General features: G+C 40.9%; 1 protein-coding gene and 1 long non-coding RNA gene across 4 annotated transcripts; both read right to left on the bottom strand.

The window, feature by feature from the left end:
- Positions 1-14,590: 14,590 nt before the first annotated feature.
- Positions 14,591-18,094, bottom strand: LOC134309993 (uncharacterized). 3 transcript variants are annotated; one of them, XR_010011249.1, is made up of 4 exons: positions 17,845-18,094; positions 17,069-17,220; positions 15,147-15,256; positions 14,591-14,998 (listed from the first exon to the last, which is right to left on the bottom strand). It is a non-coding gene; the product is annotated as an uncharacterized LOC134309993 (long non-coding RNA). The 3 variants fall into 3 exon arrangements; XR_010011248.1 differs by having other exon boundaries at positions 17,857-18,094; XR_010011250.1 differs by having other exon boundaries at positions 17,940-18,094.
- A 4,247-nt stretch (positions 18,095-22,341) lies between these two features.
- On the bottom strand, positions 22,342-67,822 carry LOC134309992 (NACHT, LRR and PYD domains-containing protein 12-like). The gene is made up of 10 exons (XM_062991502.1): positions 67,772-67,822; positions 65,647-65,845; positions 54,412-56,233; positions 38,407-38,580; positions 36,983-37,156; positions 36,126-36,299; positions 32,870-33,034; positions 29,869-30,042; positions 29,264-29,431; positions 22,342-24,085 (listed from the first exon to the last, which is right to left on the bottom strand). The coding sequence occupies exons 2-10, from the start codon at positions 65,681-65,683 to the stop codon at positions 24,076-24,078; spliced, it is 2,898 nt and encodes a 965-aa protein (XP_062847572.1). The 5' UTR covers positions 65,684-65,845; positions 67,772-67,822; the 3' UTR covers positions 22,342-24,075.
- Positions 67,823-72,089: the final 4,267 nt, after the last annotated feature.

Raw genomic sequence — 72,089 nt, 5'->3', positions numbered from 1 at the left:
GCCCAATAGATTCACTGTGTCAGTGTCTGGAGGACATCAATAACTGGATAAGCCAGAATTTCTTACAGTTAAATAAGGACAAAACAGAGATTGTTGTGTTTGGCAGCAAAGAAAAGAGGACCAGTGTCAGTGAGCACCTCAGTTCCCGGGCTCTAAAAACCAAAGACCAAGTGCGAAATCTTGGCGTTCTAATAGACTCAGATCTCACATTCACCAGCCATATTAAAACCATCACCAAAACAGCCTTCTACCACCTTAGAAATATTGCCAAAATCAAGGGACTAGTGTGCCAACAAGACCTAGAGAAGCTGATCCATGCTTTTATCTCCAGTAGGGTGGACTATTGTAATGGTCTCTTAACTGGACTTCCCAAAAAGAACATTAAACAGTTACAGCTCATTCAGAACGCTGCTGCTAGAGTTTTAACTAAGACGAAGAGAACTGAGCACATCACTCCAGTTCTAAAATCTCTACACTGGCATCCAGTTAGTTACAGAATAGAATTTAAAGTGCTGCTACTGGTCTATAAATCACTGAATGGGTTCGGCCCAGAATACATCCCAGAAATGTTTAGAGAATATAAACCCAGTAGATCTCTTAGATCCATGGACTCAGGTCAGCTAGTTGAGCCCAGAGTCCAAACTAAACATGGTGAAGCAGCATTTAGCTGTTGGGCTGCATATAACTGGAACAGACTGCCAGGAGATATTAGATGTTCCGCAAATGTAGAAATGTTTAAATCCAGGTTAAAAACTTTTCTTTTTTCTTGTGCCTATGATTGAGCTAAAAATTTTACCAAACACATTTTACCATATTTCTTTTAGTTTTTCAGGCTCTTAATAATTCTTTTTATAGAGTAGTGTACATTCTAAATTGTAGGGTATATTTTACTATATTTTCTTTTAGTTTTCATGTTTTAATTGCTTATCTCTCTTGTTTTAATTTCGTATTTCCCAAAGTATAGGGTATATTTTACAATATTTTCTTTTAATTTTTCATGTTCTTAATTTTTTATCTCTCTTGTTTGAATTTCATGTTCTCTTAATTGTAACTAAATGTTTGCAAGAAGTCTTTCTGAGTTTCTAGATCTCAGGAATGTTTTAATGCTTTTAATTATTTTTTTTCTTTATGTAAAGCACTTTGAATTGCCACTGTGTATGAAAGGTGCTACACAAATAAACTTGCCTTGCCTTTGTCATCACTTTAATGAGAACAGTGATCATGTACTGTTGTAATGTACATAAATACTGAAGAAGTGTCTATGAGCAGTAAAATACTAATGTACTAATGTTATGTTTCATGTAGTGGAAAAAAGAACCACTGCTGTATGTATTACTGTTAACACTGTGAGAGTTTCAGTCAGTGATGCAGATTTAATTTTAAATGTGATTAGTAAGAGATCAACAATTCAGAGCTTAAAATGAAATATTTTAGACCTAGTTCAGGTCAGAAAACTAAGTTTCATTACACAAAACACTTACATAATACTAAAATAAGCACATTGTTAATAAATAATTCATCTACATGTGTGGAGTAACTTCCACCCACATCAACATTAATACTGATTAAATGTATTAAACAGTATAATAAACCATCAGCTGCTCTGGAAATTTGGTTAGTGCTGCAGCCCGGCAGGAACAATCCTAAATCACTTCAGATAGGCTACATAGTGACTACATAGGAATAAGAAGCCATTATTATTGTACCCTACATAGTGCACAGGAGTAGGAGGTATGGAATCATTTGAGATTCGTCCTGACTGATTAAAAACGAAGCCACAGCTCATATGTTCAATATTCTGTTTTTTTTTTAATATATATTATTATTATTGACTGTTGTACATTCGCTACAGTCTGATGGAGTGATATTATTATTTTTAATAAATAAATTCACTCATTTTTTGTCTTTCTTCGCTTCTTCGGGGAGATTCATGTCTCTTCTTACAGACTGAAGCTTTAAAACTGCTCACAAAAACACTGCAGTACAACAAAACTCCCTTTTCATATAAAGTGTAGATTCATACAGTTCACATATTAAATATTTAAACTCCTTTAACAGCTTTGAACAACATTAAACTCTTTCTACTAAACGCCGCAGTTTACTTTCACTTTCACTCATAACGGACTGAACTTTATTCAGCAGAGGAGGAAAAGGAGGAGGAGCTACAGCGCATGCGCTCTCTTCTGACTGAGCAATTCTAAAATGTCTGCTCGGACTCTAAAAGTAACTAAACAAACTTAAGACTTTGAGGCTGAGTAGAAGATTAACAACTGAGTACTGAGGCAGATTACACAGTCTTAACTAGTGATGGCAAAACGAAGCGTTCTGAAGCAGTGAAGATTTCCTGCAAACTGGTTCGGAAAAGAGTTTATTACTGAAAGCTTTTCAAAATGATGCACTGTGGCGCCTCTTGTGGTCAAAGCAAGTAGTGCACTGTACCCTAGTTTGGAAGTTTTGCATTATCAAATTATTATGAAATAACTCAAATGATCTTACATGTAATTTGATCTTATATAATAATAATAATAACAATAATAATAATAATACATCACATTTAAATTTATATACATTTATATATATACGCTTTTCAGCATCCCAAAGACGCTTACAAAGAACAATTAGTAATACAAGGAACAGTAAACGACAAACAAACAGTAAAACAATTATACAAAAAGTCAAAAGTGACAACAGATGAAGAGACTTACAGAGTACAATTGGTAATACAGGGAACAAGTAAACAATGACAAACAGGAATACAGAATACACATAATCATCCAGATGGTTATAATGTTATTATGATAACCTTCTTTTCTCTCACTTAGTATTTAGGATCTTATAAACACCCTTGTCTATGTCTATGTGAATCCACAGCAGACAAAATTGCCACTGACAAAGAGTGTCCTAGCCTGTCTATGGACACTGTCGAACCAGGAGTCATATAGGGGTATTTCAGACCGATTCAATATCACAAAATCCACTCTTGCCAAACATCTCCATGACTTTTGTACTCTGGTAAATATGCCACATTTCCTGGCCTTTAGGACAAACCCTGCACAATTCTTTGTTAGGCTTTCAAGCAGCTGGATTTCCAAACACTATCTGTGCAGTAGCTGGATGCCACATTCATATTCAGGAGCCACACTGTGACAACCCCCTGGCACATTTTAACAGGAAACAGTTCTATTCTATCATTCTCACTGGATTTTGTGACAGTCGGCGGTGGTTCACCCACATCAGCGTGGGTCATCCTGGTAGCTGGCATGATGCCAGAGCCTTTCGTCTCGCAGAGGTTGCTTGTCTTTTGGAAGAAGATCCCCTGTCCCTGGTCCCACAAGTGATGTATATAATTGGGGATTCAGCCTACCCTCTATTGCCCCAACTGATGAGGCCTTACAGAGACAATGGGCACTTGAAGCGCTTTAATAGAAAACTAGGCTAGGCAGAAGCGCTTTAATAGAAAACTAAACACTGCCCGTGTGGTCATTGAGCATGCTTTTGGCATTCTGAAAGCAAAGGAGACTCCAATGCCTGCACATGAGGAATGTCCAATCCATCAGCTCAGCAGTGTCAGCTTGTTGCATTCTACACAATGTTTGCTTGGAGCCAGGAGACCAAGGTGATGATGTGCAGGATGAAGAGGATGATGAACAGCATCCACTACAACCTCACAACCTCACGATGCAGTTCGTTATAGAGACATGATTTGATCACACATTTAAATATTCATCACCATATTTTCTTTTTCATTTACCCCATTTTTCTATTTATTTTTGTGAGCTGGTGGGAATTATACCACAGGTTGATGTGAAGCACTTTTAAATTTTTAAGTGCCTCTCCATCATCAAGACTTCTGCTGTGCCTCCATGTGGCAGCTCATGGAAACTGGGTGACTAGCACCCAGGCTAATTCAGCAGGGGATCTCGGAGTACCAGTGGTCCCCAGAGGTGCAGTCACATTAATTTGGATTGTGACCAGCCAACCACTGCCCCATTGTGGGGACAAAGATTTGTGGTGAATCTTTAAATGCAATGCATTATTTAAAAGTGTTATGGCTGTGAGAAAAAGGATTTATTGTGTTGGCGAATTGTTTTCCAGTACCTTGACAACAGTTCCTTGTTGTCTTGAAATTCCTTTTAATTGTTCAACAATTTGTCCAAGGCACATTAACTTTTTTTTTCAAAGCCCCTTCTCCTCCTCTCTTTCAGCCTCCTCCACCTTTCCAGGTCTGACCGCACCAGGGACTCCAGTGCAACAGTTCTTCTTTCTGCATGGGCCTCATAGGTTTCATAAAAAGAAGGTTGGCTGGTTGACCTTCTCCTGCTTGTTGCATGGTTCTCTGTGCTAGCAGAAGGACCAGGCTGCTCCTCCCTGACAGGACTGTTAGGCTGTGCATGAGAGGGGCAAGGTTGCTCCCTTTCAGTGAATAAGGGCAGGTTGGACGAGGTCTTGTCTGGGAATAAACTTGTTGAGTAGAGAGTGCCTGGTGGTGCACTACCTACCCCTGATGTCCCAAACAGGTCTTCCTTTAGGTCTTTCCATAAAGAAAAAGAGTTTATTAGTTGGTAAAAGCTTTTGCTGTCACTTGCTTTGATTCATTTTTATCCACTAATATTATACGTTTAAATTAGGGCTGTTGATCGATTAAAAAAAATTAACTAATTAATCGCACAATTTGCTGTAATTAATCGCGATTAATCGCATTTTTCCCTTAATACTGGAGCTTTTAATAATGTACATGTAATTGTTAAATAAACTCAATGGAATAATATCTATATTCAGATATTTTTGTTTAATTGTATCTTTTTAATTTTAAACACAGATTCTCCTGTAGTTGGAGCGGTTGACAGGTATTTGTGTGGAATTGGGGCCAGCCTTGCTTTTGCTCTTTCTCTTGTTGACCACCACTGTAGTGGACACCCCTCCATTTCCATTTTGGGCTCTGCTTTATAGTGGTTCAGACAATGTTCTATAGACTCTTCCACTTTATCAGTATATCAAGAACCCAGCAAGAAGACAGACATCCTCTTTCATCCCTTTTCCCGTTATACAGGCTTGAACCTCACTAAATTTGTTATGGGTCGGTCGCGAACAATCCGGCTCTTTAAAGTAAAGGACGGGATCCGGCTCCTCGTTGGGAGCCGATTCGATATTTTTTCTGTTTTTTTTTTTTTTTTCTGTCAAAGCCGCATGTGATTCGTCAAGATGCGTGGTGGCGTTTGTGTGTTTACACTGAGCAGGAGGGGGAGGGGTTACACACACACACACACACACACACACACACACAGCGAGCACACAAACAGGAGAGAGAGAGAGAGAGAGAGAGAGAGAGGGAGAGAGAGAGAGACTCTTTTTTTTTTTTGACTTTTTACACTTCATTATTTAAAGTCTTTTCAGTACAAAAATTATCTGAACCACTATCATATTAAAACACTTCAAAATAATTCACTGTGTAAAAATAAAAAAAGTTTTGGCTTAACTGAAATCAAGTGTGAAGGAGAGCTCATCATCAGTAATTGAGCACACTGCTTCCTCACAGCACCACACTTCTTTAAAAGTCTCCAGGTTTTTCATACTTTTATAAAACTTAAAATCAATTAAAATCCTTGATCTAACAAGTCTTGATAAAATCCTCGTGGCTTCACAGTCATTACCAGTCTCCACCTTATTCTTACGACTGATATATATTGCCATTGTTGCCTGCCCAAGGATGAAATTGATCAACTGACATTCAGACTTTTTTCTTTTGACATATTTAAAACCAAGGATAAAAGTCTGGATTGTAAAAATCACATTAAAATACCTAAAAACATTCTTTAAAACCTCAAACAAGGGACGCAGCCTAAAACAGTGCATAAAAGCATGAAATACTGTTTCCCTCTGATTACAAAATGGACAGTGTGGTAAAATCTGTGGGTTTAAAACAGAGATAAAAGCGTTAACTGAGATAATACCATGTAAAATTCTCCACTGCATGTCAGCAACTTTCTTAGTTAATGGGGGTTTATATAGTGCTCTCCACTCTGGCTTAACATCATCACTTAACTTAAAAACATCACGCCATGGTGTGTCAGTCCTTCCATTCAGTTTTTTCTTGTTTAGAACCTTTACACAGGCTCTGTACAGCATTTTACCAGATGCATTCTTTAAGTCTATGCTGGATTCCTCCTTACACTCCAAAAGAGGGCCTTCACAGTCCTGTAAATCTGGCATGATGGTGATGTCTGGGAAGGGGTCGTCCTCTGTAGGGCAAACCACCCCCGCACTGTATTCCTGCATCTGCTCCCGCTCCTCAGGTGAAAGGACAGACTTCCATCTCTCGAGGACCTTACTCACAACACGGATGGACTTTACTCCCAACCGTGTGGCCACATTCTCCGCTTGTGTGAAATCAGGTCCTGCAATGTCCACCAGCCGACGTAGAGATGTGACTCCTGCTGAGACGAGGGCTCTAGTCAGTGCAGGGGTATTTGCTCCAGTTAAATCCAGCCGTGTTCCATAAACCAGAGGTTCTTCCAATAGCCATTGCAAAGACGAGTCATTGTTTGTTTGTATTTTAAAAATGTTCCAAACTCTAAAAAGTCCACGATAAAAAACAGGCAACCCAGAAATGTCCAGTGCCTTAGTGTCAATTAAAAACAAGTTTCTGTCCAACCCTAGACCTCCCGCTGTGTGCAAAATCCTGCAAGCCACTGCCCTCCAAACCAGTTCTTTGGGTCCCATGAGGAGTCTCTGAATAAACTGGAGACGGAAAGCAGCAACCCTACTGGCCAGATGGATAAGTCCTTGTCCTCCTTCATCCTTTGTCAGGTATAGAACTCCTTGCGGGATCCAATGCAAGCGGTCCCAAAAAAAATCCACCAACTCAGCCTGCAGTTTTGCTAAAAAATTTGTTGGGGGGGTCCAAGCATGCTAATTTATGCCATAGTGATGATGCTGCCAGGTTGTTAATAACAAGTACCCTTCCCCTATAGGACATTTGGGGAACTATCCATTTCCATTTATTTAAACGCGCTTTAACTTTTTCAATCATGCCATCCCAGTTCTTTTCGGTACAAGTACTATCCCCCAAGTACACTCCCAGGTATCTGAAACCACCCCTCCTCCACATCAACTCATATGGGAGTGTAGGTTCTCCACCATCCCACTCACCAACTAAAACTGCTTCACTTTTATTCCAGTTCACCTTAGCCGATGATAAAACCTTAAAATTTTTTAAAAGTTCAGCTAAAATGTCCACATCAGTCTGGGTACTTGTTATTACAACTAAATCATCTGCATATGCTGAAACACATAGAGGAACAGTACAAGGAGGCACCACCAGTCCAGAAATACATTCTCTTATTTTACACAATAGTGGTTCAATTGCTAATGAGTACAACATGCCAGACAAGGAACAGCCTTGTCTTATACCTCTAAAAACTTTAAAAGGAGCACATAAACCCCCATTAACTTTAATTACACTTTCAATGTCACTGTATAAAACTTTAATCATTGCTATAAAACCTGAGTTAAAACCAAAGTACTCCAATACTTTCCACAGGTACTCATGTTCAACTCGGTCAAATGCTTTTTCTTGATCTAAGAAAATGAGACCAGCCTTCAAGCCCAACAGTCTGGAGACTTCCAAAACATCCCGAATTAGATAAACATTATCAAAAATTGACCTTCCAGGCACACAATACGTCTGATCAAGATGTACCACCTGCTCCATCACTTTACCCAGTCTCGAGGCTAACGCTTTTGACAGCAGCTTACAGTCTGTACATAGCAAGGAGACAGGTCGCCAGTTTTTTAATTCAGTCAAGTCCCCCTTCTTTGGCAGCAGGGTCAGGACCGCCCTCCGGCAGCTCAACGGTAGCACTCCGTCCCTTATACTGCTCTGAAGAACTTTCAAGACATCCTGACCCAACACTGACCAGAACCTTTTATAAAACTCGACTGGGAGGCCATCGATACCTGGCGACCGACCATTCTCCATTCCCTGGAGAGCCTCAAAGAGCTCTCCTAGGGATAGCTCCTCATCAAGCTGTTCAGCAGACTCTTGTGTAAGCTGGTTATGGTCATTAAAGAATCGTTCTTCGACCTGTTTAACCTCAGTCCACTCGCTCTTGTACAGTTTTGAAAAAAACTGTACTGTCTGCCTGCGAATTTCAGAAGGATCTAATGAAAGATCTCCTGATTCTATTCGCACTGCATGCATAAATCTTTTCTGTCCGTTACTCTACCAAAGAAAAACTTAGAAGGAGCATCCATTTCCGACGCGTACTGAAATCTTGATCGGACCAGAGCCCCTTGCACTCTTGTGTCCAGAAAGTCAGCTAGAGTTGTCTTTTTTGTTTTTAATGCTTCAATGTGTTCCTTATTTCTTGTGGTCTCTGCTAAAGACTGCAGTTCCACTATTTCAGACTCCAGAGCTTTAAGCGATCTGATTGTATCTCTAGTGACATTAAAAGTGTATTGCTGACAAAACATTTTCATTTGTATTTTTGCTACATCCCACCACTGTTGAATTGAGGTAAAAGCTGTTTTCTGTGAGCTTAAAACCTTCCAAAAAAAAGTAAAAGACTCTATAAAATTAACATCATTTAAAAGTGCAGTGTTAAAATGCCAGTACGCGCTCTGTGGCTTCACATTACTTTTCCGTACTGTACACTGGACCATAGAATGATCCGAAAAACCAACTGGTGAGATAAAACAGTGTGTAAAAGCAGAAAGTTGATAATTAAAACCATAAAAACGGTCCAGCCTTGCCAATGAGAGTATATTGTCCTTAGAATGAGCCCATGTGTACTGTCTTTGCCTGCTGTGAAAATTTCTCCAAATGTCACACAAGTCATGAGTCTCTAACAGCTCGCACAAGCGCTTACGGGAGGCGGCATGCGGTTCTGAATGATTTCTGTCCATATTGTCTGCTGTGCAATTAAAATCCCCACCCAGTATTAAAAAGTCAGTAGTATTACAGTCTGCAATGACAGTGTTCAGTGTGTCTAAAAACAGCATCCTGTCCACCCCCTTAGTTGGAGCATAAATACAAATAAAAACAAAAGTTTCATTTTCAAAGTCTGCTGTCACCTTTAAAAGTCTACCTTTTAAAATCTCTTCCACTTTGTAAGAACAAGGTAAAAAAAATTTTGATAAAAGAATAGCAATACCAGTACTATTAGAAGAGCCGTGACTTAAAAACACAAGCCCCTCCCACTCTTTAGCCCAGTCATTAGCATTACTAGCATCACTGTGTGTTTCTTGTAGAAAGGTAACATCTATCCCCTTAAGTTTCACCAGCTCATACAGCTTCGCTCGCTTTACACAGTCTCTTCCCCCATTAATGTTTACAGTTGCAATTCTAATATCACCCATTAATAAAAATAAATAAAAATGGCTTAAAATAAAGGCCATTGTGACCCAGGAACAGCAGCTCATCTCATACATCCTCTTCAATGTTCTCTTTATTACATTTAGTCAGTATTTTTTTCAACCTAAAAAACTCTAATTCAGTAAAAGCCTTCTCTTTCCTAAAATACTTGACATCGTGTACAAACTGAGCACAGTTTGAAAAGAAATCCTCAACACGTACACCTCTCCGACCCTTAGTGACTTTTAAAAACTGTTTAATTTCCTCAACTTTGTACAGTACAGGCATGCTCTCCTCCTGTGAGCACATGGACCAGCCTGAGTCCGAGAGAGATCCGTCACTCTCTGATTCCATTTCACTCACTGCTTTAACCTCTGTTTTAGCCTGTTTATTGCCTTCTCCTCGAGCTCGCTTCTTTCTTTTATTTGGAACTTTAAAAACAGTCTCTTCCTCCATTTGTACCTCCATTCCATCCTTCACTATTGTTTCTATTGGGGTGTTCTCATTACAGTCATTACATATCTGCTCACCCTGTTCCCTCAAGTTCAAACTCTCCTGCTCCACAGGGGACCTTTCAACAGTGGGCTCTCCTGCCACGGGTGACGCTTGAAGAGGCTCGCCCTCAGCCGGCGCAGCCTCAGCAGCTGTCTCCTGAGCATGCTCAACCACGGCCGGTTCATCCCTCATATGTATCTGATCCGGCAACAGAGTCTCCGGGTCCTGCACAGCCGTCTGAGCAGCAGCCGTAGTGGCAACGGACATTGCAGGTTCAGCTTCGTTAGGCCCCGTTTCACCTGCCCTCCTACCCCCTAACTCAGTATCTTTATCATTGTTGCTAGCACTCTGATGGCAATTACGGACAAGATGTCCAAACTCTCCACATCTAAAACACTTCATACTAATGTTGGAGGTTACAAACACAGTATATACAAAACCATCTACTCTGAATTTTAAAACCAAATCCAGTTCATCTTCACCATCTCTTAACACCATGAACACCGTCCTTCTGAATGACACCAAATGCTTAACCAGTTGTGATTTACAGCCTAGGGGTATTTTTTTAATGGGGGAAACAAGTTTACCAAATCTGGACAGTTCTTGCGCAATCAGTTCATCAGAAATAAATGGGGGTACATTAGAGATAATGATTTTTTTTAGATGGGGTACTGAGGGGTAAAACAGGCACAAGTCTCTCATTAATCACAATTCCGTTCTGAACCAGCTCGCTTGCTTTCTCCACAGAAGACATAAACATCACCACTGCATTGTTCATTCGTGATGCAGACAATACATTATTATAGCCAACTGCGACCCCCGCAGCCAAACAGCACTCCTCCACACTCACCCGGCACTCCACCTTCACACCGTGCCGGCGTGTCAAGTTCTCAAAGCACCGGGTGTTTGGGAAAGCCATGCTTCCAGCAAAAATGCCGGTAGCAGACTCCCCGCGCACCTCGCGCACACACACACACACACACACACACACAAACACACACACACACACACACACACACACACACACACACACACACACACACGCACGTTCACCCAAACACTCGCACACAAAACTCAAAAGTAATTTAAACAAAACAAACTAAAGAAAAAGTTTTTGGCAAATAACGCCACTCACGCTCACCACGCTCCACCGCTCACACCCGCACATGCGCACGAGAGAGAGAGAGAGAGAGAGAGAGAGAGAGAGAGAGAGAGGGCCCAAAATGGTTTTTTGCACTGGGGTCCATGAGCTCCTAGTTATGCCACTGAACTCTGTTGTCTCGTGTTGTGTACTGATTTTATGAAAACTATACGTGGGGGCCCGAAACCAGTCGTAGCCCCTGGGCCCACAGGCAGGTTAAATCTGTGTGTGTGTGTGTGTGTGTGTGTGTGTGTGTGTATGTGTGTGTGTGTGTGTGTGTGTGTCTTGCTCGCTCTCCGCGATACTGAAAGTGTTTCGGATTTGAATTTGGACATAAAACAGCTCTCATTATGACTGATTGATTCCCTTTACTGATGAAGCTGAATGGTTGAATTACAGTCGATAAGAACTGTGCAGAAATAAAAATATATAGAACGGCTCCCAGAGGAGCGACTCGGTTCCTTTCCTACATTTCAAAGAGCCGTTCAATAGAATCAGATCATCACGAACGATTCATCACGGTGTTCACAAGAGTCTCTGTGTTAGTACGTGCAGGTGAAAATCAGACTTATTTTAACAAAACAGATGCACTCCTAAATACACCTAAAAACAAACCAATGCTAAAACATCCACACAGAAAAGTGAGTTTAGACATTTTCGGTGATTTAAAAATCCCGACTGGACGCATTTTTTAGGTCTCAAAAAGAGGACATGTCCGGGAAAAAGAGGAGGTATGGTCACCCTAGTAAAACTGATAAAATGTGCTGGAGATAAACAGTAAAAATCAGCCAGAACTTGTTACTTACATACCAGCAGGATCCTAAATCACTTCATATACACTACATACTGACTACATACTGACTACATAGTGAATAGAGGAGATTATTATTGTACCCTACATAGTGTACAGGAGTAGGAGGTAAGAAACTATTTGCGATTCGAACTGACGGTTGAAAACGTATTTTTGGAGTTTAATGAAGCTTTTATTTACTTTTCTGGAGCTTTTATACCAAATTACTTTAATCAGTCAGTAACAGAAACACTCAGAGTGAAGAATTTTAATGAATCCTCAACATTATTTATTATTTATACTGAGAGATAAATTCACTCACCTGTTTTTCTTCTCTTCCTCAGAGAGATCCATTACAGAGCTCATGTTTCCTCCTACAGCAGCTCAACAAAATAGTTTTTTTATGAAGTCTAGATTTATAACATTCACATATTACAGCTTTAAATTCAGTTTCTCACTGTGATTTTCTCCTGAACAACTTTATATTCCTCTCTTCACTAAACGCAGTTTACTTTCACTTCTCAAACCTGATTGAACTGGTTTATTCAACAGGAGGAGGGAGGAGCTACAATACAGGTACACACACACCTGTACTACCTGACACACACACACACAAACAGTACAGAAATGATTGTAAACAGCAGCCATTTTAGGTTTGTCAGACTGGGTTGAGTTATTGGTGGTAGTGATTTCCAGGATGCATCACACCACTGGTTAAAATGGTGTCAATTAAATATTAATAATTCAGTGAATATTTAACTAATGTTAGATAAACACTTCACCAGTTTAAACCAGTTTTTAAAACATCCTAAATTAATTCAGTTCAGTACGTTTAGCCACAGAAGGAACTCACTACTACACTTAGAGCTGTAAATAATGAGTTTATTAGGACTTTTATTAAACCATAACTGAGTCACATCTCGGGGACTGAAGAGTTTAAGAATGTGCAGCTTTACTTATACTCAACTCTCCAGTATTCATTTCTTTCTTTTTTTTATGCATTTTTCTCCCCATTTTTCCACCTGATTTAGCGGGTCCAATTTGTCTTTTACTGCTGATAGACTGCAGACAAGAGCACGCCGCTGCCCACACCTCCTTTACACGCGTACAGTCCTACACGGGCATCTCTTCTGCCAATCAGGGTCCTTAAACAGCCCACTTACCCACCCACATATAGTCAGGTCCTCACCCTGCAGATAAGGTGGCCAATTAATATCTGCAGCAAGCACTGCCAATTATGCCCGCCAGATGGCGCCCTCACATTATTAACTAACCATGATTTTACACTAATCATAAAAACATGATACATTTATGTTTACAGTGATTTGTAGAAAATTAAAGGAGGCCTTAGATTACTGATCACTTTAAATGATTTTACTGGATTATTTATCGTAGTACATAAAACATACATAATAGTGCCGATGTGGATATTTGTTGAAATGTAGATAATCGTTATAAATCTATGTTTAGCATTAGCCAGGTTTGCTCTGACATCGGACATCCTGGCCCTGGAATACAGGTGACTATGGTTGCTGTTGTCTTTACCCTAGTAAAAAATATGTACTTAATTATATTTAAAATACTGAGATTTGTGTGAGTTATTATAAATAAACTGTCTGTACTTATTCAAAATAGTTGTGGCCTAGCGTTTAAGGTACAGGACTAGTAATCCAAAGGTTGCTAGTTAAAACTCCACCACTGCCAGGTTGCCACTGTTGGGCCCTTGAGCAAGGCCCTCAATTGCTTAGACCAGGGGTGGGCAATTAAATTTTCCAAGGGGCCACATAAGAAACTGTTAGTGCTGTGGAGGGCCGGACCAACAGGGTGAACTTCATTCTGCTCAATATTGATAAGATTTTAGTTCTGATGAGCTGTTACTGTTAAGAGTCGATGTTACAATCAGAGTAAAAACATCAACATTATTTCACTATTGAATCAACTTTCTTAAAAACAAATGTGAACAGAATGTGCAGTAACTTTACACACAGTGCTGCTGCTATTTGGATCACAAAGCTGATCTTAACTGCTCCAGTCCTGGGGGTGTAAAACGTTATAAAAAGTTCATGTTGGGGCGCTCAGGTGGCGCAGCTGTAAAAACACACGCTGCAAACCAGAGCTGGATCTCAAATACATCGTATCGAATCTCAGCTCTGCCTTGCCGGCTTGAGGCTGAGCGGCTATATGAACAACGATTGGCCTGTTGTTCAGTTGGGTGTGACTAAAGCCGGATGTGGGTCTCTCTCTGTCAAAATGGTGCAATTACGACGTCTGCTGGCTGATTAGAGTCGTCTACACAGAGATGAGGAAGGAGTGCTCTTAGGGTGTGTCTCTCCGTACACAACGCTAGGTGGCACAACACTCGTCAATGTGTGGGTGATAAGATGCAGGCGGCCGCTGCTCACATGTTGGAGGGGGCGTGGGTTAGCTTCGATCTCCTCGGTCAGGGCAGGGATCAGCATAAGCAGAGAGGAAGCACAATGCAAATTGGGCAATTGGACGCGCTAAAGGGGGAGAAAATGTATTTAAAAAAAAGTCAGTGTTGGTTTGCAGTTTAGTTAAAATAAGCAATAATACCCAGGTTTTTGGATCACACTAAATGACCTAAAACCAGTAAGAAAATATGTAAATTAAGCATTTTAATCATGATATAAGCATTAAAAATTCAGTTTCCATTCAGAAAAGTAAGATATAGAGACTCAATACAAGTCTATTTCTCTCATTCAAGTCTATTGGTAAGACTGCATTGCTAGTAATCCGAGACTCAAAAGAATGTACTTTATACTCTAATTAAAACATCATACACCAAGAAGAATTTTGGTGTAAATTTTTATTAACTTTAACAAGTGTGCCATCATGGCAGCTTTACACAACAAGCAGGTTCAGGCAGCTTCTGAAAATTCTATTAAAACACGTAAATCTTAGATGTCAAGGCTTTCCAATAACAATGTCCCTCTGTATACAACATTAACAACATTGCTTGGTCTTCATATACCATCTTTAAACATAAAAAATAACAATAAAAAGGGTCCTTCAATCTGGACCTGACTTGCAGCACATAATAGTACACCATGACGTACAGAACACCTTGGTGCAGCAGGTCTTTGGGGAATGTTCTCACTGGGTTCTTCCCAACACTGATCATGCAGTTATCCTGGTCAGTTAGAAGCAGGGGGGCTGATAGACGACATCTGCTAAGAACAGCAGCAGCGTTTTCAGAGGGCTGAAAAAACAGAAACCAAAGGCACTATAAGCCACAGACATGAACAGAACAAACTATATTCAGGATTTAAATCACAACTTAAAGTTTCTTTGCAAGCAGTTTAGTGAACTATCTAAACAATAAATAAATAACAGTTGACAATACTTACCATGAGAATATGAAACAGAGCCTCACTCGGCTGTCCCAGTTTCTGTGGTGGTGCAACTCCTGATGGGAAGAGTGCTGGAAGGCCGTTCAAAATCTCAGTGGACTGTTGCACTATTTAAAGAAAAACAATGTCTTACTGAAATTAAAATCACTTTTAAAATAAATTTCTCTTCCAAAATGTTTATAATATGTCATATCCAATTCCCTTCATTTCTGCCTGGCCACACCACAGGATTTACAATAATTACACATTTATTTTACCTTCAGTCACAGAAACCCCCAGACTTCAAAATCTACCCAGAATACAACAGACACCACCAAACGTGTACAAACCAGAGTTCTAGACCAACCTGAGAGCTCACAACATTCCTCATGAACAGACATGACTTTAGACGGGGCTTCAGACTACCGCTTGTTGAGGATGATAAAAATAGCACATGGGATATTTTACTGATTACTGATAAACTGTTTTGCTTCAGGGTCGAGTGGTAAATAAAGACTTAACACTCAACATCTATAAAACAATCATTTACTAATAAAGCAGTATTTCATCCAGACATTATTTTAAATCACTTTTATTTCTTCATCAAGTTTTTACCACAAGCATAATGCACATTTCTATCTGTAATGAGAATGTATCGTAGCATCAAGCAGTAAAGCAGTTTTGTCTGTTTGTGTTTAACACGCTCTTAAACATAGACAAACTTTCTAACAACATTTAAGTAACATTTCCTGTTAGAGTCTCTCTGTAATCTGGTCAACCTTCAAAGTACTAATCACAAACTACAATGTAATGTTTGTGTTCAGTGATCAGCCAATTTAGTGATTTTCAAACTTAAATTAGAAATATGTTTGTGCTCTATTCTTCTTTCAGCCATAAATGATGATAAATGTTAATAATCGTTTATAATTACTGTTTGCTAGCTATTTACATCAATCAACCATAACATTAACACCACCTCCTTGTATCTACACTCATGGTCTATTTTATCAGCTCCACTTACCATACTGGAGTACTTTGTAGTTCTACAATTACTGACTGTAGTCCATCAGTTTCTCTGCATACTTAGTTATCCCTCTTCCATCCTGTTCTTCAATGGTCAGGACCACCACAGAGCAGATATTATTTAGGTGGTGGATGATTCTCAGCACTGCAGTGACTCTGACATGGTGGTGGTGTGTTAGTGTGTGTTGAACTAGTACGAGTGGATCAGACACAGCAGTGCTGCTGGAGTTTTTAAATACCGTGTCCACTCACTGTCCACTCTATAGACACTCCTACCTTGTTGGTCCACCTTGTAGATGTAAAGTCAGAGACGATCGCTCATTTCTTGCTGCAGTTTGTGTTGGTCATCCTCTAGTCCTTCATCAGTGGTCACAGGATGCTGCCCAAAGGACGTTGTTGGCTGGTGGACTCAGCAGTGGAACTGAGATGCTTAAAAACTCCAGTAGCACTGCTGTCTTATCCACTCATACCAGTGCAACACACACCAACACACCACCATCACATCCGGGGGTCCTGACCATTGAAGAACAGGATGGAAGAAGGATAACTTAGTATGCAGAGAAACTGATGGACTACAGTCAGTAATTGTAGAACTACAAAGTACTCCAGTATGGTAAGTGGAGCTGATAAAATAGACCATGAGTGTAGATACAAGGTGGTGTTAATGTTATGACTGATCTGTGTATGATGCCCATTACAATGCATGCTGGTTCTGAAGAGCCACAATATTACAGTATTTACATCAAATTGTTATTAGAAGAAAACCTAAATACAATATTAACCTCCACTGATGTGTTTTCATGAATGAAGTTCATTATAAGTAATAAAGTGATGCTTTATAATATTTTAGACAGCTGGTGCCTCTAGGGGAGCAAACTGCTGAATAAATGTTGAATAATGAATTATATTGAATTTACCTTCATCCAGAGTCACTGGTGACCTCATGACATTTTTCATGACTCCAAAGAACTGAACTTTAGAACAGAATGTTTTCCATCTTTCCCTCAGTTCTGTGGTGTAGCTGTGATGGTCAGATTAAAGAAAATCCTCCATCCAACTCATCCATCACCTGTAAACAAGCACAAACAGCCATGAGAACATATTTTAGAGAACTAGAACTGAAGCTTCTGGATTTATATTTAATCTCTATTTCTGGTCTAAAACTGAGATCACTATTGTCACAATTTATTTGGGCCATAAGGAGAAAAATCTGATTTAAAAGATATTTTAAAGAGTTTACAAAAAGTATAAATATAAATGTATATGTACACGGCCTTCTAAACAAAGTATAATTTACACAACATTACAAATAAACAAAATACTAAGAGATGAGTTACAAGAATGACTAAAATACTTCAAACAGCAAATATTAACTGTGTATTCAAATGTATTCTTTACAATAAGTCAATGTTTTACATAATACTGTTTCTTATACATCAAATGACAATTTCACAAACATAAGCTGATTAAAAATGTTCTTTATAGCAGCAAAGTAAAGAATCAGAAGAAAAGAACAAAACTATTTATTATTACTTGTGTTCATCACTACAGGCTCCACAATAACACAACATGAGCCATGACATGATTCTACTGCAGTATTATTACTGCAATAATCATTCATTTCTCCTGATTTATTACTTCTGGTTACAAGTTATTCCTCCAAAACGCTTCTAATAAATCACCAGACTTTTACCCTCTTCCTTACATGGAAACTTTTAGCAGATTGTTCTCCACAAAGTTCTTCTCCTGTCCCTAACACCACGTTCACCAGGCTGAAGTGACCCTCACCTGTGGAGCCGCTTGTACATGAACAGTTTCAAACCAGTTCAGAAGCTCAAACTCACTTCACTCACATTTAAAAACTCTCATTTTAACTTTCATCTCCTAAATGAAACTTCGTTGTTTTTCCCTCTTACAGAAAGCAGCACTCATGTTTACTCTGTGAGGCTTCGTCCCAAATCACTCCCCCTTCCCTATGTAGTGCACTTCGTAGGGCATATTAGCGCTTCCACCCCAAACAGTGAAGTAGTGCACTAGATAGGGAACAGGGAGTGATTTGAGACACTACATACGGAACCATTGTAAAGAGCAGCTCTGTGTTACCTAATAAATTACATTATCCAAGAATCCAGTGTTACCATCACAATTTTCATTTAAAATCATCTTCTATTGTCCAGCTACACTCGGTTATAAAACCTGAAAACAATTAAGAACAAAATGCTGACTTTAAAGTTAAGCTAGCTAGCTAAGTTAATTAGGTCAATGCTAATGTAAATGAACCTGGATAAAACTCTGTACAAGAACAATACTGACTCACAAAACTCAATTAACTCAACATTCCAACTGAAAATAGAATTATTAGCTGAGCTGTAAGTGCTGCGGTGGAAATATCATCCAGGGTTTCTTTATTTGAGTTGTTTGTGGTTAGACTGAAATTTGGGTTGGAAGAACGTTCTGGTGGGAACTGAGGAGGAACGATCGATCTCATGTTGTAAAAGAGAGAAATTCATTTGATCAGGCAGCTCTGTTCTGGTTAGCTGTTTGAATTGATCACATGTGTTGCATTTATTACAGCTCTAAAACACTAATATAATTAAACAAAAACAGCTCAACATTACCGGTGACTGTTTAAGGGGAAACCCCCCCCGATTCGCAGGTTTTTGTTTTGGGTGTGACGTGGCTAGTTAATCTTGATGGAACCAGTTGTACTAACAGGGATGTTGAAGGTGCTGCTGTGGCTCTGTAGCTTTTTCCATTCTAGTGTTTAATAACTTCATCCTCAAGAACTTTAGCAGCTTCTCCACCTTTAACATGATTAATACTTGTGTGTAAAATCTTCTACCTCAATAACAACATACTTTAGAGAGAGAGACTCCACACTAATGTTATTGCTAATGTTAATGCTCGGATTGGTGTCGTGTACCTTATGAGAGAGATAATAGTCTAAGTGTGGGGCCAAAAGGTCAAAGGTTATGTGTAAGAAGATTATGATGACAGACTAGAGCTGCAGCTATCGATTATTTTTGTAATCAAGGATTCTACAGATTATTCCATCGATTAATCGAGTAATCAGATCAGAAATACTTTTGCTTTATTAAAGAGTAATAGTAAATATATATAAGATAAAATAAGACGTGTCTTAAACACAAAGGTATCCGGGCAACCTGAAACTAAAGTGTAAATAATAATAAATAATAAAACATCAACATTTCCTTTAAGCTGTGCAGCTTTCAGAACTAAACGTTTCAACTACAGCTGATACAGAACATAAAGCTTTAATGTTTTGTTGGAAGGATTTGTGGTGTTTGTAGGAGGCAAAACAAGTTCTGTCAGGATTGTATCTCCTGGATGAGGTAAATATGGCGTCTGTGTGCATGTGTGTTTGCCTAAACCCTCAAAGAATCATGTGGTGGTTACAATGAAGAACACAGATGAAAACAGAAGCTCTGATGGGATGGATGTTGCTGGAATACACATCAAGGACTTGGACCAGCGTTGGATAACGTGCTGCATTTGTTTTCCACCATGACAGAAGATTCTCCTTCTTGGACAAGGGATGTTCTCCAGAATTCATTAAGATCTCCTTCTGTACAGTTTGGTTTAACTGCTGCTCCTCTTCATCACTGGTGCTGGAGTCTGATGATGACCCCAGTATGTATGTACATCTGTTTAAAGCAACTGACAACCAAACCAGCACTGATGCTGAACCAGATAATTTAGATCTATCAGCATCATGTAAGTGTTTATCTCAAATATTTGATAAGATCATCCAGTGTACTTGTTGTATATCAGTCATTCATGCATTTTTATTATTTTTATTTATTTGTTTAACTTTGATGAGGAATCTGTGGCTGTAGATCAATCTTCACCTTCATGTGAGTGTTTCCACGTATTTATGAAGTTTATTTTGAAAAAGAATGAATTCTATATGCTCACGCAGAACTCTCTGTCTATAGCTAACTCAGATCAACAGCAGAACAACCTTCTCCATATGATCAGGAACAGCAGGAACCTTTAGAGGGAGACCACCTTCAGCAGGAGCATCTTATTCACAATCATCATTTCAACTGGGAACTTCATCAGCTACTGGTAAATGTCCACAGCTTTGAAGAATTATTTGTGTATATCTGCAGGTGTTGGATGATACATTGAATGTAGATAATGAATTTTTAAGACCCGGTGCGGTTGTGACTCTCCACATTCATGGTCACACAGTCAGTTTCTCAAATCATGTTGAGTTAAATGATGGTAACTTCACATCCAGTCTATTCTAACATTGCTTATAAACATCATGCAGAGCAATCATGAAATATTTATTAATGAAACACTTGAAATAGTGATTTAAATTGTAAACCCTCCACACACTGGAGTTAGTAACAGGAGTAGAATATCCAACATGGAATTATACAAAGTAAAACATCTGTATGTTTTTAACAACACTAACAACAATCTTTGCTTTGCATTAAGTGTAACTCAGCTTCTTAATCTAGAGGAAAACATCTGTACAAATCACATCCAACATCATGCTGGATTTTCTGTGAATGACGTGATTAGCTTTGCTCACATTACACGATTTGAAAGTGATTTAAACTGTAAAATCGTGGTGCTGTACCGTCTTCAAACAAAGCCAGATGTTCATTTTTTTAGTCTACAGCAGGGGGTCACCAACCTTTTCAAGACCAAGAGCTACTTTAAGGGTACTGAATAATACGAAGGGCTACTTGTTTGATACAAACTTCCAGAATAACATAACGTTGCACGGTTCACCTTTAATGATATTATTATTATTATTATTATCAATATTCATATATATATATATATACCTGTATATATATATATATATATATATATATATATATATATATAAAGAGACTGTCTGATCATATGTTAATGATTTCTCAGAAAAACGTATTAACGATTTACCATAGTAGAAAACATATTGTGGCGCCGGCGAGCAAAGCGGGAGGGGCGTTGGGGTCGCCAGATGGTTCTTTTAGACAACCATTCATACACATAAACATTCACACAACAGACAAACATAGCTGCTTATCCAGCCCTTACCGTAGCCACCCCATCCCCAACACTGGGCTACACAGGGCTGGGTAAAGCCCGTGCCGGCCCCCCAGTGGCGACGCTACAATATATTTTAAATAGGTGTAGGTGTTAGGTGTTTTTTCAACCATTTTTATAGATCGGAATGGCGAATGTCAGACAAATGTTGCATATTAAACTTTACCGCAGTCAAATACTGTCCTGTTTATATTTATCACTACCTTTACAACATTTTAGAACAAATCATGTTTATTATCAGTTATGCATGATTAAAAAAAAAGCTGTGATGTACAGGGAAGTTTTAGTGACACGCACTAAAGCGTCTCTGCACGTTCTCAATCACTGTGAAAATATGAAGTTTTCTTTTGCTTTTCTTGTGTGCTTTTTCATTATTATTATTATTTCGGGGTAAAACCCGCATCTCGCTGTGTGTAGTAGCTGCGCATGCGTAGCTCGCTTGTCTCAGTGTTATGCACACGATATAATACTCCGCACCCAGATCAGGTCAGAGCTCATATAAACACCAAACATTTCTGTTTTTAACATTTTATATTCAGTTTTATCATTTTTAAATCTACATCAATGCAAGTGCCATTGATTCAAAAAGAGCAGCAACACAAATATATATTTTTAGACGGAGCTCTAAAGTCACTATAGTACTATTTAAGAACATGCCTTACGGGCGACTCATGTGGTCCCTGCGGGCGACCAGGTGCCCGCGGGCACCGTGTTGGTGACCCCTGGTCTACAGAGACACCCCACATCAAAACTATTTATCTGTTTTACATCAAGAGCATTATTATGGTGTAAAATCACTGTACGCTGTTTTAGGAACACTTTATACTTGGGTCGTGTTGTACAAATGGTATTAAACTGTGGTCGGTGTTTGATTTCAAAAAGGAAATTTAACTTTACTGTGTTAATGACATTCGCATTTTGAAAATGGTCGTGGAAAAGAGTGGTTAGCAGTTAATGATTTAATTATATATTTAATAGCTAATAATTAAATACGGGGCACCACTGGCATTTTTAGGGAGAAATTACCAGGAAAACTGAATTCATAACAGACACTTTCTGCTGGAGTAAAGTTCGTTAGTCGAGGATTTCTCTCACTCAGGTAATCAAACTCACAGCGATGAATTCTGAACTGGTATGATGTTTATTGAACTAACAAAATAACACACAATAACAGTTAATAAGTAAATGCAGGAGTTATAGCCAATGGAAGTTGAACTTTCCGTAAGATCAAGTGATAAAAAAGTTTTCTCCCACCATGCAATTAACCACATGTGGTCAGTAGGTGATGCAAAAACATTCTAATTTGGCTCCCAGAGGAAGTGAACGTTTAACTCTTAATATCACTAACATTATAAAAGAACAAAATCTAAATACTTACATGTAGATTAAACAGGTCTAACACTTATAAATCGTTACGTGTTACAAGGTGAAGTTCCTATTCGGCTGTGTGTAGGTAATCCAAATCTTCACCGAATTGCACTGTGTGTGCTGACCTTTGTGCTCCTAATCTGTACATCCTCGGAGAAAGAAAAGGAGAGATCTTCAGTTTGATTAAACACCCCCAGAAGCAACAGTCCTTGAGTTCTTGGCCGACCGAAACACACCACACATGCTTGTTTTTTTTTTAGCATAAACTTAAATCAGGCTCTAAACCTCCTGGTTCTACCCACCATTCACTCCACTACAGATCATCATATATTATTTCCCAGTAATAGTTTTACCTACAGATTTACACTAGAGAAATACTCCACTAACAAACTTTACTCCAACAGAAAGTGACTGATCTGTTATGAATTCAGTTTTTCTGGTAATTTATCCTTAAAAAATGCCAGTGGTGCCCCGTATTTGATTATCAGCTATTAATTATATAATATACCCTTTATAACCAGAAATGTTCATTTCTTGTAGACACAGGGGTTTAAGTCACTCTTTCAGAAAGTTTTTGTAGCTTTAGAAATACATTTAACAAACAAGGATTAGATAATGCTGGTATTTCATTAACTCCATCTTTACCAAAATATGTGAATCTAGGCAGTTTTGGTTAGAGTTAAAGTTGAAAATAATTTGGTTTGGTTTTCTGAGGGAGCCTTTGTCTGGCCAATAATCACGTATAGATTTGAAGTCTGAACACTGAGGAACACATTCACATCAGAAACGTGCTAAAAATATCACAGAGGAAGATGATGACCACTGAGCATTTGTGTGAGATGGCCAGAACAGACAAGGAGCTACTAAACCACATTAATTACTGCAAATTATGTTACTATGGGTGTGTGATGGCACCACATTACAAGATTAAAGGTAGGGTTATGACAGGATTTGAGGAAGAACATACAGTTTGTATAATAAAGTAAAAATATTAGAAAGATCGTTTCTACACTTAAACAGATACAATAAATCTGAGTGTACAGCATCCAGTAACATAATTTACATCATCATCATTTACATTAACTACATTTATAATAAATCTTGCCAAAAGTAATTTTCTTCCAAACTAAGGTGTTTTTTACACCAGCTTTTATCTTAATATGTATTAAAGGGTGGTTTCCTGTTCCCACACAGAGCAGCCAGCAGAAGATCAGTGTGATTACTGTAACTGACAGAGATTGGCTGGATTGGTTGTAGAGATCTTGCCAAACATCCAATTGGGACTCATCATGTCCAGGCTAATTCATGTGTGCATCATTATACTGGGGTTCCACCGTTGGTTGAACTGTCACTAGAAGATGATGGTGATGCACCACTTCTTATCTCTGCTCATGGTGAAGCTTTAGCTGGCTAATAAAGCAGGTCAAATTAAGGATCATTCCATCTGAACATGAGGTGCTGACCACACACAGGTCTAGGTGCTGTGTCACCATAAACTGTAGGAGTAGAAAAGAGAATATATATAAAAATTATGTATCAAAGATGAGCAATAAAACAACATTTCTACTGTTAAATGCATCAAAATCACAACACACAGATCTGCTGTAACGCTGTTTATACCTAATGCTAATGAGGTACCTCAGTAATTCATAAACTGACACAACTCACCTTAATGAGCTACTGCTAAATCATGCAGGTACTTAAATCTCTAAAGTGGACGCCACTAACCACCAGATTCACCATCATTCCCCCCTGCACGCCACATACCAAAAGCTTAGCATACAACGTATCCTAATTTGGCTTATCATGCTATTAATGCAGCAATGCAGTTTATAACAGTGTAACATTCTTAAAGTGAGTCTCTGTCCTTACTATCATAAACACTAAGGGTTGGTTTCCCAGACAGGGATTAAGGCTAGTCCAGGACTACATTTTGCTTTAAATGGAGAATCTCCATTCAAAATGCTGTGTAGTCTAGGACCAGGCTTAATCCCTGTCTGGGAAACCAACCCTATATGATTTAGTACTAAACCTCTTCTGTAAAACCGACACTGTGTACTGTTCACGTCATATCAATCACATCCTGCTCATTAATCTGTACTGAATCAGAACACACAACCATTACAGTTTAATCTTCACCTCCAACATCACTACAGATCTAGAAACAGCAGCTCAGCTCACAGCTCATTTAGTACTAGCCTGTACCCACAATGAACAGGGAGTCCTAGAGATCTGCACACATGCAGCACACACTTGTATACAGCAAATATTTAATCACCCTTTAAAATGTGTAACATGAGATTTGTTTCCCCGCAGGACTGTTACATTGTGGTGTGTTACATTGACACACAGTATGCAGCACTGAATCAGCCAAAGTCAAATGTTTCCTATATAGATTCAACAGTTTAATAATTATCATTCAAGTTATATATAGGGTTAGCCACCTCATTTATTCAGAAACAACTTTTATTCATCTGGGCCTTAATCCGAATACTTTGAGGTGTAAACAACATTTTCTAATCCGATTAAAGCATCAGTCCAATTATTATTAGACATGGACCAAACAGCTTTAGTTATAGTGGATAGCAGGAAGGTGTGTGTGTGTGTGTGTGTGTGAATAACATTACCATGTTTGTGTTTTATTTACAGTGTACAGTAAAGTCAACCCCTCTGAGTTTTATTTTTCCAATTCACATTCACACATCATGTCTTTTAAATTTGAATATTTTCCTATTATGTTCTTTTTTCTTTTATATTTTATTAGTATTAGTAAAGACACCACATTACATTAGTACTTTATTGTAAAGTCATTGTTGGCAGTTCCAGCTTTAGGACAGCTATAATAAAAAAAGAACTCACTTTCTGCAGCACTGTGATTAAATTCTGACCAGTTTCTACTGAATTTTCAAGTTACACCAATGGACTTGCAATGTTACAAAATCTCATATATTTTAATAGGATTCAGGTCCGAAGGCTCAGGCATGCAGCACCTTTCTATTTTAAGTCTAGAGTTACTGTGGCTCCATGTATGTCTTGTTGAAACATGTAGACACGTCTCTGTATTTTAGCTCCATTCATGTCTCAAACAATTGACAAAAATGACAAAACAATTTAGGGCGACACGGTGGCTAAGTGGGTAGCACTGTCGCCTCACAGCAAGAAGGTCCTGGGTTCAATTCCCAGGTGAGCGGTCTGGGTTCTTTCTGTGTGGAGTTTGCATGTTCTCCCCGTGTCTGTGTTGGTTTCCGCCGGGAGCTCCGGTTTCCTCCCACTAGAGACACTAAATTGTCCATGACTGATTGTGTTTGATATTAAACTTGAACTGATGAATCTTGGGTAATGAGTAACTACCGTTCCTGTCATGAATGAAACCAAAGTGTAAAACATGACATTAAAACCCTAATAAATAAATAAACAAGACAAATTATTGTCAATGTTTTTTTCTGACTTTTGTCTAATGCTCATTTGAAAACAAAATGACACGTTAGCATCTCGGTTCTTTTTCTTTTTAGCTAAGGAGTTTTGTGTGGCTGGAGGAAGAGAGATAATTGTGGTACATTTAATTCTTTATTGTTCACTGTGTAACTGCTGTTCCTGTTGCTTTCAGGTCATCCTGCTACTTATTTTAAATTAATCCTGGCTTCTCTCTTCCCGTCCTCATCATTAATTATGATTATGATTATCATTAACTATGTATACTTGGAACTGCACCTAGGGCTGTCGCGGTAACCGCAATTTTGAAATACCACGGTATAGACCAGCCAACTGCAGGGCATGCCAAACAACCACAACACCGCGATGTTCACGTTTTTTCTTTCTTTTTTTTTTTTTCTTGTTGCAGGGTCCATCTTGTTTTTCGCTTACATTCGGGAGTAATAAATGAGCTAAGAGCGTCATTTTCCTGCCAACTGTTCGCATGCGTTGCTGCTGAGTGTCAGGCTTTGTGTTTTAAGATGGAAACAATGGCAACATTAATTATAGACAAGTTTATTAATGATCAAATTGAGTTCACACTCAAAATACTTGTAATTTATACTATATTCAAACAGCCTCGGCGTACTAAAACACTTAATGACTGTTAATATGGCACTGCAGCCTGCAAATATTCTCTTGCTGGCTCGCTGGAATGATTTAAATGCATTTTTTCGTTGAATAAAAATGTATTGAAACAAATAAATAACTTGAAATGTAGTATTATTTTATATATTATATTGTTATGTTAATTATACCTACTAAATGGATGGTTAACAGTGGGGCGACAACCAGGCTAGATTTCCTCTGCTCTCTAAAGTCGCATGCAGGTGCAGTACACGTGTATTAGTGCAACGAGCACCATCAGAGAGACTGTTAGTGCCGTGGGGAACATGCCTACCCCACTCAGATCCTCTCTCAAACCACATCAGGTGAACATGTTGGTTTTTCTAGCGCGCATGATAACGCAGGTTTAAGGTCTTACAGACTTTATTCTTTATTCTAAACTAAAGGTTTCGTTTTATTTTTTATTTTTTTTACCATATTTTGATCAGATGTGCATTTAAAATATTTAGCCTAAACAGTTTGCTTTTTTTTTCGTTTCACAGTGTATACCTAGCCTAGAAGCTAAATTTAAACCTTTTTTAATAGAGAAAAGCCATGCGTTCTTATCATCCCTGCTCTGTTCTGTATTTAACAATAAACACGCATTTGATTTGTCTTCAAGCTGTCTCATCTTTGTCATTATAAAGCAATAATATACCGAATTATAGCCTAACAATAAAGCTTGTTTATATAGCTCTAAAATCCAGATCAATTAAGTAATTTTAAAAAAAAAAAAAAAAAAAAAGGCGATATTACCGCATACCGCGGTGTTGAACCACGCTAAATACCGCAAGGGGAAATTCTTTCACCGCGACAGCCCTAACTGCACCTTCCTGCACTTTTAATTCCTTTCCATTTGCTTATTTGTTTATTTACACTCAATCCATTCTCATCATTAATAACTGCTCTGTAGCTATGCAGTATATGTAAAACTCAGGTTACATTCATCCTGTCAAAAGTGTTTGTACTTTTCTGAATTTATATTGTTGTAATTTTTTTATTTCTTTATAGTGTGTATTTGATTTGATTTGATGTACAATGCTACTGGGACTCTAATTTCCTTCGGGATCAATAAAGTATCTCTCTCTCTCTCTCTCTCTCTCTCTCTCTCTCTCTCTCTCTCTCTCTCTCTATCTATCTATCTATCTATCTATCTATCTATCTATCTATCTATCAGTCTGAGAGCAGGTTGTTCAGAAACGATTTGTGGTTCCATGAGCCTTCCTCTTGTGGGACCAGTTGTGCTGACAGGGATGTTAAAGGTGTGAGTGTAGGTTCATTATTTTGTCCCTGAGAACTTCACTGTGATGATACTCGATGTGTGAAATCACCAACCAATCACACCAGAACACTTTTAATATTTCAGCATTAATATTTAGAACATTTTTGTGACCTTTATATTTATGCATTTGAATTTAGGGTCTGAAAGTTTTCTCTATCATTCCTCCTGTGTTTACCCTGGTGTATAAAATGTACTTATTTGTGCTTAAAATAAACTGAGATTTGTCTAAGTATACTATAAATAATCGAGCAAATGTCTACTTATTAAAAACATGTTTATATTTAATAATATAGTAGTCATACAGTGCACTTTCTCCTACTGTTATCATACTTTTCAAAAATTATTATAGTAATTCACCTAAACACTTAAAACGTTATACAAATGTTTACTTTGTGTATTCTTTGATAAAGTTAAGTATGGGTACAACAGTAAAAGTTTTTTGTTACATTAAAAAATAATCATTTTAAATGGATTTGGTTATTTAATTCTAATATGAAAAATAAATAAATGAATCATATTAAAAAACGTACTCAGGTACTTTTTAAATACTATGTTTTGTATTTTTTACTTTGCGTGTAATTAATGGATTTTACATGATGCTGTAATGATTTAAAAAATTCACTACATTAATATTTATTCAGTGTACTGACAGAGTTTAAATAATAACCTGTGTAAACTCCATTATATAAATGCTTTTAAAATTAAAACTAATCAGGCATCTCCCAGCAGTGCACCTAATGAGCTCTGGGTTAAACTTTAGCACCTCCATGACCCTAATAATTTCAAGTGTCTAGAGCTCACAATAAAGCTAAACAGTTTATGTAACATAGCGTCAGTATTACAGATCAAATTGAACTGATGTTTTAAAATTCACTTTAACAACAAATTGGTATGAATCTTTACGTGTCTAGTCATTAGAAAATGAATTTTAAGCTCTTAAGGTACGTATTTATACATGTGTGATTCATCATTTGAACCTCGCATCTGCTAAATGCCTCAAAAGCAGTTATGAGCTGTACTGGTTGATGGTTGCCACTCAAAAAAACCAACAACCTGAAAACAGAGAACAGTGCGTGGCTGATGAATGTATTGCTGTGCACTACAAAGAATCGGGTAAAGGAAGGGGAAGTATATTTTTACTCTAAAGTAAATAAAGTCTTTTATTTTTAAACTTTTAAAGTTTTTTTACTTAAATCTACCTTTTTCACCAGGGTATGCTTATGAACATATACTTATTTGTTTATGTTAACAGGTAGAAAGGTAAAAGAGACGAGACTCAGTTTAATGTTAAAGGAGCTACAAATCAGTAACTCACCGTAGAAACTTAGTTTTACAGAGTGGATCTCTGCCCAGCTCAAGGAAACGTTGAATTCCTGATTCTCCTAGATTATTGTGCCTCAGATTCAGTTCTTTAAGGGCTAATGATCTCAGAGCTGGAGCCAGATGTTCAAAACTTTGTTCTGTAATACTGCACTCCATCAACCTGCAGAGAGAACAAAAACAATTACATCTAACACACACTAGCTTCATCAGAATTACTCTCAACAGACACACAGCACATATACAGACAAAACCAAACACATTCACACAGACACACACACACAATTCAATTTAAAAAGCTTTTTTAGCATGACCATTAAAAGTTAGTTTTGTCGAAGCATTAAAGTAACAGATTTAAATAAATTATAAACGTTTTTTAGAAATCGTTTACTTAAAAGGAATGAAGATGTACAAAAACAGATGTGCATAACAAACACTATCACTGTAAACATCCATCAGAGGTGTGAGTGTATCTGTGTGTATGTTAAAGTTTCACCTCAGTTTCTTCAGTTAAGTGTGTGTGTGATCTAGGGTCTAGGGGTGATAGTGTTAAAGTATCTTCAGTGTGTGTGTGTGTGTGTGTGTGTGTGATAATCTCACGTCAGTATCTCCAGTTTACAGTTTGTATTACTCAGTCCCTCAGAGAGCAGCTTCACTCCTGAATCCTGCAGGTTATTCTCACTCAGGTTCAGATCTCTCAGATTGGAGGAGTTTGAACTGAGAACTGAGGACAGAGCTGCACAACTTTCACCTGTTAGATTACAGCTTATCAACCTGAGAAAGAAAAAATAAAACATCAGATTATTAGAATCTGATTGTGAGTAAACTCTTGTTTTAGTTTTTAACAGATTTATTTGTATCATTTTATGAGGAAATAAACTCTAACATCAACTATTCATAAATGTTCGCCGCTCAGGTGGTGCAGCAGTAAAAACACACACTGGAACCAGAGCTGGGATCTGGAGTACATCGTATCGAATCTCAGCTCTGCCTACCGGCTGTGGCCGAGCGACTACATGAACAATTGGACTGTTGTTCAGATGGGCGGGACTAAGCCGGATAGGGTCTCTCTCTCATGACTGGTGCAATAACGACCTCTGCTGGCTGATTGGCGCCTGCACATAGATGAGAATAGAGTGCACTTAGGGTGTGTCTCTCCATTCACAACGCTGAGCTGCCATGCGCTCGTCAAAGTGCATTGATTTGATTTGATTTTACTGCTGCTGCATAGTTTAAAAGTAGAGGAATCATTAATAAGCTTTTTGTGCAACGTTATTTATGCATTTGATTCTCTAAATCTTCTTTGCTTTCATTTTGTCCAAACAGGATTTGTCAGATGCAGTGCGAGTCTCCAGTTTCTGCACAAGCTTTGCCACAGTTACAGCAGACTGGGGGATTTTGCATGTGGCTGATCAATGTCCTTATTTTTGACACTTAAAGCAACTAATTGGGTTAGGGATTTAAAGCTTCATTTCCACTAGTTGAAATCCAATAATTAGCTTACCAGAGGGGAGGCCTTGTTAAAAGTTATGATAAAGGTGTTGGTTTTAATCAGCTTGTCATTTTTCTTTAATATAATGCACTTACTATAAATAACATCTTTAAGAGTTACCACCATGGTAATTTCATGTTCTTCCATCCCCTCTAGGTCTCTACATCTGATAACTCCCTTGTTGCTATTCAGCGAGGGAAGACCTTGTCCTGATTCCAAGTTCTGATTCCAAGTTCTGATTCCAAGTTCTTAATACTCATTTAATAGGGATGTCCCGATCTGATCTCAAAGATCGGAATCGGAGCCGATCAAGGCATTTTTTTAACTGATCGGGATCCTAAGCCCGATCCTTTGTTTTACGTCAGCATGTCCGCTGTGTGGAAATACTTTAAACTGGAAAGTGAAACAAGTCCAACAGTAAAGTGTAATGTCTGCACTGTGAGCGTTTCACGAGACGGTGGGAGCAGAGCTGCGTTCATTACTGTAGAATTTTACTGTTTATATGGTGTGTGAGTCGAGGATCACTCCGGTTTACAAAACAATAACTTTAATCCGAGTATGAAAACTTCAGGACCATAACATACAGCTTTTACGAGTTTACGTGCTGAACGACATCTCAGTATCAAGCACTCTGATTGGCTTAGTTATGTAACCGAGCGTCGTAGTGATGCACTCGCTTAATAAAAAAATGAATACACAGTATATTCACAAATTGTCGGGAGCAGAAAACTTTATTAACTTCTTCTGTTACGGTACCGAATAGCGGACAGCTAGAGTCATCGCGTTAGCTATGGAAGCCCCAAAGGGTCAAAACACACTCACTTCGCGTAGAAACATCCATCAAACCATTGTCACGATACAACCACAGAAAAGTCTGTTACAGTTACAACACGCATACAAGTACGGTGGCTCATAAGAAACAAACCAGATATCATTTAACCAAACGATCTACAATTACTACCAATTTGATACGGCACCTAAATAATAACCACTCAGTCGAATACAGCGAGTTTATTATTATTATATGATGAGAAGAGGAACCGGCTGTCCGCTAACACGGCAGAGACGCTGATTCTCCTCAAAAAGAATCTTCACTTCATTCTGAGTGTTCCAGTTTTACTACTACAATGCTGCACTAAGTTTGTTTACTTTATTTTGTAAAAATAAAAGAACATTAAGCAATAGCTTGGATGCAGCATTTTCCCTACAGCACTGCAGAGCTATTAAGGTGTTAAACATGTACACTGGATTAATGTGAATAACTGTAGTGTAGTTGAAGTGTGCACTGTGTGAACAGTATTATCTAGTTCTTATCTAGACAATATCTAGAAAATACAAGTATCGGTTTGAGACTCGGTATCGGATCGGGATTAAAATTAATGATCGGGAACAAAAAAACTTGATCGGGACATCCCTATCATTTAATGATACTCACACAAGTATCTGCCCTGATCAAAATTTTCTGGCATTGTTGACAGGGCTTGTAATACCCATCATGCCTTTTGAATTGCAAATGGGGATTGTTTTGTCAGAGGCATTTCTTTTTGCGTCAATTCCATTAAAATAAATCATGGCCTATGTTCAACTAAACTGAATGGGTTTGATCATACGGTCAGATCTGGGTCACTCATTGGGCCTATCGTTTTTCTTTTTGGTACTTATGTCTGGTTCATGAAGGGTTCATCACCCTTGCTCCCCACCCACCTTGGAGCCCAACAAAGGGGCACGCAGAGCCACAGAACTCCAGCGGTTGTGCACCAGGGATACAAAACTGATATAATCAAGACCTGATGTTGCTGCTGCTTGATAACCCTGAGCCGCCGATTAGAAATACAACCTTGGGCATGTCCTGACCAGCCGACTGCTGTTATCTCCACCCCCCGTCTATATGAAGTCTGGGCCAAAATGCTGTGTTGGGGATGCTGCAGCCACCACTCCCCTCAAACCCCAGGATCCCATTCTCTGCAGAGACGGGTCACACTTTTCACTCGCCATTTACAAGTATCATGAGGGGGCTGAGGACCTATTTTTCCCCGGGTCCCCAAGGAGCGTTCCTCTGTGTGTGTGTGTGTGTGTGTGTGTGTGTGTGTGTGTGTGTTATAATCTCACTCCAGTATCTCCAGTTTACAGTGTGGATTCTTCAGTGCAACACAGAGCAGCTTCACTCCTGAATCCTGCAGCTTATTGTAACTCAGGTTCAGATGTTTCAGATTGGAAATGAGAAGTGAGGACAGAACTTCATGATGTTCATCTGTTAGATAACAACAAGCCAACCTGAGAAAGAAAAGAGAAAACATCAGATAACTGGAATCTAAATGTGAGTAAAATAGAAAAAATTGTTGTTTTAGTTTGTAACAGATTTATCTGTACCGCAAAAAAAAAATCAAACCTAACACGTCAACTATTTATTAATATTTAACCCCCATTTAGCACATAATAACTCCTCTGATAACTGTTACACCAGCTCTCTCTCTATCATTTAAAACTGATTCAAGTTATTTTAGTGTAATGTGATGGTTCATTTCTGTCCCTGATTGATATTATTCCTCGTGTTCTGCAGCTTAGTTGATGAGGGTTGAGGGGAGCATGATGAATATTATAAATTCTGTAATGAAGGGCTTTCTTTTCAACACTTCAAGTCGTGTAGAACATCAAATCTTTTTGTACATTACTCCATTAAAAATAAACAGATAAAAATGAGACATGTCCAATTCCCCACTACAGTTTCAACCTCCACCTCATGTACAACATCCATACTGGCTGAGTAGAACCACAGACTAGCACACGGCCCCTCAGATACACGTGAAGCCATCATGCTTCACCTTTTTACCAGCCAGCAGTGGATTCCTACACAGAGCTGTAACACATACAGAGGAGCATGCTATACTCCAGTATTTCTCAACCATCTCTGTTGTAGCTCAAATAAGGTGATATCCCATACAGCCTCCCCTCCCTCAGACATAAACAACTGTGTGTGTTGAGCACCAGTACAGTCCAGTAGCACCACTAAAACTCGAACTGGAGTGTCAAAGGTGGTGACCTAAAGTAATACAGAAGTTAGTATTAGTTAGTAGTATCTGTGTGTGTGAGTGTGTGTGTGTGTGTGTGTGTAGGGGGTCCTGCATCTGTATTTGTTAAAATTAATTATTTGTACATTCACCACCACCGCTTTATCCTGGTCAGGGTCACAATGGGTCTGGTTTATTAGGCGAAAAGCAGGAAACACCCCAGACAAGTCACCACTCCATCACAGGGCACACGCACACACACACACACGCACGCACGCACGCACGCACACACACACACACACACACACACACACACACACACACACACACACTCAAACAGTTACACTTAGGGCAATGTCTTGTAGCTCCAACTAGCCTGACTGCATGTCTTTGGAAGAAGCCCACTTTGACACAGGGAGAACATGCAAAACATTATCACCAGAGGTTGTGCTGCTGTTGTAGGCTTTGCAGTTTAAAAAAGCATAGATGAAAGCTTAAACAGCCACTACCTGAAAATTCTGCTTCAACAAAAGAGCCGATTTCCTCAAAGTTTGTCTGATTCTACCGGCATTAAGTTATATTTAATATTTAAAAATGTAATTTAATATTCAAACCTATTACACACTTTAAATAAACACAGTTTCTTGTTAAGCTGTTACAGCGTTCTAATACTGATAACAAACTGATGCTAAGGTGCAAGAGATAGAGGTTCTTTATTTGTGAAACAAATGTGGAAATAAAACTTTTAAAACTCGAGTGCTAACTAGAACTAAAAAATTTGATCATATTACTCCTGTTCTATCATCTCTACACTGGCTGCCAGTTAAATTCCGCATTGATTACAAAATACTTTTACTAACCTATAAAGCGCTACATGGTCTGTACCACAGTATCTGAGTGAACTTATTAATCACTACAGCCCAGCGCGTCCACTTCGTTCACAAGATGCAGGGTTACTTATAGTTCCTAAAATTAAAAAGACCACAGCTGGTGGAAGAGCGTTTTCTTACAAAGCTCCACAACTTTGGAATAATCTTCCTGCCTCTGTTCGGGATTCAGACACAGTCTCAATGTTTAAGTCTAGACTGAAAACATATTTATATGGGCTAGTAATGAGGTGTGTGTGTGTTATAATCTCACCCCAGTATCTCCAGTTTACAGTGTGTGTGTGTGTGTGTGTGTGTGTGTATTATAATCTCTCTCCAGTATCTCCAGTTTACAGTGTGTGTGTGTGTGTGTGTTATAATCTCACTCCAGTATCTCCAGTGTACAGTGTGTGTGTGTTATAATCTCACCCCAGTATCTCCAGTTTACAGTGTGTGTGTGTGTGTGTGTGTGTGTGTGTGTGTGTATTATAATCTCTCTCCAGTATCTCCAGTTTACAGTGTGTGTGTGTGTGTGTGTGTTATAATCTCACTCCAGTATCTCCAGTGTACTGTGTGTGTGTGTGTGTTATAATCTCACTCCAGTATCTCCAGTTTACAGTGTGTGTGTGTGTGTGTGTGTGTGTGTTATAATCTCACTCCAGTATCTCCAGTTTACAGTGTGTGTGTGTGTTATAATCTCACTCCAGTATACAGTGTGTGTGTTTGTGTGTGTGTGTTATAATCTCACTCCAGTATACAGTGTGTGTGTGTGTGTGTGTGTTATAATCTCACTCCAGTATCACCAGTGTAGTGTGTGTGTGTGTGTTATAATCTCACTCCAGTATCTCCAGTTTACAGTGTGTGTGTGTGTGTGTGTTATAATCTCACTCCAGTATCTCCAGTTTACAGTGTACAGTGTGTGTGTGTGTTATAATCTCACTCCAGTATCTCCAGTTTACAGTGTGTGTGTGTGTGTGTGTGTGTGTGTGTGTGTGTTATAATCTCACTCCAGTATCTCCAGTGTGTGAGTGTGTGTGTGTGTTATAATCTCACTCCAGTATCTCCAGTGTACAGTGTGTGTGTGTGTTATAATCTCACTCCAGTAGCTCCAGTGTAGTGTGTGTGTGTGTGTGTGTGTGTTATAATCTCACTCCAGTATCTCCAGTGTACAGTGTGTGTGTGTGTTATAATCTCACTCCAGTAGCTCCAGTGTAGTGTGTGTGTGTGTGTGTGTGTGTGTGTGTTATAATCTCACTCCAGTATCTCCAGTGTACAGTGTGTGTGTGTGTGTGTGTGTTATAATCTCACTCCAGTATCTCCAGTGTACAGTGTGTGTGTGTGTGTGTGTGTTATAATCTCACTCCAGTATCTCCAGTGTACAGTGTGTGTGTGTGTGTGTGTGTGTGTGTGTGTGTGTGTTATAATCTCACTCCAGTATCTCCAGTTTACAGTGTGTGTGTGTGTGTGTGTGTGTGTGTGTTATAATCTCACTCCAGTATCTCCAGTGTACAGTGTGGATTCTTCAGTCCCTCAGAGAGCAGCTTCACTCCTGAATCCTGCAGGTTATTCTCACTCAGGTTCAGATCTCTCAGATTGTTGGAGTTTGAACTGAGAACTGAGGACAGAGCTGCACAACTTTCACCTGTTAGATCACAATCAGCCAACCTGAGAAAGAAAAGATGAAACATCAGATTATTAGAATCTGATTGTGAGTAAACTTGTTTAGTTTTTAACAGATGTATTTGTATCACTTTATGAGATTCTAAACAAAATTCAAATCTATTACGTCAACTATTCATAAATATTCAACCGCCCCATTTAGCACATAATAACTCCTCTGATAACTGTTACACCAGCTCTCTCTCTATCTTTTAAAACTGATTCAAGTTATTTTAGTGTAATGTGATGGTTCATTTCTGTCCCTGATTGATATTATTCCTCGTGTTCTGTAGCTTAGTTGATGAGGGTTGAGGGGAGCATGATGAATATTATAAATTCTGTAATGAAGGGCTTTCTTTTCAACACTTCAAGTCGTGTAGAACATCAAATCTTTTTGTACATTACTCCATTAAAAATAAAATAAATAGATAAAAATGAGACATCCAATTCTCCCTCCAGTTTTACATTTATTTTGTAATATAAGTTTTGCAAATAATTATTGTGCCTGATTATTGATTCCGAAAGCCAACAGCAAGGGGGGTTATCTATAAATATCTAATTCAGCAAAGGTAAGCAGCAAAACAGTGTGTGTGTGTGTGTGTGTGTGCGTGTGTGTGTGTGTGTGTGTGTGTGTGTGTGTGTGTGTGTGTGTGTGTGTGTGTGTGTGTGTGTGTGTGTTATAATCTCACGTCAATTTCTCCAGTGTACAGTTTGGATTCTTCAGTGCAGCACAGAGCAGCTTCACTCCTGAATCCTGCAGGTTATTGTGCAACAGGTTCAGCTCTCTCAGATTGGAGGAGTTTGAACTGAGAACTGAGGACAGAGCTGCACAACTTTCACCTGTTAGAGAACAACGAGCCAACCTGAGAAAGAAAAGACAGATTTATTTGTATTAAACTAAACTTAAAATTCAAATCTAACACATCAACTATTCATAAATATTTTAACCCCCCTGAATAGCACATAATAACTCCTCTGATAACTGTTACACCAGCTCTCTCTCTATCATTTAAAACTGATTCAAGTTATTTTAGTGTAATGTGATGGTTCATTTCTGTCCCTGATTGATATTATTCCTCGTGTTCTGCAGCTTAGTTGATGAGGGTTGAGGGGAGCATGATGAATATTATAAATTCTGTAATGAAGGGCTTTCTTTTCAACACTTCCAAGTCGTGTAGAACTACAGACTATTTTACCGATTAGTCGATTACTCTAAACGGTTAATTTTCCTACATAAAATTTACTTCAGAATCTTAATTAAGCTTCTTTTATATTAACAACAAACTGTACGTCATAATAATCTAACAAAACTAAATGTAAACAGGGTTTATGTTCATATGATCAAAATCTCAAGCGCTCCATATTAAACAGAGTGCAGCTCGTGTTTATGGTGTTCTGTACACAAAGCAAAGTGCTTCAACTTATAGCAGAAATAACATAGTTAGATGTAGCCACGTCTCATTAAGTCCAACGTACAGTAACGACAGAATGAGCCCAGATTCTAACATCCACATTCACTCAAAATGCACTTCACATTCTAAACCATGTAAACACAGTGGTGAGTGTTCGGCGCATTCACATGAGCAGCTTTTTGCACTTTGAGCCCTGAACCTGAGCCTTGAGTCTAACTGAACTCGCTAAGAAATACGATATTCCAAGATCTCCGTGATTAAGAAGCATAATGAAACAATATAGACGTGCAACATGGCACTGGTGCTGCTGTGGTACCATCAAAGCTCAGCACAGTGAACAAACCAGCTTTTAGTTCTGTACCAGCTTTAAGTATCACCAAACTTTGGATAATTTGGGTCATGGAAACTTTAATCTTTTCTTTGAAAACTCTACAATCGTCCTCTGACTGCTGCAGACGGCGCTTAATGCTGCAAACCAGTAACCGGACCAGATACGACTGAGGTCCTGCACACAGCGAGTAGTGCTGAAGGAATCATATGAACGGAGACGTTGTAGAAATTAAAAAGGAAAGAAATCATTTATAAACATAGTTTTAAAAACCATGCGTCCACTTCAAATATTGATGTCATCGACTAGGTCGACCAATAGCGGCAGCCCTATTACAGTCACCCTACACACAGTGTGTGTGTTATAATCTCACCAAAGTGTCTCCAGTTTACAGTTTGGATTCATCAGTCCCTCAGAGAGCAGCTTCACTCCTGAATCCTTCAGGTTATTGAGACTCAGGTTCAGAACTCTCAGATTGGAGGAGTTTGAACTGAGAACTGAGGACAGAACTTCACAACTTTCACCTGTTAGATAACAATTATCCAACCTGAGAAAGAAAAGATGAAACATCAGATTATTTACACACAAACAATTTAATTTCCTCCAGCTCCCCAAAACATGCAGAAGGTGGACTGGGTGCTCTAAAAGTGAATGTGTGGTGCCCTGTTATAGACTGGCACCTGCAGTAGATGCACTGTAGCCCTGACCAGGACAGAATGCTGGGTGAAAATAAATGAATAAAAACATTTATGCAGAGTGGTTCTTTCTTTTTAGATGTTCATGCTGTTTATTGATTATTAAATTAAATTCTGTAAGAGATTCAAATTCACTTGTTTCAGCTCATCAACAGCTCAACAACAGATCACAACATTCTTAGGTAAATTAATTCTTGAAAAAAAAAAACACAAAGTGAAACCAGTGATGTAGCTGCTACACTGCTATCTGTAACAAAATTTGCACTGCACTTCCTTTAAAATAATATTTTTTGTCTAAATAAACATTATTGGATAATTATTTAATAAGGTATGTGAGCAAAAGGGGGCAGGATTTCTGTAAAGGAAGGCAGGTAGAAGTGTGGAGACAGCAAGAACGTTACTGGTTGTGTAAATGATCATCTGTAGGATGTAATGCTGTGAGGACAGTAGATGATTTGTAAAGATATTCAAGTAATTGGAAATGAACTGTGCATCAGGTACTTGGTTAGCATACTTAGCTTATGCTAACACATCAGAGAAAATGATTTCCTTCTGTTTGATTACAACAGTTGAGCAATATGTATGAAAGAAGAACATTTTCTATACCAATGTATCCGTTTCTACCCGCTCCACCAAATAGTGGTTTGGGTGACTGGAAAGGTCAAACCTTCACTGGTAACCAGGTAAATATTGTTTGTTTGTTTATTAGGATTGTAACATCATGTTTTACACTTTGGTTACATTCATGACAGGAACGGTAGTTACTCATTACCCAAGATTCATCAGTTCAAAGTTTAATGTCAAACACAGTCCTGAACAATTCAGTGTCTCCAATTCACCTCACTTGCACGTCTTTGGACTGTGGGAGGAAACCGGAGCTCCCAGAGGAAACCCACACGGACACGGGAAGAACATGCAAACTCCACACAGAAAGAACCCGGACCGCCCCACCTGGGGATCGAACCCAGGACCTTCTTGCTGTGAGGTGACAGTGCTACCCACATAGCCACAACCCCAAATCATAAAGTTGGGACAGTATGGAAAACAAAAATAATAACAAACACAGAGTTTCTTACTTTGACTTTTACTTGATGTCAGACAGAATGAACCTGAGATATTTTTGGTACTGACACACCCCCATACCATGATTCACCCTGGTACTGACACACCCCCATACCATGATTCACCCTGGTACTGACACACCCCCATACCATGATTCACCCTGGTACTGACACACCCCCATACCATGATTCACCCTGGTACTGACACACCCCCATACCATGATTCACCCTGGTACTGACACACCCCCATACCATGATACACCCTGGTACTGATACACCCCCATACCATGATAAACCCTGGTACTGACACACCCCCATACCATGATAAACCCTGGTACTGACACACCCCCATACCATGACACACCCTGGTACTGACACACCCCCATACCATGATAAACCCTGGTACTGACACACCCCCCTGGTACTGATACACCCCCATACCATGATACACCCTGGTACTGACACACCCCCATACCATGATAAACCCTGGTACTGATACACCCCCATACCACGATACACCCTGGTACTGACAGACCCCCATACCATGATAAACCCTGGTACTGACACACCCCCATACCATGACACACCCTGGTACTGATACACCCCCATACCATGATACACCCTGGTACTGACACACCCCCATACCATGACACACCCTGGTACTGATACACCCCCATACCATGATACACCCTGGTACTGATACACCCCCATACCATGATACACCCTGGTACTGACACACCCCCATACCATGAAACACCCTAGTACTGACACACCCCCATACCATGATAAACCCTGGTATTGACACCCCCCCATACCATGAAACACCCTAGTACTGACACACCCCCATACTATGAAACACCCTGGTACTGACACACCCCCATACCATGATACACCCTGGTACTGACACACCCCCATACCATGATAAACCCTGGTATTGACACACCCCCATACCATGAAACACCCTGGTACTGACACACCCCCATACCATGATACACCCTGGTACTGACACACCCCCATACCATGATACACCCTGGTACTGACACGCCCCCATACCATGATACACCCTGGTACTGACACGCCCCCATACCATGAAACACCCTGGTACTGACACACCCCCATACCATGAAACACCCTGGTACTGACACACCCCCATACCATGAAACACCCTGGTACTGACACACCCCCATACCATGAAACACCCTGGTACTGACACACCCCCATACCATGAAACACCCTGGTACTGACACACCCCCATACCATGACACACCCTGGTACTGATACACCCTCATACCATGACAGACCCTGGTACTGACACACCCTCATACCATGACACACCCTGGTACTGACACACCCCCATACCATGACAGACCCTGGTACTGACACACCCCCATACCATGATACACCCAGGTACTGACACACCCCCATACCATGACAGACCCTGGTACTGACACACACCCATACCATGACAAACCCTGGTACTGATACACCCCCATACCATGACAAACCCTGGTACTGACACACCCCATACCACGACAGACCCTGGTACTGACACACCCCCATACCATGACAAACCCTGGTACTGATACACCCCCATACCATGATACACCCTGGTACTGACACACACCCATACCATGACAGACCCTGGTACTGACACACCCCCATACCATGAAAAACCCTGGTACTGACACACCCCCATACCATGACAAACCCTGGTACTGACACACCCCCATACCATGATACACCCTGGTACTGACACACACCCATACCATGACAGACCCTGGTACTGACACACCCCCATACCATGACAAACCCTGGTACTGATACACCCCCATACCATGATACACCTGGTACTGAAACACCCCCATACCAAGATACACCCTGGTACTGACACACCCCCATACCATGATACACCCTGGTACTGACACACCCCCATACTATGACAAACCCTGGTACTGATACACCCCCATACCATGACAGACCCTGGTACTGACACACCCCCATACTATGACAAACCCTGGTACTGATACACCCCCATACCATGACAAACCCTGGTACTGACACACCCCCATACCATGACAGACCCTGGTACTGACACCAACCATACCATGATACACCCTGGTACTGACACACCCCCATACCATGACAGACCCTGGTACTGAAACACCCCCATACCATGACAAACCCTGGTACTGACACACCCCCTTACCATGATACACCCTGGTACTGAAACACCCCCATACCATGATACACCCTGGTACTGACACACACCCATACCATGACAGACCCTGGTACTGACACACCCCCATACCATGACAGACCCTGGTACTGACACACCCCCATACCATGACAGACCCTGGTACTGACACACCCCCATACCATGACACACCCTGGTACTGACACACCCCCATACCATGACAGACCCTGGTACTGACCCACCCCCATACCATGACAGACCCTGGTACTGACACACCCCCATACCATGATACACCCTGGTACTGAAACACCCCCATACCATGATACACCCTGGTACTGACACACCCCCATACCATGACAGACCCTGGTACTGACACACCCCCATACCATGACAGACCCTGGTACTGACACACCCCCATACCATGACAGACCATGGTACCGACACACCCTCATACCATGACACACTCTGGTACTGACACACCCCCATACCATGACACACCCTGGTACTGACACACCCCCATACCATGACACACCCTGGTACTGACACACCCCCATACCATGACAGACCCTGGTACTGACACACCCCCATACCATGACAGACCCTGGTACTGACACACCCCCATACCATGACACACCCTGGTACTGACACACCCCCATACCATGACAGACCCTGGTACTGACACACCCTCATACCATGACACACCCTGGTACTGACACACCCTCATACCATGACACACCCTGGTACTGACACACCCTCATACCATGACACACCCTGGTACTGACACACCCCCATACCATGACACACCCTGGTCCTGACACACCCTCATACCATGATACACCCTGGTACTGACACACCCTCATACCATGACAGACCCTGGTACTGACACACCGTCATACCATGACAGACCCTGGTACTGACACACCCTCATACCATGACAGACCCTGGTACTGAAACCCCCCATACCATGACAGACCCTGGTACTGACACACCCCTATACCATGACAGACCCTGGTACTGACACACCCCCATACCATGATAGACCCTGGTACTGACACGCCCCCATACCATGACACGTACTGACACGCCCCCATACCATGACACACCCTGGTACTGACACGCCCCCATACCATGACACACCCTGGTACTGACACACCCCCATACCATGACAGACCCTGGTACTGACACACCCCCATACCATGACAGACCCTGGTACTGACACACCCCCATACCATGACAGACCCTGGTACTGACACACCCCCATACCATGACAGACCCTGGTACTGACACACCCCCATACCATGACAGACCCTGGTACTGACACGCCCCCATACCATGACAGACCCTGGTACTGAAACACCCTCATACCATGACACACCCTGGTACTGATACACCCCCATACCATGACAGAGCCTGGTACTGACACACCCCCATACCATGACAGACTCTGGTACTGACACACCCCCATACCATGAAAGACCCTGGTACTGACACACCCCCATACCATGACAGACCCTGGTACTGACACACCCCCATACCATGACAGACCCTGGTACTGACACACCCCCATACCATGACAGACCCTGGTACTGACACACCCCCATACCATGACAGACCCTGGTACTGACACACCCCCATACCATGATACACCCTGGTACTGACACACCCCCATACCATGACAGACTCTGGTACTGACACACCCCCATACCATGACAGACCCTGGTACTGACACACGCCCATACCATGACAGACCCTGGTACTGACACACCCCCATACCATGACAGACTCTGGTACTGACACACCCCCATACCATGAAAGACCCTGGCACTGACACACCCCATACCATGACAGACCCTGGTACTGACACACCCCCATACCTTGACACACCCTGGCACTGACACACCCCATACCATGAAAGACCCTGGCACTGACACACCCCCATACCATGAAAGACCCTGGCACTGACACACCCCATACCATGACAGACCCTGGTACTGACACACCCTCATACCATGACAGACCCTGGTACTGACACACCCCATACCATGAAAGACCCTGGCACTGACACACCCTCATACCATGACAGACCCTGGTACTGACACACCCTCATACCATGACAGACCCTGGTACTGACACACCCCCATACCTTGACACACCCTGGTACTGACACACCCCATACCATGACAGATCCTGGCACTGATACACCCCCATATCATGACAGACTCTGGCTTTTGTACGTGTTGCTGATAACAGTCTGGATCCTTTTCGTCTTTGGTCCGGATCACACGACGTCCATTTTTTCCAAAAAAAAAAACCTGGAATGCTGATTTATCTGACCACAACACACGTTTCACTGTGTGATGGTCCATCCTAGATGCCTCAGAGCCCAGAGAAGTTGACGCCGCTTCTGGACATGGTTAACATAAGGCTTCTTTTTTGCACAGTAAAGTGTTAAGTGCGACCAAGATGGCGGCGCGTGCACAACACAAGGCTCAGCGTCTCTCCAGACTTTGCATATTAGTAGTTATTAGTCTACTGTTTTTTAGTTTTTGCGTTCCATACTGCCAGGCGAGCATCTCATATAGCCGGCAGACACTGATTAATATTGGTTTAAATAACTTAAATGGTAAATTTGATCTGCAACTTCCTCTGGAAATCTCCAGATCACAGTGGACTACGGAATCGACTCACTTAGCTGAACGAAGCCGGCGCAAGCGCAGAGAACGTAAACAAAGGCGAGAAAAACGCGGAGGGCTACGGGCTAAGCTAACGCTAAACCCGCATCGTACACCGGTTCCCAGCATTTTTCTCACCAATGTACGATCTCTGTCTAACAAAATGGATGAGCTGCGACTCTGGACTACAACACACAAGTGGATCATGGAATGTAACATCATGATTCTGACGGAGACGTGGCTGAATTGTAACATCCCCAGCAGAGCAGTGGAGCTGGATGGACGTAGCATGTTCAGAGTGGACAGAGTGGCAGCAAACTCCGGTAAGAGTAAAGGAGGAGGTCTGTGCATTCATGTTAACAAATCGTGGTGTACAGACTCCATTGTAACTGAAAGTCACTGCTCTGCAAACGTGGAGTATCTGATGATTAAGTGCAGACCTTTTTATCTACCGAGAGAGTTCTCCGATGTTGTTGTTACTGCAGTTTACATCCCACCTGATGCCAACGCCAAGTTAGCTTTGGAAGAACTGAGTACAACAGTCAGCAAACAACAAACTGCACACCCAGACGGAGTTTTTATCATTGCGGGGGATTTTAATCACACCAACCTGAGGACTGTTCTACCAAAATTCCATCAGAATGTCTCATTCTCCACTAGAGGAAAGAACACCCTGGACCATGTGTATTCAAACATTGCTGAGGCATACAAAGCCACCCCCCTCCCCCACCTGGGACAGTCTGATCACCTCTCATTGTTCCTGCTTCCCAGGTATGTGCCACTCATCAAATGTGTGAAAACCACAATAAGGACAGTTAAAGTGTGGCCAGACGGTGCCATCTCCTCCCTACAGCATCAGTTCCATAACACTGATTGGCGCATGTTTTCGTCTGAAGCCTCCATGGACATAGACTTGGACTCATACACATCATCTGTAATAAACTACATCAACACGTGTATTGATAATGTCACCTCTGTCAAGCATGTGAAAATCTTTCCCAACCAGAAACCCTGGATGAACGCCGAGGTTCGACTTCTACTGAAAGCACGGGACGCTGCATTCAGGTCGGGTGATACTGAGGCCTACAGCTCAGCCAGGGCAAATCTGAAAAGGGGCATCAGAAGAGCCAAACACACCTACAAACTGTCTGTTGAGGAGCACTTTCACAACTCTGACCCCCGTCGTATGTGGAAGGGCATCCAGACACTCACCAGCTACAAACCATCACATCCAACCCCTCCATCTGACAGTGCGTCCCTCCCAGATGAGCTTAACAGGTTCTACGCTCACTTTAACTACAATGGACTTCACACCACACAGAGTCGACCACCTGAGGACTGCAACCTCCTTACACTCTCTACAGCTGAGGTGTGTTCAGTACTGAGTAAAGTAAACGTGAGAAAGGCTGCCGGCTCTGACTGCATCCCTGGATGTGTCCTGAGAGCATGCGCTGAACAGTTAGCCCAGGTCTTTACTAACATCTACAACCTGTCACTGGCCCAGGCTACTGTTCCTACGTGCTGGAAGACATCGATCATCATTCCGGTGCCAAAGCATACCCCTGTAGCTTGCCTGAATGGGCCAGTGATAGCTCAGTGGTTAAGGTACTGGACTAGTAAACAGAAGGTTGTCAGTTCAAGCCTCGCCACCACCGAGTTGCCACTGTTGGGTCCAGGGCTCTAGAGTGCGACCAATTTGGTCGCACATGCGACCTAATTTCTCAATGGTGCGACTAAAGAAAATCTCAGGTCGCACCGGTGCGACCAGGCGTCCGAGGGATAAAAAAAAACAACAGCCACACATTAGGCCAATATCATGGTCTAAACCAATCAGAGATAGTGAAGGGCGGGACAATATTGTAGCTGTGATATGTGAGTGACATTCAGCTCAGCCAATCAGAATGCAGCACCCTGTCGTGTGCCTTTATTCCCACACCTCCACCACCGCGCAGCAAAAGACCCATGCATCCCCACGGGACAGCGGCTAGGTGAGCCGACCCTCTACGCAAGGAGCTGTAGCGGTAGCTAATGCTAGCGGTAAAGTGCTGCGATAGTGAAAGTAAAAACACGACAATATTTTCGTTAAGTAAAATATAAAAATAACTAAAAGACCATAATATATTACAATACATGTAGTCAAAATACACAGTGAGTGCACCGCAAACGATTTTGTAAAAGATACAGTAAAGCCGATAATATAATGCACTGCATTTAAGATTACACTCTAACACACACACACACAAACATATACAAATAATTTTAAATATACACACATATAAATAGATATACACACATACATACACATTTACTCTATTATTATTTTTATAATTTTTATAAGTGTGCTATAATTAGTCTATAATACTATAATTAACTGTAAAGAGCATGGGAAGACCATGGCCGGCAGTAGTGTATTTGTGACTGGTTCTAATACATTTCGAATTGAAAGGCTGAAAAAGCACAATGCATCTATAAAACACATTACATGCCGCGATAAATGCACTGCCCGAGTGTCCCCCTCTCCCCACTGCCTTTCAGCGGCATGCAGCAGCAAACAGATCATCAGACGAGGCCATGTTCACCAGATTGTTAGTTATTTACAAGTCAATTTTGCCTGTATGGACAGTGATTTAAAAACTGTAAAACTGCGGTGTTAAATGCGATGCGGTCGAAAATTTGGGTGCACCTAACTTTTGTGCTGGTGCACCTAAGAAAAAAAGTTAGGCGCACCAGTGCAACCAGTGCAAAAAGTTAGTCTAGAGCCCTGGGGTCCCTGAGCAAGGTCCTTAACCCTTAATTGCTCATCGTGTTCTGTTCATTGTGTAAAAATTTGGATAAAAACGTCTGCAAAATGCTGAAGCTGAAAATGTAAATGTAAATGAATGACTTCAGACCGGTAGCTCTCACACCTATTGCAATGAAGTGCTTTGAGAAACTGGTTCTCTGCCATCTGAAAGTGGCGCTACCACCAGCACTGGATCCCTACCAGTTCACTTACCGTTCAAACAGATCAACAGAGGATGCCATTTCCACTGCCCTTCACTCCGCCCTCACCCATCTGGACAATAATGACACTTACATTCGGATGCTGTTTATTGACTTCAGCTCCGCCTTTAATACGGTAATCCTAGCCAAGCTGGTAGCCAAGCTCAGTGACCTGGGAATCAGCACCCCCATGTGTAACTGGGTCTTGAACTTTCTAACAAACAGACCCCAGTCTGTAAGGCAAGGCAAGTTTATTTGTGTAGCACCTTTCATACACAGTGGCAATTCAAAGTGCTTTACATAAAGAAAAAGAAATTAATTAAAAGCATTAAAACATTCCTGAGATCTAGAACCTCAGAAAGACTTCTTGCAAACATTTAGTTACAATTAAGAAAACATGAAATTCAAACAAGAGAGATAAAAAATTAAGAACATGAAAAATTAAAAGAAAATATTATAAAATATACCCTATAATTTGGGAAATACGAAATTAAAACAAGAGAGATAAGCAATTAAAACATGAAAACTAAAAGAAAATATAGTAAAATATACACTACAATTTAGAATGTACACTACTCTATAAAAAGAATTATTAAGAGCCTGAAAAACTAAAAGAAATATGGTAAAATGTGTTTGGTAAAATTTTGAGCTCAATCATAGGCACAAGAAAAAAGAAAAATTTTTAACCTGGATTTAAAGATTTCTACATTTGCGGACCATCTAATATCTCCTGCAGTCTGTTCCAGTTATATGCAGCCCAACAGCTAAATGCTGCTTCACCATGTTTAGTTTGGACTCTGGGCTCAACTAGCTGACCTGAGTCCATGGATCTAAGAGATCTACTGGGTTTATATTCTCTAAACATTTCTGAGATGTATTCTGGGCCGAACCCATTCAGTGATTTATAGACCAGTAGCAGAACTTTAAATTCTATTCTGTAACTAACTGGAAGCCAGTGTAGAGATGTTAGAACTGGAGTGATGTGCTCAGTTCTCTTCGTCTTAGTTAAAACTCTAGCAGCAGCGTTCTGAATGAGCTGGAACTGTTTAATGGCCTTCTTGGGAATTCCAGTTAAGAGACCATTACAATAGTCCACCCTACTGGAGATAAAAGCATGGATCAGCTTCTCTAGGTCTTGTTGGCACACTAGACCCTTGATTTTGGCTATATTTCTAAGGTGGTAGAAGTATGGAGTTAATTTAGTGCCAAAACTTCGCAAACAAACAGAACGTATTCTGTAAATATGATACGATTTGCAAACAAACACAACACGATCTACAAATAAAAAACACGATTTGCAAACAAACACAACACAATCTACAAATGAAAAACACGACTATCTAACGCACACATTGTGATTTACAAATGCAAAACGCCACTGTTGCAAATGCATATGTGACTTTCAAATAAATGCACAGCTGTTTTCTAATACACTGCACTTCACAAACTAATAGAACACGTTTTACAAATACAAGCGCTGTTCCGCAAATGCCGTTCGTGAATCACGTGACTTTTGGCACTGTTCTGGCACTTGTGTCACTTTTGTCAGATTTTCTCACAAATACTGTACATCCCGACTCGTACAAATGCGTCGCACCTGAGCAGTAGGGGGCGCTGTGGGTCCACGTTACAACATGTGAATGAGCGAGAAGAAGCCACTGTTAATTTCTTCTACCGAGCATTTGTCTATAATTCTGTGCTACTTTCGCCCAATTTATTTCTGCTAGCGGTTAGTTAGTTTTAATTTTTATGGTTATAGTTAAAGCGTTTTTCATACAACTAGGGAAGCCAATCGTTTTTAAATAGCTATCTGTGACCTTAACATTACGGAACATTGCAGTTAAGTAGAAGGTTGGGTCTAATAAAGTTCATTACTGACTAAGTGTGTTGAGCATGTTTTACGTTATCTTGTACTTAACTGTTTTTATAAGTAAAACAATTTTTGTTGCTGCTCCCTTGCCAGTTCTGTTTTAATTATTTTTCCTTATTCCATGTTCTGTCCTGTCTGTCTGTCTGTCTGTCTGTCTGTCTGTCTGTCTGTCTGTCTGTCTGTCTGTCTGTCTGTCTGTCTGTCTGTCTGTCTGTCTCTCTCTCTCTCTCTCTCTCTCTCTCTCTCTCTCTCTCTCTCTCTCTCTCTCTATATATATATATATAGTTTAGGTTATGTCCACATTGAAACTGTGACAGTGTGGCCAAATATTTTTGCTGTGTTTATGGTCTTATTTAAGTCTAATTTACTATAAAATATGTTTAAGATAATCATGATGTTGAAAAAACAGTAACACTTGTTGACCCAGTCAGGAATGAAGAACATAACAAGCGAAAAATTGCTAGAGTTTTGCTAAACTATGTGCTAAATTATAGTTGCTAAACTATGCCTATGTGTTCATGAAATAATATGAATTTTTGTAAAGACAAGGGAACCTTATGACAGCAGGGCTGAGTGGTAATTTAGGACAATGCAGAGAATTTAATATCATTGTAACTTATAACGTTATTGTGGACATTATTTACTGATTTTTTTTTAAAAAGAGTGTTACCCGTGTGACCTCTGCAGTAGATGGGTACATTTTAATGTGCAGAATGTACACCCAAACTACATATGGTAAAATGTAGACACGTCCTTCAGAGACTCAGGATGTGTTGTTGTTGTTAATAAATCAGTAAATGGACGGGAATGTATTGACATGCGTGGGTTTCCTCCTGGAGCTTCCGTTTCCTCCTACAGTCCAAAGACATGAAAGCGAGGTGAACTGGAGACAGTAAATTGTCCGTGACTGTGTTTGATATTAAACTTGTAAACTGTTAAACCTCGTGTAGTGAGTAACTACCGTTCCTGTCATTAATGTAACCAAAGTTTAAAACATGACGGTAAAATCCTAATAAATAAATAAACTTGAGATATATGACTGAGATACAAATCAGTGGCTCTATCGAGATGCGCGACCTATAAAATAATAATTCATTCAAGAAGGCAAAGCGCTGCATCCACCTAGACTCACAAGCCGGCTGGAGTGGCTTCTTCTCGCTCATTCACATGTTGTAACGTGGACCCACAGCGCCCCCTACTCCTCAGGTGCGACGCATTTGTACGAGTCGGGATGTATTTGTGAGAAAATCTGACAAAAGTGACACAAGTGCCAGAACAGTGCCAAAAGTCACGTGATTCACGAACGGCATTTGCGGAACAGCGCTTGTATTTCTAAAACGTGTTCTATTAGTTTGTGAAGTGCAGTGTATTAGAAAACAGCTGTGCATTTATTTGAAAGTCACATATGCATTTGCAACAGTGGCGTTTTGCATTTGTAAATCACAATGTGTGCGTTAGATAGTCGTGTTTTTTATTTGTAGATCGGGTTGTGTTTGTTTGCAAATCGTGTTTTTTATTTGTAGATCGGGTTGTGTTTGTTTGCAAATCGTGTTTATTATTTGTAGATCGTGTTGTGTTTGTTTGCAAATCGTATCATATTTACAGAATACGTTCTGTTTATTTGCGAAGTTTTGGCACTAAATTAACTCCATATAGAAGGCTGTTTTGGTGATGGTTTTAATATGGCTGGTGAATGTAAGATCTGAGTCTATTAGAACGCCAAGATTTCGGACTTGGTCTTTGGTTTTTAGAGCCCGGGAACTGTAAGGTTTAGAGCCCGGGAACTGTAAGGTTAGGTAGTCAGGTGTCCTCTAGCCTGACTCTGAGCACTGGTGTTCCACAGGGCTGTGTGTTAAGTCCATTGCTTTTCTCCCTGTTCACCCATGACTGTGTGCCGGGGTGATGGTAAAGTGCAGGTGTTGTTATTATTTATCATTCACACCTGCACTTTACCAACACCCCAGACTGCACACTGGACTGTTGTTATTATTTATCATTCACACCTGCACTTTACCAACACCCCGGACTGCACACTGGACTGTTGTTATTATTTATCATTCACACCTGCACTTTACCATCACCCCGGACTGCACACTGGACTGTTGTTATTATATATCATTCACACCTGCACTTTACCAACACCCCGGACTGCACACTGGACTGTTGTAATTATATATCATTCACACCTGCACTTTACCAACACCCCGGACTGCACACTGGACTGTTGTAATTATATATCATTCACACCTGCACTTTACCAACACCCCGGACTGCACACTGGACTGTTGTAATTATATATCATTCACACCTGCACTTTACCAACACCCCGGACTGCACACTGGACTGTTGTTATTATATATCATTCACACCTGCACTTTACCAACACCCCGGACTGCACACTGGACTGTTGTTATTATATATCATTCACACCTGCACTTTACCAACACCCCGGACTGCACACTGGACTGTTGTAATTATATATCATTCACACCTGCACTTTACCAACACCCCGGACTGCACACTGGACTGTTGTAATTATATATCATTCACACCTGCACTTTACCAACACCCCGGACTGCACACTGGACTGTTGTAATTATATATCATTCACACCTGCACTTTACCAACACCCCGGACTGCACACTGGACTGTTGTAATTATATATCATTCACACCTGCACTTTACCAACACCCCGGACTGCACACTGGACTGTTGTAATTATATATCATTCACACCTGCACTTTACCAACACCCCGGACTGCACACTGGACTGTTGTAATTATATATCATTCACACCTGCACTTTACCAACACCCCGGACTGCACACTGGACTGTTGTAATTATATATCATTCACACCTGCACTTTACCAACACCCCGGACTGCACACTGGACTGTTGTAATTATATATCATTCACACCTGCACTTTACCAACACCCCGGACTGCACACTGGACTGTTGTAATTATATATCATTCACACCTGCACTTTACCAACACCCCGGACTGCACACTGGACTGTTGTAATTATTATTATTGTTGTAAAGTTGAATCTATCTATCTAAGTATGATTAGTGCAGTAACTCTGTATTGTAAAGCTTGATAAAGGTTTGATAAACTAATCCCTCACCCATGTGGTTCTATTAGCTAGTGTTGAGTGGAGGTTCTTGATGACGTCTGAGGGATGGAAGATCACAAGCGTTCAGATTAAGCTTGTGTCCTCGTCCTTACACACTGAAATTTCTCCTGATTCCTTGAATGGTTTAATGATATTCTGTACTGTAGAGGGAGAACATGCAAATCCCTTCCAATCTTTCTTTGAGGTTCATTGTTTTTAAACATTTCAATCATTTTCTCACACATTTGTGGACAAACTGGATCCTCTGATCATCTTTACTCATCAGAGACTCTCAGCCTTTCCTGGATGCTGCTTTTGTACCAAACCATGATTACAATCACCTGTTTAACATCACTTGTTTAACATCACATCATTATTTAGTTGAGCAGATAAAACATGAAATTTATTTTTTATTATTTTCCATACTGTCCAAACTTTTTTGATTTGGGGTTGTATATACATTTGTCAATTACCAAAATCCAAAGAAATTTAACAAAAGATCTAAATCAAATTAATATTTGGTGTGATCACCCTTTGCCTTTAGGATTATAGTCAGGTGTATGATTAACCAGTTACACCAAACAAGTGATGATCATTATTTTTATATGTAGGTTAAAACACAGTCAAATAACTAAAACAGAAACTGTTCTGTAGGAGGCTTAAAACTGGGTGAGGAACAGCCAAACTCTGCTAAGGTCATACACCTTGGTAAGACTGAGCACAGCAACAAGACAAACTGCATCAGTAAGGTCTTTTCCAGGTAAAGATTTCAAAGCTGACTGAGGTTTCAAGATGTGCTGTTCTAAAGAAGCACAAAGAAGGACTATTGAGGAAGCAACGTTAAGGGTCGTAGACAAAGTGGTCTGCCAAGGAAACTTACTGCAGCAGATGAAATACATCATGCTTACTACCATTTGAAATCAGTAGGTGTCCAGCAGTGCCATCAGCTCAGAACTGGGAGAAACCAGTGGGACCCAGGTACACCCATCCAATGTTTAAAGAAATCTTTATGAAAGAACTGTTTGTTTGTTTGGATTTTAACGCCATGACAGGAGCGATAGTTACCCATTAATCAGTTCACAAGGTTAATGTCAAACACAGTCATGGACAATTTAGTGTCTCTAATTCACCTCACGTCTTTGGACTGTAGGAGGAGGAAACCGGAGCACCCGGAGGAAACCCACGCAGACACGGAAAGAACATGCAAACTCCACACAGAAAGGACCCGGACTGCCCCACCTGGGTATCGAACCCAGGACCTTCTTGCTGTGAGGCGACAGTGCTACCCTCTTAGCCACCGTGCCACCCTCATGAAAGAACTGTAGCCAAAAAGCTATACCTTTGATTTGGAAACAAAGCCAAGCAACTTATGCACAAAAACATAGAAACTGGGGTGCAGAAGTGATGATGAGTCAATATTTGAAATAAATACTCAATTAAACAAAAGTCAATTAAAAATAATATAAATAATAACAGATTTTAAGGCTTCTTTTTTGGAAAGGGGGTGAGGTGAGCGGAGGAAGGTCGTAAACACTTATTAAAGAAGCACCACTTAGATAAACTGCAGCTTTACCGGAGCAAAGTGATTTTGTTGCTTATCATCTGTAGCACTTTAGTTACTGTTAGTGCAGTAAATATAAAATCAAATGTTTAATTAAATGAATGTGATCCACACACACAGGTTAGAATAAGTTGTGTTTAGGTGGATCAGAACCACTTCATGTTGCTTCACTACATTTATAATAACAGTAAAAAGCTGCTGCTGTGACATTAATGATGAAAATACTTACTCCGCTCTTCTGGATTCTTTCACCACTGGCAGAAGCTTCAGGAGACATTCATCTGATCCATAATATTTACTTAAATTAAACTCCTCCAGATCTTCTACTGAGTTCAGCAACACAAACACCAGTGCTGACCACTGAGCAGGAGAGAGACTGGTTCCTCTGAGACAACCAGAACCAAAGCGTTTAGAATAAGCTGTTGTATCATAACATACATAACTAATATAAGATTCTATTTTGGTCTGGTAAGTCTGGACCTCCTGCACGAGAGAATGATCATTCAGTTCATTCAGACAGTGGAACAGATTGATGGATTTCTCTGGTGAGGGATCCTTCCTGATCTTCTCCTTGATGTACTCCACAGTTTCCTCTTTACTGTGAGAGCTACTTCCTGTCTGTGTCAGTAGGTCTCGTAAGAGAGTCTGATTGGACTCCAGTGAGAGACCCAGAAGGAAGCGAAGGAAAAGGTCCAGGTGTCCATTCTCACTCTGCAAGGCCTTGTCCACTGCACTCCTGAGGAAATCAGACATGGACTTGGTGAACAGATCAGACAGATCATTGGTTTGTTGTTCTGTTGGCTTTTTGCTGATGAAGCAGATAAATGCAAATAAAGCAGCCAGAAACTCCTGGACGCTCAGATGAACAAAGCTGAAGACCTTCCCCAGGTGTAACCCAAACTCCTCTCTGAAGATCTGGGTGCACACTCCTGAGTACACTGACACTTCTCTGACATCAATACCACACTCTCTCAAGTCTTCTTCATAGAAGATCAGGTTTCCTTTTCCCAGCTGTTGGAAAGCCAGTTTTCCCAGTGCCAGTATCGTCTCTCTGGTCTGATGAGGGTCAGGATCACATTTCCCATGATACTTTTGTTCCTTGTGTTTGATCTGAAAGATCAGGAAGTGAATGAACATTTGAGTCAGAGTTTTGGGGATCTCTCCACCCTCTGCTTCACCCAGCATTCTCTCTAGAACAGAGGCTGAAATCCAGCAGAAAACTGGAATGTGACACATGATGTAGAGGCTTCTTGATGACTTCATGTGTTTGATGATTTTACTGGCCAGGTTCTCATCACTGAACCTCTTCCTAAAGTACTCCTCTTTCTGAGGATTACTGAACCCTCGTACCTCTGTTACCTGGGCTACACACTCAGGAGGGATCTGATTGGCTGCAGCTGGTCGAGAGGTGATCCAGAGGAGAGCAGAGGGAAGCAGGTTCCCCTTGATGAGGTTTGTCAGCAGCACATCCACTGAGGCTGATTCTGTTACATCCCACATATCATCATTGTTCTGGAAGTTTAGAGGAAGTCGACACTCATCCAGACCATCAAAGATGAAAATGATCTTGTAGGTGTTGCAGTTTATTGGTTTTATTCTATTAAATTCTGGGAAAAAATAATGAAGAAGCTCCATCAGACTGAGATGTTTCTCCTTCATCAGATTCAGCTCTCTAAAGGGAAGTGGGAACATGAAGAGAACGTCCTGATTGGCTTTTCCTTCAGCCCAGTCCAGAATGAACTTCTGCACAGAGACTGTTTTTCCAATTCCAGCAACTCCTTTAGTCAGCACAGTTCTGATGGACATGTCTTTAAAGAGGTCCTTACATTTGATGGGTTTCTCCTGTGTTGTTGGTCTCCTGGATGTCGTTTCAATCTGTCTCACTTCATGTTCATTATTGACGTCTCCACTCGAACCCTGTGTGATGTAGAGCTCAGTGTAGATCTGATCAAGGAGAACTGATGATCCAGGCTGTGAGATTCCTTCATTAATTTCTCTATATTTCTCTATCAGTTTGGTTTTGAGGTTCTTCTGATAAACAGAGACCAGCTCTAATAAACAGAAAAACATGAAGGTAAATATTTTACTGTATGAACCAGAGTATTTGTTTGTTTGTTTATTAGGATTTTAACGTCATGTTTTACACTTAGGTTACATTCATGACAGGAACGGTAGTTACTCATTACACAAGATTTATCAGTTCACAAGGTTGTATATAGAACACAGTCCTGGACAATTTTGTATCTCCAATTCACCTCACGTGCATGTCTTTGGACTATGAGAGGAAACCGGAGCACCTGGAGTAAACCCATGCAGCCACGGGGAGAACATGCAAACTCCAAACAGAAAGGACCCGGACCGCCCCACCTGGGGATCGATCCCAGGACCTTCTTGAACCAGAGTATAAAATCTAATGTTATTTACTTATCTAACCTGTCTGATCATCTTTATCAGATACTGATTAATACAGACAGTCCATATTAATTAGACTTAATGTCAGAGTTCTGATTTTAGCTACTAATAATGTTTATTATTATTAGAAATATTAAAACTGAACTGGGGGGTATTCCAGAAAGCGGGTTAAGTGATTAAACCGGGTAAGTTAACTCAGAATTAATGAAAACTCGAGGTTTTCCGTTCCAGAAACCGGGATTAAAGAGAGCCTGTGTCAGTTACTATAGCAACTTACGCTCTGAAGCTAATCTGCTCGCTGGCAGGCTAACTTAAACCTAAACCGGGGTTACACTAAAACCTAACCTGGGGTTACTCGCACTTTTCTCATGTAAACCCGGCGTGTCCTTTCCTCCAGCATCCAGTGGATCCCGACGCGCTAATTATTCGAATTATTCATTCTTAGTTGGGAACGAATCATTAAACTTCGGATTGGATTTATTCGCAAACCTTTCCGTTTTTATCAGTCAGTCAATTCGGGGAGAGTGGGGACGGTTGCCACAAGGGGCAGCTTCAACATTATTAATCACAATAATCACAATATTAACAAAAAGGCTTGTTATAACATTAATTATAACATTATGGATGGAATGTTATGGATTAATATAGAACACCTTTAACATACACACACAGTTTAGTAAGATAAAACAATTTGTGGTTTAAATTGATTGTAGTAATTAACCCCAAACATGATTGTTACTTAAAACATGGCCTATATACTATATATATACACTGTGTGCACAATTATTAGGCAAGTTGTATTTTTGAGGATTAATTTTATTATCGAACAACTACAGTGCTCTCGGTCAATGCAAAATGTTAATAAACCTCAAACCTAAATATTTAAGAAAGTGAAAGTGAGGTTTTGGCTTTCTTAGGAGAATATCTATGTGTGCATAATTATTGGGCAACTATTAGTGTGCAGAATTATTATGCAATTAAATGAAAAATGGAAATGTGTCCATCTCACTTGTTTATTTTCATCTGTTAAAGTGAGAATAATAAACAAACAACTCAAAATTGACATATAAACATTTCTGACATTTAAAAAAAAATCAGTGACCAATATAGTCACCCTTCTTTTCAATAACAGCCATAAGTCTTCCATTCATGGAGTCTGTCAGTTTCTTGATCTGTTGACGATCAACTTTTTGTGCAGCAGCAACCACAGCCTCCCAGACACTGTTCAGAGAGGTGTATTGTTTTCCTGCACCATAAATCTGCCATTTAAGAAGGGCCCACAAGTTCTCAATAGGGTTTAGGTCAGGTGAGGAAGGGGGCCATGTAATTATTCTTTCATCTTTAAGGCCTTTCCTGGCTAGACACGCAGTGGAGTACTTTGATGCATCGGATGGAGCATTATCCTGCATAAAAATCATGGTCCTCTTAAAAAAATGCAGACTTTTTCCTGTACCACTGCTTATAGAAGGTGTCTTCTTAAAACTGGCAGTTGGTTTGGGAGTTGATTTTCAGTCCATTTTCAACACGAAAAGGACCAACTAGCTTATCTTTAATAATACTAGCCAATAGGAGAACCCCACCTCCACCTTGCTGGCATCTGAGTTGAAGGGGAGCTCTGTGGCCGTTACCGATCCAGCCACGGTCCCGTCCATCTGGTCCATCAAGAGTCACTCTCATCTCATCAGTCCATAAAACCTTTGAAAAATCTGTCTTCAGATATTTCCTGGCCCAGTCTTGACGTTTTAACTCATGTGTCTTGTTCAGTAGTGGTCGGGTTTCAGCCTTCCTTATCTTGGCCATGTCTCTGAGCACTGAACACCTTGTACTTCTGGACACTCCAGGTAGGTTTCAGTTCTGGAATATGACGGCACTGGAGGATAATGGTTCCTGGTAGCTTCAGGTTTGATTGTTCTCATATTTTTGGCAGTTATTTTGCGTTTTCTTTTCTCAACACATTTCTTGCGACCCTGTTGACTATTTGCAACAAAATGCTTGGTGGTTCTGTGATCACGCCCCAATATCTTAGCAATTTCAAGAGTGCTGCATCCCTCTGAAAGAATTTTTACAATTTGTAACTTTTCAGAGTCAGTTAAATCTTGTTTTAGGCCCATTTTGCCAGAGGAAAAGAAGCTGCCTAATAATTATGCACAACTTGAAATAGGGTGTTGGTCTTCTTAGGCTCCACCCTCCCTCATTACACAAATACACATCACCTGATATGCTTAAATACAGTAAGCATTCAAGTTTATATAGCTTGGAGTTGGAAAATATGCATATAAATGATGATATGGTCAAAATACTCACTTGCCTAATAATTGTGCACACAGTGTATATATATATACAGTGTATCACAAAAGTGAGTACACCCCTCACATTTCTGCAAATATTTTATTATATCTTTTCATGGGACAACACTATAGACATGAAACTTGGATATAACTTAGAGTAGTCAGTGTACAACTTGTATAGCAGTGTAGATTTTCTGTCTTCTGAAAAGAACTCAACACACAGCCATTAATGTCTAAATGGCTGGCAACATAAGTGAGTACACCCCACAGTGAACATGTCCAAATTGTGCCCAAAGTGTCAATATTTTGTGTGACCACCATTATTATCCAGCACTGCCTTAACCCTCCTGGGCATGGAATTCACCAGAGCTGCACAGGTTGCTACTGGAATCCTCTTCCACTCCTCCATGATGACATCACGGAGCTGGTGGATGTTAGACACCTTGAACTCCTCCACCTTCCACTTGAGGATGCGCCACAGGTGCTCAATTGGGTTTAGTCCATCACCTTTACCTTCAGCTTCCTCAGCAAGGCAGTTGTCATCTTGGAGGTTGTGTTTGGGGTCGTTATCCTGTTGGAAAACTGCCATGAGGCCCAGTTTTCGAAGGGAGGGGATCATGCTCTGTTTCAGAATGTCACAGTACATGTTGGAATTCATGTTTCCCTCAATGAACTGCAGCTCCCCAGTGCCAGCAACACTCATGCAGCCCAAGACCATGATGCTACCACCACCATGCTTGACTGTAGGCAAGATACAGTTGTCTTGGTACTTCTCACCAGGGCACCGCCACACATGCTGGACACCATCTGAGCCAAACAAGTTTATCTTGGTCTCGTCAGACCACAGGGCATTCCAGTAATCCATGTTCTTGGACTGCTTGTCTTCAGCAAACTGTTTGCGGGCTTTCTTGTGCGTCAGCTTCCTTCTGGGATGACGACCATGCAGACCGAGTTGATGCAGTGTGCAGCGTATGGTCTGAGCACTGACAGGCTGACCTCCCACGTCTTCAACCTCTGCAGCAATGCTGGCAGCACTCATGTGTCTATTTTTTAAAGCCAACCTCTGGATATGACGCCGAACACGTGGACTCAACTTCTTTGGTCGACCCTGGCGAAGCCTGTTCCGAGTGGAACCTGTCCTGGAAAACCGCTGTATGACCTTGGCCACCATGCTGTAGCTCAGTTTCAGGGTGTTAGCAATCTTCTTATAGCCCAGGCCATCTTTGTGGAGAGCAACAATTCTATTTCTCACATCCTCAGAGAGTTCTTTGCCATGAGGTGCCATGTTGAATATCCAGTGGCCAGTATGAGAGAATTGTACCCAAAACATCAAATTTAACAGCCCTGCTCCCCATTTACACCTGGGACCTTGACACATGACACCAGGGAGGGACAACGACACATTTGGACACAATTTGGACATGTTCACTGTGGGGTGTACTCACTTATGTTGCCAGCTATTTAGACATTAATGGCTGTGTGTTGAGTTATTTTCAGAAGACAGTAAATCTACACTGCTATACAAGCTGTACACTGACTACTCTAAGTTATATCCAAGTTTCATGTCTATAGTGTTGTCCCATGAAAAGATATAATAAAATATTATATCTTTTATATAATAAATAAAATAAAACACTGTATATATATATATATATATATATATACAGTGTATCACAAAAGTGAGTCCACCCCTCACATTTCTGCAGATATTTAAGTATATCTTTTCATGGGACAACACTGACAAAATGACACTTTGACACAATGAAAAGTAGTCTGTGTGCAGCTTATATAACAGTGTAAATTTATTCTTCCCTCAAAATAACTCAATATACAGCCATTAATGTCTAAACCACCAGCAACAAAAGTGAGTACACCCCTAAGTGAAAGTTCCTGAAGTGTCAATATTTTGTGTGGCCACCATTATTTCCCAGAACTGCCTTAACTCTCCTGGGCATGGAGTTTACCAGAGCTTCACAGGTTGCCACTGGAATGCTTTTCCACTCCTCCATGACGACATCACGGAGCTGGCGGATATTCGAGACTTTGCGCTCCTCCACCTTCCGCTTGAGGATGCCCCAAAGATGTTCTATTGGGTTTAGGTCTGGAGACATGCTTGGCCAGTCCATCACCTTTACCCTCAGCCTCTTCAATAAAGCAGTGGTCGTCTTAGAGGTGTGTTTGGGGTCATTATCATGCTGGAACACTGCCCTGCGACCCAGTTTCCGGAGGGAGGGGATCATGCTCTGCTTCAGTATTTCACAGTACATATTGGAGTTCATGTGTCCCTCAATGAAATGTAACTCCCCAACACCTGCTGCACCCATGCAGCCCCAGACCATGGCATTCCCACCACCATGCTTGACTGTAGGCATGACACACTTATCTTTGTACTCCTCACCTGATTGCCGCCACACATGCTTGAGATCATCTGAACCAAACAAATTAATCTTGGTCTCATCAGACCATAGGACATGGTTCCAGTAATCCATGTCCTTTGTTGTTATGTCTTCAGCAAACTGTTTGCGGGCTTTCTTGTGTAGAGACTTCAGAAGAGGCTTCCTTCTGGGGTGACAGCCATGCAGACCAATTTGATGTAGTGTGCGGCGTATGGTCTGAGCACTGACAGGCTGACCCCCCACCTTTTCAATCTCTGCAGCAATGCTGACAGCACTCCTGCGCCTATCTTTCAAAGACAGCAGCTGGATGTGACGCTGAGCACGTGCACTCAGCTTCTTTGGACGACCAACGCGAGGTCTGTTCTGAGTGGACCCTGCTCTTTTAAAACGCTGGATGATCTTGGCCACTGTGCTGCAGCTCAGTTTCAGGGTGTTGGCAATCTTCTTGTAGCCTTGGCCATCTTCATGTAGCGCAACAATTCGTCTTTTAAGATCCTCAGAGAGTTCTTTGCCATGAGGTGCCATGTTGGAACTTTCAGTGACCAGTATGAGAGAGTGTGAGAGCTGTACTACTAAATTGAACACACCTGCTCCCTATGCACACCTGAGACCTAGTAACACTAACAAATCACATGACATTTTGGAGGGAAAATGACAAGCAGTGCTCAATTTGGACATTTAGGGGTGTAGTCTCTTAGGGGTGTACTCACTTTTGTTGCCGGTGGTTTAGACATTAATGGCTGTATATTGAGTTATTTTGAGGGAAGAATAAATTTACACTGTTATATAAGCTGCACACAGACTACTTTTCATTGTGTCAAAGTGTCATTTTGTCAGTGTTGTCCCATGAAAAGATATACTTAAATATCTGCAGAAATGTGAGGGGTGTACTCACTTTTGTGATACACTGTATATATGAAGACATATATATGACATATTACTGGTAGCAGTATTTTTTACAGCCACATTAATGAATGAAAACCCTATCTGTACAAAAAAAGTCTTTGCAAAATTATGTAAAAGAACGATTTTACTACATATCAATGAATGCTGCAACTGCCCTGTTATGGGTCTGTTCAAGTATGATTTTTTTACACATATTATCATATGTATATATGTTACAGCTGTGTGTGGGTGGGTAACTGACAGATGTGGATTTAATTTTATTAAAATGTTGTATTTTATTATTTGAACAGCAGACAGAATATCCCTCCACATACAGGTAGTGACCATTATCTTAAAAAATGAACAAATGTCATAAAACAGTGTAACATTTAATACATGTTCTGCAACCTACTGTTCTCCATCTTATGGAGATGCTTTCATTAAGATCTTATGTGATGATACCCACATTACAAATATTGAAGCCAAATGGTCAGGCTCTGTGCATGATCACTGAAAATAAAAGTTCATTTCCTTGTCCTTATTCTTCAGTGGGAACATTTATATTTATACACACTTAGCATCGACACCCATCTTAAATTCAAGCAACTGAATTTCTAGCCTTGTCTGTTTTATATGCTCCACCTGAGGATCACACTTTGCAGTTTGTTTCTCCAGATGGACCTTGTATAGATCATTTACACCCAACTATAATAGCACCCAACAATAGCTTTTTGTGTTTTCAATATTTCAGATATTTGGTAAGACATTTTTACTGTTCTAAGCTGAGTTTTGGAGGTAGATGGTCACTCATTTGATTCAGAACTGCCCATCACATTCTGTTAGAGGACAGTCACACACATTATACAGTGGGGCCAAAAAGTATTTAGTCAGCCACTGATTGTGCAAGTTCTCCTACTTAGAAAGATGAGAGAGGTCTGTAATTTTCATCATAGGTACACTTCAACTATGAGAAACAAAATGAGAAAAAAAATCCAGGAAATCACATTGTAGGATTTTTAAAGAATTTATTTGTAAATTATGGTGGAAAATAAGTATTTGGTCAATAACAAGTTCAACTCAATACTTTGTAACATAACCTTTGTTGGCAATGACAGAGGTGAAACGTTTCCTGTAAGTCTTCACCAGGTTTGCACACACTGTAGCTTTTAGTATTTTGGCCCATTCCTCCATGCAGATCTCCTCTAGAGCAGTGATGTTTTGGGGCTGTCGCTGGGCAACACAGACTTTCAACTCCCTCCACAAATTTTCTATGGGGTTGAGGTCTGGAGACTGGCTAGGCCACTCCAGGACCTTGAAATGTTTTTTACGGAGCCACTCCTTCGTTGCCCGAGCGGTGTGTTTGGGATCATTGTCATGCTGGAAGACCCAGCCACGTTCCATCTTCAATGCTCTCACTGATGGAAGGAGGTTTTGGCATAAAATCTCATGATACATGGCCCCGTTCATTCTTCCCTTAACACGGATCAGTCGTCCTGTCCCCTTTGCAGAAAAACAGCCCCAAAGCATGATGTTTCCACCCCTATGCTTCACAGTAGGTATGGTGTTCTTGGGATGCAACTCAGCATTCTTCTTCCTCCAAACACGACGAGTTGAGTTTTTACCAAAAAGTTCCATTTTGGTTTCATCTGACGACATGATATTCTCCCAAATCCTCTTCTGGATCATCCATATGCTCTCTGGCAAACTTCAGATGGGCCTGGACCTGTACTGGCTTAAGCAGGGGGACACGCCTGGCACTGCAGGATTTGAGTCCCTCTCGGCGTAGTGTGTTACTGATGGTAGCCTTTGTTACTTTGGTCCCAGCTCTCTGCAGGTCATTCATCAGGTCCCTCCGTGTAGTTCTGGCATTTTTGCTAACCGTTCTCATGATTATTTTGACCCCACGGGATGAGATCTTGCGTGGGGCCCCAGATCGAGGGAGATTATCAATGGTCTTGTATGTCTTCCATTTTCTTACAATTGCTCCCACAGTTGATTTATTCACACCAACCTGCTTACCTATTGTAGATTCACTCTTCCCAGCCTGGTGCAGGTCTACAATTTTCTTCCTGGTGTCCTTCGACAGCTCTTTGGTCTTGGCCATGGTTGAGTTTGGAGTCTGACTGTTTGAGGCTGTGGACAGGTGCCTTTTATACAGATAACGAGGTCAAACAGGTGCCATTAATACAGGTAACGAGTGGAGGACAGAAGAGCTTCTTAAAGAAGAAGTTACAGGTCTGTGAGAGCCAGAAATCTTGCTTATTTGTGGGTGACCAAATACATATTTTCCACCATAATTTACAAATAAATTCTTTAAAAATCCTACAATGTGATTTCCTGGATTTTTTTTCTCATTTTGTCTCTCATAGTTGAAGTGTACCTATGATGAAAATTACAGACCTCTCTCATCTTTCTAAGTAGGAGAACTTGCACAATCAGTGGCTGACTAAATACTTTTTGGCCCCACTGTAATTGTAGATCAAATGAAATGCCATGCTCTATGTTCAACATATACTGTTTCTCTGTAGGCCTCCCAGTATCATCGCACCTTGAGGCAGCAGAGATAGTTTCTTTATCGTCCTTCTACAGTGTTTTTTTTTTTGTATTAAAGAACATTATTTATATTTATTAGGATCTATAGGGACATTTAGGTCACTAACAATTGCAGAAGGCTTAAAACCACCAATCACTGGAGAGATGGCAATATAAAGTGTTCAGACTGCACCAATGTAGTTCTTAATATTCCACAGTTTATGCACTACAGACTAATGATTTACATGTAATAAACAGCCTTGAACATAGACAGTTTTTGTATTTAATTTTTATCTGCAGCCATGTACATCTGATTTCACTTGGATTACACCTAGATTGAGTAAATGAAAGAAAAAAATGTGTAAAATCGAGACAAATGTTACAACTGACATATTAAACAATTTTACCCTATCCTTCTGCTAAATGTTGAATTATGTTTTTTTTTCTTAATTTAAACTCACGCATTAACTCTGTAAACATTTTTTTGCCATTTGCGACGTCTTTTTTTACGGACACTGCTGTATCCGTAACTGTATCCGACACTGTTAGACACTTTCACTGTCTTAAACATTTTCATGATCTGCACACGCCAACATTAAAATGAACACTTCTATTGGTGTAAAATATGACGGACTACTTTTTCTTTCGTTCACATCCATGGTGAATCTATTTATCGCCACTCCATTGAGAATGCCTGTTTATAGGTAACCGTGAAACCACTTCTGCTGGGTTCAATCTACTCAGACTTGAGTAATCTAACGCTGAACCGCTTTTGTGGAACCGAAAACTCCGGCTATGACACAGCGAGATAAGTCAACTCGGAGTTCAGGTTTAAGTTTGAGGTTTGTTAAACCCGCTTTCTGGAATACCCCCCAGATCTGTGATTAAATCTGGACAAGTTTTGTTGTTATTTTTAAATGAAAGTGATGTAATAAAACCAGCAGCTCTTACTGGTCTGCAGTTTGTTGGCTAAATCTGTCTGGTTCATCTTCTTGAGGACATGTAGTGTGATCTTCAGCACCTCCTCTCTGAAACTACATTGATCCTCCTCATCCTTCACCTCAGAGCATTCTGGGTAATCTGGACTCAGTATTTTCTTATATTTATGCAGCTCATTCTTCAACAGAGTGAAGACCTTCTGCTCCAGCTCCTGATTAATAAATACACAATAATAAAACATCGAGATGTTTTAAGACTACACAGGTACATTTAGCTCCAGAATTACTGGCATCCTTGGTAAAGATGAGTAAAATGTCATGACAGAATCTCTCCAGATCCTCCAGGTTTCAAAGTTTCTCTCGTGTGTACTCTTGTCTTTAGCTCACCTTGTAACTCTACATTTACATTAATAATCAGATCTAATGTTAACACACACTTCACAGGCAGAGCTGTTTACAAGTGTTTGTGGTCTCAGTGCACCAGTGCCATAATAAGTATATACAGGGGTTGGACAAAATAACTGAAACACCTGGTTTTAGACCACAATAATTTATTAGTATGGTGTAGGGCCTCCTTTTGTGGCCAATACAGCGTCAATTCGTCTTGGAAATGACATATACAAGTCCTGCACAGTGGTCAGAGGGATTTTTAGCCATTCTTCTTGCAGGATAGTGGCCAGGTCACTACGTGATGCTGGTGGAGGAAAACGTTTCCTGACTCGCTTCTCCAAAACACCCCAAAGTGGCTCAATAATATTTAGATCTGGTGACTGTGCAGGCCATGGGAGATGTTCAACTTCACTTTCATGTTCATCAAACCAATCTCTCACCAGTCTTGCTGTGTGTATTGGTGCATTGTCATCCTGATACACGGCACCGCCATTGGATGCACATGGTCCTCCAGAATGGTTCGGTAGTCCTTGGCAGTGACGCGCCCATCTAGCACAAGTATTGGGCCAAGGGAATGCCATGATATGGCAGCCCAAACCATCACTGATCCACCCCTATGCTTCACTCTGGGCATGCAACAGTCTGGGTGGTACGCTTCTTTGGGGCTTCTCCACACCGTAACTCTCCCGGATGTGGGGAAAACAGTAAAGGTGGACTCATCAGAGAACAATACATGTTTCACATTGTCCACAGCCCAAGATTTGCGCTCCTTGCACCATTGAAACCGACGTTTGGCATTGGCACGAGTGACCAAAGGTTTGGTTATAGCAGCCCGGCCGTGTATATTGACCCTGTGGAGCTCCCGACGGACAGTTCTGGTGGAAACAGGAGAGTTGAGGTGCACATTTAATTCTGCCGTGATTTGGGCAGCCATGGTTTTATGTTTTTTGGATACAATTCGGGTTAGCACCCGAACATCCCTTTCAGACAGCTTCCTCTTGCGTCCACAGTTAATCCTGTTGGATGTGGTTTGTCCTTCTTGGTGGTATGCTGACATTACCCTGGATACCGTGGCTCTTGATACATCACAAAGACTTGCTGTCTTGGTCACAGATGCGCCAGCAAGACGTGCACCAACAATTTGTCCTCTTTTGAACTCTGGTATGTCACCCATAATGTTGTGTTTGAGCAAAACTGTGCCCTTACCCTGCTAATTGAACCTTCACACTCTGCTCTTACTGGTGCAATGTGCAATTAATGAAGATTGGCCACCAGACTGGTCCAATTTAGCCATGAAACCTACCACACTAAAATGACAGGCGTTTCAGTTATTTTGTCCAACCCCTGTACATACATGTACATATTATGAATTGTAGCGTTTTTGATACATTAAAGCTACATTAGGTTTAGGGTCAGATGACTAAAACAGTCACAACAAAAGCTTGATTCTGTGCTAATCCCACCTTATAAGTATTTTTATTATATAAAATCTAATTTAAGGATACATTTCTCTAAAATTTTGATGCAAGATTTCACTAACTAGCTAAATTCTTTTGCCATCAAGGGGTGCCAATAATTTTGGAGCTCACTATATTACACTGTTCCATGACAGTGATGCCAGAGTTACTGTTTATTATAACAGATAAACTGTAATCATCTCTGATTAACCATCACACTGTTACATGTATGAAAATGGAAATTCCTGCAATATAAAGAAACACATTACACACAAAAATTCAGACACACACCTCAAATATGGAGTCCAACTCATTTCTGATGCTTCTTTCTGATTTCTTTGATTTCTCTTGGTTTCTGTGAACAACCATACATGGTGATGAGATGGTGATGAGATGGTGAAAATAGATAAACAATTATTAATAAAACAGAACCTTAATAAATAAAATAATGATGGAGTAAAATATATTTTGAACATGGCCTACATTATCATAACTAACATGCTATATTTGGGATTATACAACAGTTAGTTCCGACCTTACAATCTGATTGGTTGAGAAGCGTTCTCACTGTGCTGATATTGGTGATAACAGCACGGGCTTTTCACACAATAACTGTATTACTCTGCTGACGCGTTGCCAGTAACGACGAGCTTCATGCACACACACACGCACGCAGGCGACACCAACTTTTTTTCCCGATCGCGTTTTAAATCTGTTATCTGATATACAATCTACATAAATCAGTTGTCTAATTCACTATCTAGTGCACTATGTAGGGAACATAAATCCGTGATTTGAGACACAATCTAGTGCACTATGTAGAGAACATTAATGTGTTTGTGACGCGAACAGTTAGCTTAATAGCCCAGTTAACAGCTCCTAAAAGTTCTGTTATCACCCATAATCCTTTGGTGTGTGCAAGAGTTTTTTTTATTTCTTTTTTTTCCCTTCGGAGGTTCTTGCCATCTTCTTCTTCTTCTTCTTGTTCTTACCTCCCTGAAATGAGTTTTTGCAACTTGGGATATCTGTTTTGTAGTGTTAAACTTTATATTGGTTGTGGAACTACTTTTTGGCGGAACGTATTGTCAATATTAAAGCATATTTAATATGAAATTCAGGGCTTCTTTCATTTATTTTCTTTCTTTATTTTGTAAAAACTGTTGTATTAAAGCAATAGAACACTTGAGGTCGTGTGTTATCGCGAATAACATCACAGCTGTGATGATGTACTCGCCTTCGGCTCGTGCCTGCAACCAAATCACAGCCGTGATGTTATTCGCGATAACACACGACCTCTCGTGTTCTATTGCTTAATTAAGAAACATCTGATGTACCATTTTAGTATAAATATAAATATTTATATTTTTATGAAGCCATATCTCATGTAGTTGAACACTATATAGCCAAAAGTATGTGGACAACTGGCCATTAATTTGTTGGTAAAGCCATGTCAAAACCAGGGACGTTTACTTCATGAAATTTACTTCAATGAAATTCAATGAAAAATTAAATTTACTTAATTTTCATCTCATTAAAAGCAGCGCTCGGTAGGATTCGGATTCTACGAACGGCATGCAGCAGCAGACGGAGCTGGCTCGGGGCCAAAAGGAGGCGGTGTGTGAGAAAGCAGAAGAGGGGTAAAAGATCCAGGTCTGCTATCCAAGCTAAGAGCTAATGCTAACAGACCCGCTATTCCATCGCTCTTTTTATCTAATGTCCGGGCTTTGGATAATAAAATGGATTTGCTGCAACACAGACTGTGCCATCGGGAGATGCAAAGCTGCAGTGTTCTTGTTCTAACAGAGACGTGGCTTAATAACAACATGCCGGACTACGTCTTCGAGCTCGCCGGACGGCTACTTTTCCGCTCGGACAGAAACCGGCAGCTCTCCGGTAAAACCAGAGGAGGACTCTGCATCTATCAACAAAGGTTGGTGCACGAACTGTTCTGTAGTAGGCAAACATTGCTCTGATGTGGTGGAATATTTAATACTAAAATGCCGTCCCCACTATCTGCCTCAGGAATTTACAACAGTGTTCATAGTTGCGGTTTATGTTCCCCCGCAGACAGCATTGGTTCGCTACAACATAAACACCCAGAAGCATTATATGTAGTGGCAGGGGACTTCAACCACGTGAATCTACAGGACATTTTACCCAAATTTCACCAACACGTTAACTTTGCGACTCGCTCCTGCATACTGCCCGGTGTCCAGGAGCAAAAACCCTGACACAAAAACCATCTGTGTGTGGCCTGAAGGTGCTGTGTCCAGGCTACAGGACTGCTTCGAGATCACAGACTGGCAGATATTCAGGGAAGCTGCAACATCAGAGAGCAATGTTGATTTGGAGAAATACACAACATCTGTTATGGATTACATTAGGACATGCATGGAGAATGGATCCAAGAAGGCGGCGCGTTAACACGCAGCGGCCGCTCTGGGGTCGAAAACGGTGTTTTTTTCGTTGTTTTCAGGAAAAGTTTGTAAGTTTGTTTAGGACAGTTTTGTTTGTAAACGTATGGAAACCACTTTTGACTTAGTTTACAACCGCCAGACACTGCTACAATTGAGAAAACAGTCAGAAACCAACCTGCAAGATGATCTGCAGCGAACTCTGTATGAACTCTGCCTACTTCGCGAACCAGGCCTGCAGTCCTCGGTGTTACCTGAAGCAGGTGACCGGGGGAGGGGGCGCCGCAAGCGGTGCTCGAGGAAGCAGAAGCGTGGAAAGCGAGCCGGGGTCCGTGCTAGGCTAAAAGCTAACCCAAGCCGGCCGGCTCTACCATCGTTATTCCTCGCAAATGCATGCTCTCTGGAGAATAAACTGGACTGTATCAGACTTCAGCGAACTACCCAATGTGAGTACAGGGACTGTTGTGTTTTAATTTTCACTGAAACATGGCTTAGCGACAACATTCCAGACAGTGCCATTCAGCTAGACGGGTTAGCATCGTATCGCGCCGATAGAAATGCAGCTCAGTCCGGTAAAACACGAGGAGGAGGCGTTTGTGTTTACATTAACACCGAGTGGTGCAAGGACTCTGTGCTTGTTGTGGCGCACTGTTCTCCGATGGTGGAATTTGCTATTGTTAGATGCAGACCTTTTTATTTACCACGGGAATTCACCAGCGTGCTTATTGTCGCGGTGTATCTTCCGCCCAGCGCGAACGCGAAGGAAGCATTGAGCGAACTTTACAGAACCATCAGCGAACTGCAGAACATTCATCCAGACGGACTGTTTATTATCGCTGGGGATTTTAATCATGCAAATCTCAAGTCTGTTCTCCCTAAATTCCATCAGCATGTGGACTTTGCTACGAGAGGAGCGAACACGCTGGATAATGTTTACACGAACATTGCCGGTGCGTACCGGGCGGAGCCCCGCCCCCACCTCGGATACTCAGACCACATCTCTGTAATGCTAATTCCAGCATACAGAGCACTCGTCAGGCGCTCCAGACCTGTACAGAAACAGGTGAAAACCTGGCCAGAAGGATCCATCTCTGCTCTTCAGGACTGTTTTGAGTGCACTGACTGGGACATGTTTAGGGAGGCTGCAACATACGGCGATTACACTGATCTAGAGGAGTACACGACTTCAGTGACCTGCTACATCAGCAAATGCATTGAGGACGTCACTACCACTAGAACCATCACTTCCAGACCCAACCAGAAGCCGTGGATGACTCCAGAGGTGCGTGCACTGCTGAGGGCCCGAGACTCCGCTTTTAAAGCAGGTGACCAGCCGGCTCTGAGAACAGCGAGAGCCAGACTGTCCAGGGCGATCCGAGAAGCAAAGCGCGCACACGGCCAGAACATCCACAGCCACTTCCAGAACAGCGGTGACACACGGCGCTTGTGGCAGGGCATCCAGGCCATCACCAACTACAGGACGACTCCACCCGTCTGTGACAGTGATGACTCCCTTCCAGATGCGCTGAATGACTTCTACGCTCGGTTTGAGGCGCAGAACAACATGTTGGCGAGGAAGATGACGCCACCTTGTGACGACCAGGTGCTTCGTCTCACCACAGCGGACGTGAGGAGAACTCTGCACAGAGTCAACCCACGGAAAGCTTCTGGACCAGACAACATTCCTGGCCGAGTGCTCAAAGGATGTGCAGACCAGCTGGCAGATGTATTCACTGACATCTTCAACATCTCCCTGAGCAGCGCCATCGTTCCAACGTGCCTCAAGACGACCACCATCGTACCCGTGCCAAAGAAGTCATCTGTGTCATGCTTCAATGACTATCGTCCCGTAGCACTCACGCCTATCATCACGAAGTGCTTCGAGAAACTAGTCATGAGGCATATTAAGACCCTACTGCCTCCCACCATGGACCCACTGCAGTTTGCGTACCGTCCTAACCGCTCAACGGACGACGCCATATCCACTACACTCCACCTGGCTTCTACACACCTGGACAGAAAGAACACTTACGTCAGGATGCTGTTCATAGACTTTAGCTCAGCATTCAACACCATCATTCCTCAGCATCTAATTGGAAAGCTGAGCACGCTGGGCCTGAACACCTCTCTCTGCAACTGGATCCTGGATTTCTTGACTGAGAGACCTCAGTCCGTCCGGATCGGTAAGAACACCT

Source organism: Trichomycterus rosablanca, chromosome 3 (assembly GCF_030014385.1).
Source record: "Trichomycterus rosablanca isolate fTriRos1 chromosome 3, fTriRos1.hap1, whole genome shotgun sequence".
Lineage (NCBI taxonomy): Eukaryota > Metazoa > Chordata > Actinopteri > Siluriformes > Trichomycteridae > Trichomycterus > Trichomycterus rosablanca.
This window is presented reverse-complemented; position numbering and strand designations above follow the sequence as displayed.

What these genes read in the sequence shown, in the direction of transcription:
- LOC134309992 (XM_062991502.1), bottom strand. Translation starts at nt 65,683, where the DNA reads ATGAACCAGACAGATTTAGCCAACAAACTGCAGACCA. An exon ending in TGTAAACTGGAGATACTGGA is followed by an intron (nt 30,043 to 32,869) that starts GTGAGATTATAA and finishes TTTCTTTCTCAG; the next exon opens with GTTGATAAGCTGTAATCTAA. An exon ending in TGTAAACTGGAGATACTGAC is followed by an intron (nt 29,432 to 29,868) that starts GTGAGATTATCA and finishes TTCTCTCTGCAG; the next exon opens with GTTGATGGAGTGCAGTATTA.